Raw genomic sequence first — 60,948 nt, forward strand, 5'->3', positions numbered from 1 at the left:
ATGTGTCAGTGGTGTGGGATGGAGTGTGGGTGATGTGTCAGGGGTGTAGGATGGAGTGGTTGTGAATTGTCAGGGGTGTGGGATGGAGTGTGTGTGATGTGTCAGGGGTGTGGGACGGGGTGGGTGTGATGTGTCAGGGGTGTGGGATGGCGTGGGTGTGATGTGTCAGGGGTGTGGGATTGAGTGGTGTGATGTGTTCATAGTGTGGTATGAAGTAGGAGCTGTGTATCCAGGGTATAAGGGTGAGTAGGTGAGATGTGTTCAGAGTGTGAGAGTGAGTGAGTATGCTGTGTCCAGGGTATGGGAGATAGTTGGCGTTCTGTGTCCAGTTTTTGGGTTGGAGTGGTTTTGATGTGTTCATGGTATGGGGTACAGTTGATGTGATGTGTACATTTGGGATGGAATGGGTACAATGTGTCATGAGTGTGGGATGGAGTGGGTGCAATGAGTCAGGGTGTGGGATGGAGTGGGTGTGATGGGTCAGGGGTGTGGGATGCAGTGGGTGCGATGTGTCAGGGGTGTGGGATGGAATAGGTGTGATATGTCAGAGGTTGGGACGGGGTGGGTGTGATGTGTCAGGGGTGTGGAAGGGAGTGGGTGTGATGTGTCAGGTGTGTGGGATGGGGTGGGTATGATGTGTCAGGTGTGTGGGACGGAGTAGGTGTGATGTGTCAGGGGTGTGAGATGGGGTGGGTGTGATGTGACAGGTGTGTGGTATGGAGTTGGTGTGATGTGTCAGGGGTGTGGGTGGGGTCGGTTGTTGTGTCAGGGGTGTTGGATGGGGTGGGTGTGATGGGTGAAGGATGTGGGATGAGGTTGGTGTGATGTGTAAGGGTTGGTATGGAGTAGGTGTGATGTGTCAGGTTTGTGGTATGGGTATGGTGTGATGTGTCAGGGTGTGGGATGGAGTGGGTGTGATGTGTCATGGGTGTGGGATGGGGTGTGTGTGATGTATGAGGGATGTGCAATGGGGTGTGTGTGATGTATCAGGGATGTGGGACAGGGTAGGTGTGATGTGTCCGGGGTGTGGGACAGGGTGGGTGTAATGTGTGAGGGGTGTGGGAGGGGTGGGTGTAATTTGTCAGGGGTGTGGGACGGAGTGGGTGTGATGTGTCAGGAGTGTGGAATGGAGTATGTGTGATGTGTCAGGGGTGTGGGACCGGGTGGGTATGATGTGTCAGAGGTGTGGAATGGGTTGGGTATGATGTGTCAGGGGAGTGGAATGGGGTGGGTGTGATGTGTGAGGGTTGTGGGATGAGGTGGGTGTGATGTGTCAGGGGTGTGGGATGGAGTGGGTGTATGTGTCAGGGTTGTGGTATGTAGCAGGTGTGATGTGTCATGGCCGTGGGATGGAGTTGGTGTGATGGGTCAGGGGTGTTAGATGGGGTGGGTGTTCTGTTTCAGGGGTGTGTATCGGGGTGGTTGTGATGTGTCAGGTGTGTGGGATGGGGTGGATGAGATGTGTCAGGGGTGTCACATACAGTGGGTGTGATGTGTCAGGGGTATGGAACGGCTGGTTGTGATGTGTCAAAGGTTGTGGAATGGGATGGGTGCAATGTGTCAGCGGTTTGGGATGGAGTGGGTGTGATGTGTCAGGGGTGTGGGATTGGGTGGGTGTGATGTGTCAGGGGTGTGGGATTGGGTGGGTGTGATGTGTCAGGGGTGTGGGATCGGGTGGTGCAATGTGTTCATAGTGTGGGATGGAGTAGGAGATGTGTATCCAGGGTATAGGGGTGAGTAGGTGAGATATGTTCAGAGTGTGAGAGTGAGTGAGTATGCTGTGTCCAGGGTATGGGAGATAGTTGGTGTTCTGTGTCCAGTGTTTGGGTTGGAGTGGTTTTGATGTGTTTAGGATATGGGGTACAGTGGACGTGATGTGTGCATTTGGGATGGAGTGGGAACAATGTGTCATGAGTGTGTGATGGGGTGGGTGTGATGTGTCAGGGGTGTGGGATGGAGTGGGCGTGATGTGTCATGGGCATGGGATGGATTGGGTGTGATGTGTCAGGGTGTGGGACGGGGTGGGTGTGATGTGTCAGGGGTGTGGGACGGTGTGGGTGCGATGTGTCAGGGGTGTGGGATGTAGTGTGTGCGATGTGTCAGGGGTGTGGGATGTGGTTGGATGCAATGTGTCAGGGTTGTGGGATGGAGTGGTTGCGATGTGTCAGGTATGTGGGATGGGGTGGTTGCTATGTCTCAGGGGTGTAGGATGGAGTGGGTGCGATGTGTCAGGGGTGTGGGATGTGGTGGGTGCAATGTATCAGGGGTGTGGGCCGGGTTAGGTGTGATGTGTCAGGGGTGTGGGACGGGGTTGGTGTGATGTGTCAGTGATGTGGGGTGGAGTATGTGTGATGTGTCAGGGGAGTGGGATGGGGTGGGTGTGATATGTGAGGGGTGAGGGATTGATGGGTGTGATGTATCAGGGGTGTGGGATGCAGTGGGTGTGAAGTGTCAGGGGTGTGGGATGATGTGGGTGTGATTGGGGTGTGGGATGGAGTGGGTGTGATGTGTCATGGCCATGGGATGGAATGGGTGTGATGGGTCAGCGGTTGTGGAACGGGGTGGGCGTGATGTGTCAGGGGTGTGGGATACAGTGGGTGTGAATTGTAAGGACTGTGGGATGCAGTGGGTGTGATGTCAGGGGTATGGGATGGAGTGGTTGCGATGTGTCAGTTGTGTGGGATGGGGTGGGAGCGATGTGTCAGGGGTGTGGGATTGAGTGGTGCAATGTGTTCATAGTGTGGGATGGAATAGGAGCTGTGTATCCAGGGTATAAGGGTGAGTAGGTGAGATGTGTTCAGAGTGTGAGAGTGAGTGAGTATGCTGTGTCCAGGGTATGGGAGATACTTGGTGTTCTGTGTCCAGTGTTTGGTTGGAGTGGTTTTGATTTGTTCAGGGTATGGGGTACAGTGGACGTGATGTGTGCATTTGGGATGGAGTGGGTACAATGTGTCATGAGTGTGGTATTGAGTGTGTGTGAAGAGTCAGGGGTGTGGGACAGAGTGGATGTGATGTGTCAGGAGTATGGGATGGAGTGGTTGTGATGTGTCAGGGGTGTGGGACGGGTTTGGTGTGATGTGTCAGGTGTGTGGGACGGGGTGGATGTGATGTGTCAGGGGTGTGGATTGGGTGGATGTGATGTGTCAAGGGTGTGGTATGTGGTGGGTGTACTGTTTCAGAGGTGTGTGATGGGGATGGTGTGATGTGTCAGTCGTGTGGGATGGAGTGGGTGTAATGTGTCAGGTGTGGGTGAGAGGTGTCATTGGTGTGGAACGGGGTGGATATTATGTGTCAGGGGTGTGGGATTGAGTGGGTGTGATGTGTCAGGTGTGTGGGATGGGGTGGGTGTGATGTTTCAGGGGTGTGGGATGGAGTTGGTGCGATGTGTCAGGGGTGTGGGATGGAGTGGGTGTGATGTGTCAGGGCTGTGTGGTGGAGTGCGTGTGATGTGTCAGGGTTGTGTGTTGGAGTGGGTGTGATGTGTAGGGATATGGGATGGGGTGGGTGTGATGTGTCAGGGGTGTGGGATGGTGTGGGTGTGATGTGTCAGGGGCGTGGGACGGGGTGGGTGTGATTTTTCAGGTGTGCAGGATGGGGTGGGTATGATTTGTTAGGGGTGTGCAATGGAGTTTGTGTGATGTGTCAGGGGTGTGGGATGGAGTGGGTGCGATGTGTCAGGGGTGTGGGATGGAGTGGGTGCGATGTGTCATGGGTGTGGGATGGAGTGGGTTCGATGTGTCAGGGGTGTGGATGGTGTGGGTGTGATGCGTCAGGGGTTTGGGATGGGGTCGGTGTCATGTGTCAGGGGTGTGGGATGTAGTGGGTGCGATGTGTCAGGGGTGTGTGATAGAGTGTGTGTGATGTGTGAGAGTTGTGATATGCGGTGGGTGCAATTTGTCAGGGCTGTGGGATGGAGTGGGTGAGATGTGTCAGGGGTGTGAGATAGAGTGGGTGCGATATGTCAGGTGTGTGGGATGGGGTGGGTGTGATGTTTTTTATGGTGTGGTTGTGATGTGTCAGGGGTGTGGGATGGGGTGGGTGTTATGTGTCAGGGATGTGGGACGGAGTGGGTGTGATGTGTCAGTGTTGTGGGATGGAGTGGTTGTGATGTGTCAGGCGTTTGGGATTTAGTGGATGTGATGTGTCAGGGGTGTGGGATGAGGTGGGTGTGATGTGTCCAGGGTGTGGGATGGTGTGGGTGTGATGTGTCACGGGAGTGGGATGGGCTGGGTGTGATGTGTTCAGGGGTGTGGGATGGGATGGGTTCGATGTGTCAGGGGTATGAGATGGCGTGGGTGTGATATATCAGTGCTGTGGAACAAGGTGGGTTTGATTGTCAGTGGTGTGGAATGGAGTGGGTGTGATGTGTCAGGGGTTGCTATTGAGTGGGTGTGATGTGTCAGGGGTGTGGGATGGGGTGGGTGTTATGTGTCAGGGGTGTGGTTTGCAGTGGGTGCGATGTGTTAGTTTTGTGGAACGGGGTGGCTGTGATATGTCAGGGGTGTGGGACGTAGTGGGTGTGATGTGTCAGGGGTGTGGGATGGGTGAGTGCCTTGTGTCAGCGGTATGGGATGGAGTGGTTGTGATGTTAACATAGCAAGTCTCTACCTTTATTATTGGTCTTCTGAAGCACCTTTCCCTAAAATACAAGTGTAAAGCAGTGAATACATTATAAATATAGGTAAACTGATTAAACTTACCAGGAATGAGAACAAAGGAAAGCATAACTCTACCAGTGGTTATTATAATAAATATTGTACGATTTGACATTTAGAAAGTTTAAAAAGTTTGCATGGCATCACTTTTGTTCAGTGTAGGGCTACCACTGTGCTGTGGGGATTCTTCTCTTTATTTGTCTTGTTAATCTCATTAAATGTCCACATTCACCCTCACAGATGAGCCTCCTTCTGAGCCAGAGGATGACATAGACATTGACACAAAGATTTATGGACCAGAGCAAGAGAGTCCGAGTCAAACCTCACTGGAAGATAACTCACTGGAAGAGGAAGTGGACAACCTGGTTGCCTGGACCAATGCTCTTGATATAGACAGCTTGGAAGACTATGCCTAATGCACCAGGATCTAAAAACTCAATGGCCATAGCTGCAGTTCAACCTTCTTGAACAACTTGGGAAAGCGGCTGAACCTGGGCGCTGCTTTGTTTTAGTTTGATTTCCCATTGGTCTCATTGTGCAAGTACAAAAATGAAAGTCAGTGAGTGACTATGTTTGTTGTAGTTACTTTCTGGTTGCTGGGACAAAGCACCAAACCAAAAGTAGCTGACAGGAGGAAAGAATTGATTTGGGCTTGCAGTCTTGAGGGGAAGCCTCATGATGGCAGAGAGCGACACGGCATGAGCACAGGCCAGACATCGCATCTGCCACAACAGGTGGAAAACTGGAGGCATGGGGGAAGAGATGGCCATTTGCTTGACCAAGCTGAGTATTTCAGCTTACTGTTAACAGCAGATGTCTCAGTGAAAAAGTGAAAAAAGGACTAGAGAGCAGTGAGCTTCTTAGGGGAGAAAGAGCAGTTTGGAAACACTTAGGGTTCCCTTGAGTTAAAGTTCTTAAAAGCTTAGATATAACTCCTACCTCCTGACTGGTTTGCCAAGTAATTTGCTACTGGTGGTCTCTCAGTACTTTCAGGTTCTTGGCATCTTACTCAAACAATTGAAGAAAACTGCTCGAAAAGCATAAAGGGCAAGAAAATTTATTGAAAGCAAAGTGATAGTGAAGATTTGAAAACACTGCCAAAGAGGAAGTAGACATTCATGTGAAGGCCCCATGAAGTGACTTGGCTTCTCTTTATATGTAGGAATTTTAGGGCAGGGTGGTTGCTAGAGGTATAGTTGGATTAACAAGTTTGAGTTATATAATGTTTTATTTTTCTTCTGAGCATGTTCCTTCCCTTAATGCCCTTGACTTTAATCGTATGGAAGTCCACTTATATATAGGTACACAATAGTAAATAGAAGTTTCTCTCTGTATGTTCATTTGGGGAACAAAGTTTGCCTCTTTGTGCATGCACCCCAAACCAGTCTAAATGGGATGGACCCCTGGTGTTATGATCATAGACCTATCTAAGAACTTATTTGAATAGGTACTGACCATGAATCATGGTTGCTAAAGGGTGGGAGAAAACTAACTCATTATTTGGAGAGGGTTGTACATGTAGCTCAGTACTGGTGGTCTGATCCCAGGTTCCCAACAGGTTGTCAGTTGTATTGTGCAGGAAAAGGTTGTGTTTAATACTCAAACCAAACAGTGTCTAAACTATCTCCCATGCTTGCCTGTTTTGCCCTGTTTAACTAAATGTTTCCAGTCTGGGATTGTTCAGGCTATAGGGGTTCAACTGATTATAGGACATGACATATTTGCTGTCTACCTTATGTGTCCCTCCACCCCCACCGTAGGCACAGCCAGAATCACAGAACTCTGAAAGCTATCCTGGGACTCCACTTTGGTCAATGCCAAATACAGCCAAAAGCCAAGTCATGACCAGGCTTGGTTATGATTAGGAGAGTTCTCTTACCCCTTACAGGAAGAGCAGCTACAAACACTTCAGCCCAGAGCTCAGTGGATGTGTAGGATGTAGTCAAAGGATGCCTCTCGCAGATGGTCTTATCAGCAGAACTTTGGCCTCTGAGATGCCTCTCTGGTGGCATTCTAGGAGGAAAATATGTACACTACCAGTAGACAAATAGCACTTACCAAGCATTTAGCCCCCAAAGGACTGCAGCAATTAACCTAAACTATCTTCTTAGCATGAGCTTCCATATATCATACTTTAATCATTACACCTAACCGGTCCTTTCAGGACCCAGGATTCACACCTGTTACTGTCTTTTTCTGCAGTCATGAGATCTAGGGTTGGAGGTAAGGGTTGCTGAGAGGTGGGTAGAACAGGATTGTTAGCTTAATATCATTCCTCTATCTGTGCCCATTTATTCTTGGTGTCCAACAGAGATTTTCTTTCTACTTGTTGGCCCTCAGTGAAATCTATTTTGGGAAATCCAGCCCAATGCTCTTTACACAGTTTTCATTGATCTTTCTATTTTCAGAGTATTACTAACCACCCAGATGCTTAATGATAGACATTGTTTCCATCTTTCTTAAAAGACATCTTTACTTCAGCATACCATGTGCATCTGACATGAAGCATGCCCCAAATGAAACTTATTCCCCTCTTTTTACCATCCCATTAGACCCCACGTCTTGCCTCTTGTTCCTCTTTTCAATTCTTAATTCAACAATCCTAGATAAAAACTGGATGTCCACTTCCCTACACCACTTTTGGCCTGTTAACCACCAGGAATTACCATATTTTTCTTTAAATGTAACAAATCCATGTTCTCATCCCTTTTCTTGCCATCACTTGATGTAATGAGGCTTTTAAAATCAGTAGATGCAGTAATACTGCTCTTTGATGGCATCTCAGTTTATCAGAGGATCTTTGCCTAGCCTGTAATGCCTGGATGACAGTGTCCTTCATGAGACTGTCCTTACCCACACTTTTGGCCATAACTCTCCATCTTGTGTCCTTTAGTCTCTTTTGGCTGCTATAAGAAAATGCCATAAACTTGATAGCTTAGCACAATAGAAATATATTTACTACTGGAGCCTGGTAAGTCTAAGGTCAAGGTGCTTGTAGATTCAGTATCTACCTAGGCCCCACATCATGGTTCATATATGACTTTTTTTTTTACTACAAGTTCACATAACACCAAGGGCAAGGGGGTCTTTTAAGCCTCTTTTTAAAAATGTTCTTATTGGGCTGGAGAGATGGAAAAGGTACCTAGGTTCAATTCTCTAGGTCCCACATAAGCCAGATGCACAAGGTGGCGCATGTGCCTAGAGTTCATTTGCAGTGGCTGGAGTGTCCATTCTCTTTCTTCCCCCTCCCTCTCTCTGTCTCTAATAAATAAATAAGTAAAAAATTAAATACTTTTATTTATCTATTTGCAAATAGAGAAAAAGAAAGAGAATTGGCATGCCAGGGCTTCTAGCCACTGCAAACAAACTCCAGACTCAGTGCATTGTTTAGTGGTTAAGGCACTTGCCTGCCTTAACTACTAAACGATCTCTCCAGCCCAAGTCTGTTAAAGCCCAAGTTTGTTAAAGAAATTTTATGAGGGTTCTATTTCTATAATCCAGTAACTTTCCAAAGACCCTATCTCCAAATTTCATAACATTGGAGGAGGCTTAAACTTATGGGTTAGCAGAGACACCGTATTAGTTACTTTTCCATTGCCAGGACAAATGGGCTAGGGAGATGTCTCAGTAGTTAAAGGTCCTTGTTTTCAAGGTCTGCCAGCTAGGCTTCAGTTCCCTAGCCACCCATGTAAAGTAGGATGCAAAAAGTGGAGCAGGTATCTGGCATTCATTCACAATGGCAAGAGAACCTGGCATACTTCCCCCAAGCATGCACAGACACACACACACACTCACACTTATGTGCATGCAAATAAAAATAATAATAATTTTTAAAAATTACAAACATGACAAAATGAACTTAAAGGCAAAGGGTTTATTTTGGCTCACAGTTTGAGGTTATAATACATCATAGCAAGAAGATCTGGCCACAGAAACATGAAGCAAATGGTCATATTATGTCCACAGTCAGAAAACAGATAGTAATGAATGCTCATGCTCAACTTGTTTTCTTCTGCTTATTCAATCTAAGACCCCAGCCCATGGAATAGTGCCATTCACAGTTATGGTGAGTCTTCCTACCTCAACCTTGACTAGAAACGCCCTCATAGACATGGCCAAAAATTTGTATCCTAGGAAATTCTACATCCAATCAAAATGACAATCAAAATTAACCATGAAGAGTTCACCAGTTATCAACTTGATATCCCAACATCACTTTTAAGTCATAATCTTTGGTCTTTGTCTCCATAGTCACATTATGATGCAAAGTTCATTGAGTCTAACTTCAAAAGTTCCCATGGTCTAGTGGAAAGAATGTATGAGCCACAATTTGGGAAGGTAGACTCTGAGGTATTGTCTCCTCCTGACACAGACCACAGAGCGATTACCAATAACTCCACTGAAGACGACCCTTAATATAATGGGGATGAAGGAGAGACAACCTAAGAGCAAAGCCTAATGGGAATATGACCGATATGAACTATGTTCATGTAATAAAGTTCTCGATAATTTTTAGAAAGTTCTCATAGTCTAACATAGTTAACATTCTAAACACTTCAAATTGGTCCAATGTTCTGTAGGAATTTGGCCACAGTCAGAGGAACACTTGCTACTGCGCCTCCTGTCATTTTGAATATAATGGGCTTCATGTTTATCTCCCAAGCTCGGGAGCTTCATACAGTGTATTAACATAATAGAGTGGTCATTCGATGCAGGTAGATAGGAGCATTTATCCTTACTAACACTTCAAGAATGATGGTAATTTTGATCCAATCTATACCAAACTTCTGGACTAATTTCACAAGGTTGTTAGCGGCAGCTTCTCAGATGGCATGTATGTACTTCACAGGCCAGGTTATAAATAAAGAATTAAAAACTTCATCTCCAGTTGGCCCACCAGAAATGGCATGTACTCCATGATAGCCAGACCTTCTCTCTTAGCATATTTAGCCAGTTCCACTATGACAGAGGTGAGACGGAGAGCTGACATATTCTAATCTCTTCAAGATGCACAATGGTGTATGCATCTGGATTTTATGTGTAGTGGCTGAAGGCCTTGACATGCCCATTCTCTCTCTCTCCTCTCTCCTCTCTCCTCCCTCTCTCTCTCTCTCTCCTTGCAAATAAAATTCTTTTAAAAGGTTTCTAAAAAGAAAAAGAGGCAGATGTTCAGTGGTATTCTCCTTGCACAAAATTAATTATAATTAAATATAGAAGATAGAGTTGATTTGATATGCTATTTGTTACAAGACACTATGTAGGACACAATTGGATTCATAATCATGGTCCCTGTCTTCAATGGGGTGTTCTCACAAAGTTCTTTTCCTTTGTGGCAGCAACTTCTTGGACTTCAGCTTCACTGTCTTTAAGTAAGCTCTGAAGATAGGAATGAAGTCACAGGGTGATTTTAGGACCTACAACTTACTAGAGCTCTAAGAATTTCTCATCTATGAAATAGCGAACTTGTCAAGATTTATCTTCTCTGCTTGCCAAGTGTAGGAAGCCTCAAGGTCATCCTGAGACAGTAACTGGGCAATACTGACAAAGCGCCCACAGCTAAGAGGTGCACAGAGTATTGTTCATCTGATGCTAGGTTATTGAGTAACAGCATGATACAGTGATACAGGCACAAAAACAGACACATAGATCCAGGCACAAGTCCATGTAGCTATAGCCACCTGATGTTTGACAAAATACATATTGGAGAAAAAATAGCTTTTTCAACAAATGATATTGGGGAAATTGGGTATCTAGATGCAGAAGAATGAATCTAGATATTTTTCTGTAAGCTGGCACAAACATCAACTCCAAATAGATGGATAACCTCAATGTAAGACCTGAAACCATAAAACAACTAGAGGAAAAAGTCAGGAGAATACTTCAAGATATAGGCACAGGAAAGGACTCTCTGAGTAGAGAGAATTTGGCTAGCCCAGGACACAGGGTAAATAATTATCATATAGGACCTCATGAAACCTGAAAGCTGTTGTACAGGTAAAGAAGTCACCAACTGAGCCAACAGAAGGGGAGAAAGACTTTACTAGCTACATAACTAACAGAATATACAAAGAACCAAAACAACTAAGCAATAAAAGACTGTGATGATCTGAATGTGAGCCTATGTCCCCCATAGCCTCACATATTTTTAAACTTACGTCTCCAATAGCCTGCTGGAGGAGGCGTGTCACTGGGAGTGGATCTGATTCCAGCCCAAAGTATGAGGAGCAGTCTGAGCTCTTGCTGTTAAAGTTTTGTGCTGCTGGCTATTGGTGGTGTCTCTCTGCTTGGATGTGTGAAAGGAAGCCAGCTTCTGCCATTGATGGAATTCCCTCTAAGTCATTAAGCTTGAAAAAAAACCCATTCCTCCCATAAACTCTGCCTGGTTGGATGTTCATCCTAGCAACATGGAGCTGGCTACAACAAAGAACAAGCACAATAAAAAAAAATGAGCCATGCTGGGGATGTGGGGAAAAGGAACACTCATCCACTGCTGGTAGGAGTACAGACTTGTACAACCACTATTGAAATCAGTATGGAGACTCCTCAAAATGCTGAAAATAGAACCATGAGATCTGGCTATACCTCTTTTTTGGGCACATACCCTAAAGACTCTACTATATACAACAGAAAAACTTGCTCAACAATTTTAATTGCTGTTCTATTCACAATGGCCAGCACCTGGAATCATCCCAGATTCCCATCAACAACTGAATGGTTAATGAAGATATGGTAAATATACACAATGGAATTCTATTCAGTGGTAAGAAAAAATGAAATAATTAAATTTACAGGAAAATGGAGGGATTTGGAAAAATTCATACTGACTGAAGTCACCCAGGCTCATAAAGACAAATGCTGCATGATCTCTCTCATATGCAGTTCCTAACCTGGACCAGCATCCATTAATTGTAAGCCATAATAAATATCAACCATATGGACATGATACTAGAATGAAGATAAGAAAAGGATGAAATAGGGAGGGAAGGGAAGAAGGGCTACTTAACCACAAGACAGTGGTCAGCAAAAAGTAAGCAAGCAAGCTATGGAAAGGCCCGGGGGTAGAAGACAGGCAGCACTGGGGGATACACAAAAACTACTGGCAACATGGACCAATTCCATAGAAACCTTCTTCCTGGACACCATTCTACAATTTATTCTCCTCAATAAGGGGGAGAGAGAACCAGAACAGAAGAGATCTATAAATGGTAGAGAAAGTATAACCCTAAAACCATGGGTCTGACTGGTAATTCTCAGGGCCAAAATGGGTTTCCCACTATAGTGAACTTGTGGTCACAGAGACATGAGGTCCCAAAGTAATACAGGCCATTGCCAAGGCACTTGGTTACCTGCAAGAGCTAAAAGGTCCCTATTGCTGAAGACACGACAGCCTGTAGCCACAGGACATCAAGTGATCATGCTGGAACTGAGAGGGAATCCAGTTCCCTCCTGGCCAGCCTCGTAGTGCTGGAAAGTGCTATGAGAGTGGCTGGAGTACAACAGTTACTACCAGATTGAATAAGCAGGAGATCCTGTCATTAACAAAATCAACCAGCTGAACAAGAAGTGTACACTTGTGCAATAGTGGCACACAGCTGGTGCAGATAACCAACTGCTCACAGATGGGACATGAGACCAGCTCAGCGGGGGAGAACTCATATCTGTCTCTGAGAACCAAGCCAGATTCTCTAGAATGGGAAACCAATAGGCTACAGAAAGAATATCCACTGCTCATTTAAAAGAATGAGTATATACATCAATATATTTCTCTAATAATAGGCTTACTCCCTTTTATTCAAGCTGCTCTCACTTTTTGTTGGAGAATCTGTTCTATCTTACAGATGGTGGGGAAGACTGGGAAAAACCAGTATATAGCATTACATCAAGAAGACAGTGTACACTGTCTACCAGGAGATATGTCACCTCTACCTCACCTGCCCAAAAGTCATTATAAGGGAAGTGGTGACACAAATACTGCCTTCATGGCTAGCCTGAAAACCGGGCTAAGGAAATGGTGACAGACTCTGTGGTCACTCAAACCTCACCAAACAGATACAGAGTCTACAGAGAAATTAGCACTGAATCAGATCCCCATCTGTCCCTCCAGGGCTCAAGGAACATTGCAGAAGAGTGGATGGAACAATTGTAAGAGCCTCGTCAGGGAGGGTGGAAGTAGTTGGAGGCCCTGTGTCCCCCACCCCTGAAGAGACTGACTGTGGCCTCTTGGTCCCCACAATAAATACAAATAACCCCACCAAAAGAAGACCCTCACCAGAATTAGGGCAGGGGTAAGGCGGCGGGGGGGGGGGGTCTAATGGTTTTATTTTTTAAAAAGCAATTAATAATAAAAAATGGGCCATTGAAATGAACAGAGTTCTCAAAAGAAGAAATACAAATAGCCAATAAATATTTTAAATAATGTTCAATATCTTTAGCCATCAGGAAAATGAAAATTAAAACTACTTTGAGATTCTATCTCACCTTGCTTAGAATGGGCTGTCATCAAAGAAATCAAGTGACAACAAATGATGGACAATATGTGGGGAATAAGGAACCTTTATTCACTATTGATATCAACAATGAAAATCAGTGAGGAGGTTTATCAAAAAGATAAAAGTATATCTGCCTTATGACCCAGCTATACCATTCATGGACATATATCTTAAAGAACTTTATATTTTAAAAGTACTTGCTCATCCATAATTACAGCTGCTCTATTCACCATAGGTACAAAGTGGAATCAATCTAGATGTCCATCAACTATGAATACATAGTGAAGTTGTGATATATATCTCCAATGTAGTTTTAATCAGCTATAAAGAGAAGTGAAATTATGAAATTCTGGAAAATAATATATTGTGGTAGTTTGAATTTATGTCTCCCAAGAGACTTGAGTGTTATTAAAATTGAATTTGCAGCTTCTGCCCCTGCTAGGGCAGGGATGGGCATGTCACTGGGGTGGATCTGAATTCCAGCCTAAGGTATGCAGAGTGCCTCTGCCGGGGGGCCTTGCAGTTTGGTGCTTGCTTGCTTGGCAGTGCTGGTGCTGGTGTGTGTTTGTGTCTCCCTGGATCTGTGTAAGGGGGGACAGCTTCTTCCGCCATTATGGAACTTCCCCTAGTTCTATAAGCCTGGAATAAATCCCACTCCTTCTATAAACTGTGTCTGGTTTGGAGGCTCATTCCATCAGCATGGAACTGACTATGACATACACTAAGTGAGGTTGCCCAGGCTCAAAAAGATAAATGTCATATGATATATTTGCTCTTTCCAGATCCTTGCATTGAATTTTTATATATGTATTAAGTTGAAGTGACAATCAGTAGTAGAGGCCTGAAAGCTAGGAGGGGTCATTATAGGGATGAAGTGAAGGGTTTACATTTCTAAAGTAGCTAGAAACATAAGTAGGGAATGAAATTCAGGGAGTGGAAAAATCTAAGGGGTGTCAGGGGAGAGAGATGGAAGAAGGAAGTGAGGAAGGGTGAATTAAAACTAAAGATCATATGAATAAGCCATATGGAAACTTTCTTTGTTAGACAATTAAGAAACACTTTTTAAAAGAGTTAGGGTATAAGTAGCCTGAAGAGGTAAAAAGTGCTGCTTTTTGAAGCCATAGGTTATTATAGGAAAATCCCAGTGCAGGTATGGGAAATAGCCTAGTGCAAGACCTGGTGCTATGGCCAATGGAAATGAGTAATGTTAGCAAGGGACGCAAAGTGCAGTCAATGTCTGAGAGGAAAATTCCTCCCCTCAGAAAGACTTCCTAGGGTGTCTACAAAAGATGCAAGATACAACTTTTGAAGAGGGAATTCCTCCCTTCAAATGAATCTCCTGGCACTGGGGCCAACAGATAAGGGGCAAGTGGCCAGGAACTTGACACAACTTTCAAAAAAGACATGCTTTGGAGGGATAAGATACCCTCCAGTGAGTTGTTGGTCAGGGAGGCCCACGGGTTCCCCCAAACAAAACACGCTATTGTCACTGCTTTGAGTTACCCACCAGAACTGAGTAAGGTCCTAGATGAAGAGATCAAATGTGTCACTTGCAGGACATTGAGAAATCAAACTGAACTGAGCAAGAAGCCTCCTCCTGCTGAGTAGAGGTCATAGTGCTGGAAAGTGCTATGCAGGCTGCTGGAAAATAGTCATCAACAGTCTTAACCAACAGTGGGCCCTGCAAAAGTACAATATACAAGCTGGGCGTGGTGGCTCACACCTTTAATCCCAGCACTCGGGAGGCAGAGGTAGGAGGATCCCAGTGAGTTTGAGGCCACCCTGAGACTCCATAGTGAATTCTAGGTCAGCCTGGGCTAGAGTGAGACCCTACCTCGAAAAACCAAAAAAAAAAAAAAAAAAAAAAGTACAATATACAATATAGCCAAAAGTGGCATGTCTGCCATGGAGGTGACCAATTATCCTTTCATTGGATTTAAGGCTTGCTTCATAGTAAGGAATTAATGGCTAGTACTAAAAACCTAGTCAAAAGCCTATGACTGAGAAGCTCATAGGCCCTACAAGAGAAACTGCTTCTGTCGTTTGCTAAGTAGATATGTTTTGCCCATCAACTTGCCCTCTAAATATTTATGTTTATGTCCATAGACTACTGCTGCTCTCACTTTTGCTCAGAAGCATTTCCTAATTTTTATTTTTATTTTTTGCAAATGATGGTGACTACTGGAGAGATTCAAAATTTGCCAAAGTGCTGAGAATGAGTGATTGCTTAGTGCCCAGCATTAAATGAGAGATCTCTATCACACCTGCCAAGGCTCAAAGAACATTGCAGAAGAGGTGGCAAAAAATGTAAGAGCCAAGAAATGGAGGTGTGCTCTGGAGCGTTGTCCTCTCCACACAAAGAGGCTCTTGTTTCATGATGTCACAGCGACTGTCTGCACAACACTGACCCCATCAACATGTCATCGTGGATGATGGAGGAGGGCAAAAGAAAACAAATATCAAACTGGACAGTAGAAGAGGGATTAGTTGGAAGAGGTTCAGTGGAAGGGGAACAAAAGAAAGGAAGGGGAGGGGATTATGATTAACATATACTATACACATGTATGACAACTGTCAATAAAGCATTTTAAAAATGCAATACTGTAGAGTGAATCTTTTCTGTGTCCAACAGATGCCTCCAGACTGGCCCAGCTCGACTTGACTGCCATGTTCTTTTTCTGCCCACTGGTCACCTCTCCAGACCAACTCTTCATGTAGCCCATCTTTTAAATGTGAGCCATTGAAGAATGCATAAAATGCCATCAATGTGCTTTGTCCTAAATACTATGATGATAGCCATCTCATTGACTACTTGCCTTCTTCAAATATCCCAGGCACTTGCTATATTTTGAGAATCAGATATTCTGACCTCAAGATCTTTATCAAATTATGATCTATGGATATTTAATCTGCAAACTAACAACCAAGCTTCCCTTATTTTTTCATTATCTTAATAGCATGTTCCTAAGAGCAGAAGTTTTAAAATTTTAAGACAAAATAATTTATTACTTTTTGATTAAATTTCTAATCAGTATTCATTACCAGTTTCTTCCAAGTTATACTCAAACATGAAAAATAAAAATCAGGCCATATTCAGTCAATCAGTCAATATCGAAAATATGAATGTCAGTTTTCAAATTCATTATTTTTTCACTTTTCCCCTTTCGGTTTATTTCTTTTAGTCTCTGAAGTCAACACATCTTATTTGTACCTACATATAGGTTCCAGTCAGTACATGTGTATATAGTATGCAATGATCAAACCAGGGAAATTAATACCTCTGACTTTCCAACTATCATTTCAACATATTGGGAGCCTTCAAACTCTGCTCATTTAGTAAGTATGAGATAGACAACAAATTGCTATAGACTCTAGTTGTGCCACAGTGCTACAGGCTAGGCCCAATTTCTTTGATCTCACTATAGTTTGGTACCCACTATTAAGCCTCGATTGCTCCTCACCTCACCTCCTTGCCAATGTTAAGTGGCCAATTTTATTTGAGCTTCCACAAATGAATGAGAATTCACAATATTTATATTTCTGTGTCTGGATTGTTTCACCTAACATAATGTCCTTGGATGGACTTGTCTTACCTTTCTCTGTGGGAAATAACAGTGACTGTGAGCCTAGCTTGCCTCCTGCATTGTTAGAACCTTGGGTTATCTGTTCACAAATGTGCTCATCATTACTTGGCATAGTATTGTTTGTCTGCTGACTGTTGTCTGTTCCTCTATCCCAGGAACATTGTATTTCTTGCTCATTTCTCTCTTAGCAGTGCTTTGAATAGTGGTTGGAATATAACAGGTGCTCAGTAAATACTGATGGGATGAATATTCTATTATAGCATCCTCTTTTTTTTCTTTTTAAGCAACATTTTTTTTATTAGATATAGACATATTTTGTATGCAAGCAACACATGTTGGTATCATCCTTCCCCTTCTCCCTGCCTCTTTTCTGAAGAGGCCTTCCTCATTGGAGATGCAGGTCAACCCATGGCAATTGTGGCTAATGCATTATGTTGAAGGAGAGGCAATGTCTCTGTGCAAAATGTCCCAACTTGTGGCTCTACCAATCTTTCCACACCCTCTTCCACAAAATTCCCTGAGCCATGCTGGGAGCATTTTAAGTCTACTTCAGTGATGGGCACTTAGGAGCCTCTGGATCTCTGGTTTCATAGGTTTTGAGTGTCCTCAGTGTCTATCTCCATCACCCTTGTGCTGATATCAGCTTAACTAAGAAAGCAGCACTCTTGTTCATTTCCTCAGTTCCTCTGTGGTTTCAGATAGGGCCGGGGTGGAGTGCACTGGGTCATTTATCTCCTCAAGTCCAGCACCTGCCTGAAAAGGAGAAGCAGATTCTCCAAGGGAGAATGAAGTCAGTGCCAGTTAATTGGGATAACTATTACTAATTTAGAGAGAATTTAAAGAATCTAGACCCTCCTATAGTCTAACGTTAGTGGAATCTTGATAATGAAAAGCAGAACCATTATCTGGATATGACTCTGACTTGTTTTCCAGTTCCAGATATGGTTTCCTTTCTACTGAGTGGATATGTTACCCAATTCAAGAGAAGTTGGTTACCCACCATGGCTGTGTGCCACTATTGCACTTGTGTGAACCTCACTCAGGTTGTTTGCTTCTGAGTCACTTAGACTTTGAGTTTCTTGGACAGATGTTGGCCACTTTCTTCCAGTAGTTCATGTAGTGCCTTCCAGCATGAGGTGGGCTAATTGTCTGGGGACTGGCTTTCCTCCGGATTCCAACCAGGTCTCTCCATGGTCCCTGTCCACCATGTATGGTGTCTTCAGCAGTAGGGTATTACCATTATTAATCTCTGGGGGGTAATCAAGTGCTCTGACAGAAGTCTGTCTTGCTTGTTTTGGGAGATCTGATTAACAGCTCATTATGGGTGTAGACCACATTCTGGTACAGGGACTTACAGGCCAGCACAAAGGGAAAATAAAAAAAGAAAAGACAGAGACAAAAGAGAAGCAGGAGAAATTTGAGGTTAGGTTTCATCTCACCCTCTCCATGGCCCTTCAATTCAGGTGCTCCTCCTAAGATCATCTTGAGGGTTTCACCTTTTAGTTGGACTTTCAGGATATAGGATTCTATGGTACCAGTTCAGTTTGGGTTCAGTTTTGTGTGCCCCCACCTACTTTTCCATTCCCCCAAGCCCTGCCTTCCCTATTGTCCAAGCCTCACAATGCTATTCAGTTATGTCAACAACTTGGATTGATCCAGGTTAGGAACTGCAAATGAATGAGATCATGCAATGGTTGTCTTTCTGTGATTGTGTGAGTTCACTTAAAATGATCTGTTCCAAGTTCAACCATTTTTCTACAAATTTCAATGTGTCATTTTTTCTTACTGCTGAGTAGAATTCCATCATGTAGATATACCATGTCTTGGTTATCCATTCATCCAGTGATGGATACCTGGGTTGATTCCAGTTTTTAGCTATTATGAAATGAGCAGCTATAAATATGGTTGAACAAATATCTGCAAACTCAGATGTGGAGCTTTTAGGGTAAATGCCCAGTAAAGGAATAACAGGGTCTGTTGGTAACTATATCCATCTTTTTCAGGAGTCTCCATATGGATTTCCACCGTGGTTGTACCAGCTTACATTCCCACCAACAGTGAATCAATGTTCCTATTTCCCCACAACCTTGACAACATTTGTTTTCATTTGATTTTTTTAATGATAGCTATATTTACTTGGGTAAGGTGGAATCTTATAGTTGTTTTAATTTGAATTTCCCTAATGGTTTGGATGTTGAACATTTTCTTAAGTGTATATACCCATTTGTAATTCTTCCTCTGAGAACTCCCTATTTAGTTCTCTGCCCCACTTTTGGAGTGAGTTGTTTGGGTTTTTTTAAAATTATTATTTAGGTTTTTGTGTTCTTTGTAGATTCTAGATATTAGGCTTCTTTCAGTGGTATAGCTTGTGAAGATTTTCTCCCATTCTGTGGGTGATCTCTTGGCTCTGCTTATGGTATGTTTGTCTGTGCAAAAGCTTTTTAGCTTCATGAGATCTGATTAGTTGAGTTCTTATTTAATTCCCTTGGCTACTGGGGCTTTGATCAGGAAGTCTTTTCCCAGTCCTATATCATAGAGAGTGCCTCCTATCTTTCCTTCTAGTAATTGAAGAGTTTCCAGTCTTAAATTGAGGTCTTTAATGCACTTGGACTTGATTTTTGTGTATGGAGAAATGACTGTGTCTAATTTAATTTTTCTGCATATGATCATCCAATTTGTCCAACATCATTTGTTGAAGATGCTATCTTTTCTCCAGTCTACATTATTGGCACCTTTGTCAAAGAACAAGCTGGTGTAGTTACTTGACCTAAGGTCTGGGTCTTCAATCCTGTTCCATTGGTCTATGTTTCTGTTTTTATTCCAGTACCAAGCTGTTTTTGTCATGATGGCTTTGTAATATAGCTTTAGATCAGGTATGGCACCAACAGAGGTTTTATTTATTTTTTTATTTTGGTTTGGTTTGGTTTTTTGCTGTAGATATGTTTGGATATCCAAAGCCTTCTGCCATTCCATATGAATTTTGAGGTCATTTTTTTCAATCTTTGTGAAGAATGGTACAGGCATTTATATTGGTATTATGTTAAATATGTATATTGCTTTTGGTGGAATTGCCATTTTCACAATATTAATCCTACCTATCCAGGAGCATGGGAGGTCTTTCCATCTTCTCAAGTCTTCCTCAATTTCTTTCTTGAGTGTTTTTATTACATAGGCCTTTTACATCCTTGGTTAGTATTATTCCAAGATATTTAAATTTTTTGTTGCTATTGAAAATGGGACAGCCACACTGATTTCTTTCTCTGTATATTTGTCATTTGTATATAGAAAAGCTATTGATTTTTGTGCATTGATTTTGTATCCTGCCACTTTGCTGAAGGAATTTATCACCTTTATAAGTTTGGAGATAAGAGACTTTTGGGTCACTTTTATATAGGATCATGTCATCTGCAAATGGGGCTAACTTTACTATACCTCCTTTCCAATTTGAATTCCTTTTATTTCTTTCTCCTGTCTTATTGCCTGGGCTAGTACTTCTAGTACTATATTGAAGAGCAGTGGTGAGAGTTGGCACCCCTGTCTTTTTCCCAATCTCAGTGGGAACTCCTTGAGTTTTTCCTGATTAAGTATTATTTGGGCTTTAGGCACTTTATATATAGCCTTTGTTGTGTTGAGATATAAACCATCCATGTCTATTCTTTCCAGTGTTTTGATATGAAATGGTGTTGTATTTTGTCAAAGGCCTTCTCTGCACGAATTAAGATGATCATGTGGTTCTTACAGTTCATTTGTTTATGTTGTGTATTACATTGACTGACTTCCATATGTTAAACCATCCCTGCATCCCTGGGATGAAGTCTACTTGATCAAGGTGGATAATGCTTTTGATGTGTTGTTGAGTTTGGCTTGTGAGGATTTTGTTCAGAGTCTTTGCATCTAAGTTCATCAGGGATATGGGTTTATAGTTTTCTTTCCTTGTTGCATCCTGATCTTGTTTTGGTGTTAGGGTGATGCTAGCTTCATAAAAGGAGTTAGGGAGGATTCCCTGGTCTCCAATTATGCCAAAAAGTTTGAGAAAAATTGGTTTTAGTTCTTCAATGAAGGTTTGATATAATTCAGCTGAGAAACCATCTGGTCCTGGACTTTTCTTTTTGGGGAGGTTTTTGATTACCTTTTCAATCTACATGGATGTGATAGGTATGTTTAGGAGATTAATGTGCTCTGAGTTTAGTTTTGGGAGGTGGTATGGGTCTAGAAACTCATCCATTTCTTCCTGATTATTTAATTTTATGGAGTAGTGGTTTGGGAAGTATGTCTTGATGATTCTTCCAATTTCATTGATGTCTATTGTGATCTCTCCTTTTTTATTTCTGATTTTGTTAATTTGAAACTTCTTTGTTTTTTCTTGATCAATTTGGCCAAGGGTTTGTCAATCTTGTTTATTTTTTCAAAAAACCAACTCTTCATTTCATTTATTTTTAAAATTGTTTTCTTTATTTCCAATTCATTTATTTCTGCTCTAACCGTGATTATTTCTTTCTGTCTGGAGCTCTTTGGTCTGGATTCTTCTTGTTTTTCCAGCACCTTTAGGTGGACAGTCAGGTTATTGATTTGGGATCTCTCTGTCTTTGTAATGAAGGCATTTAGAGCTATGAATTGCCCCTTATGACTGTCTTCATTGTGTCCCATAAATTTTGGTCGGTTGTGTTTTCATTATTATTGAATTATAGGAATTTTTCTATTTCTTTTTTATTTACTCCATGACACATTCATTGTTTAAAAGTGTGTTGTTTAGTCTCCAGTAGCTGTTGGAGTTCTTGATGTGTCTTCTGTTGTTAATTTCTACCCTTAAAGCATTGTGATCTGACATGGTGCAGGGAGTTACTTCAGTTTTCCTGACTTTATGAAGACACACTTTATGGACTAATATATGGTCAATTTTGGAGAAGGTTCCATGGGCTGCTGAGAAGAATGTATATTCTGTAGAGTTCTGTAGATATCTGTTAGAGCTAGTTGATCTATGATGTTATTGAGTTCTATTATTTCCCTTGGATGATCTGTCTATTGATGATAGTAGAGTATTGAAGACTCTGACTATGACAGTGTTGGTGTTTATTTATGTTTTATTGTTGAGTAGGTTTTGTTATATAAACTGTGGTGCACCTTGTTTGATGCATATATATTTATGATTGTGATATGTTCATGTTGGATCATTCCTTGATGAATAGGAAGTACCTTCTTTGTACTTTTTGATTACTGTTGGTTTGAAGTCTGTTTTATCAGATATTCATATAGCAACACCCAACACCTACTTGTTGTTTATTTCCATTTGCTTGGGATATCATTTTCCAACTTTTCACCATGAGTAGGTGTCTATCTGTAGTGGTGAGGTAGGTTTCTTGAAGACAGAAGATAGAAGGGTCCAGTTTTTTGATCCACCCTGATAACCTGTGTCTTTTGATGGGTGAGTTAAGACCATTAATATTTAAGTTTATTACTGTGAGGTTTGAATTAGTCCCTGCCATGATGAGGTGTTTTATGGGGTTTGGTGCTTTTCTGTGTTATGTACTGTTTTAAGCCTGGTCTATTTTGGTTATTGTGATCTTTTTCTTCTTGTCTCTTGAGATTGGTTGTTTCACTGTTCTGTGTGAAGTATTCCCTCAAGTATTCTCTGTATGTTTGGTTTTGTGTTCGTATAATCACAGAGTTGACGTTTTCCATGGAAAGTTTATCTTTTACCATCTATCATGAGGGATGCTTTTGCTGGGTAAAGTAGCTTGGGTTGGAAGCCATATTTTCAGACTTTGAAGTATTCCATTCTGTGCCCTTCTGGCTGTCAGGATTTCCACTGAGAACTCTGATGTTCTTCTAATGGGATTGTCTTTGTATGTTGCGAATTGTTTCTCTCTTGCTGCTTTTAATGCTCTGTCCTTTGTTGTTGTTGTTGTTAAGAGCTTTAACTATGATGTGTCTTGGAGAATTTCTTCTTTCATCCTGCCTGTTTGGTGTTCTGTGGGCTTGTTGTATCTGGATGGGCTTCTCTTTTGCAAGAGTCAGAAAACTTTCTTCAATAATTTTGTTGAATATGGTGTCTATGCCTCCAACCTGGATTTCCTCTCCATTTAGTATACCATGATCTGAATGTTTGGTCATTTTAGGGTGTCCCACTGCTCCCTCATATTCTGTTCACTTGATTTTTTGAACTTAGCAAATTTTTTGGCCTCCTGATCAATTTCTTCTTTCTTATCTTCCAGGTCAGAAGTTCTGTCTTCCATATGAGTAACTCTGTTAGTCAGGGGTTCTAGAGAGGATTTTATAATTTCTATTTGATTTTTGTTTTCTGTTGTCTTATTTTACATCATGTTCATCTCTATTTTGAGGTACAATTTCAATTTGAGTTCTGATTTTCTTGATGCTTCCTGGAATTCATTTTTGCATTTGATCAAATCTTCATTAAGCTTAATCAACAGGTTGTAGAGATCTTCCATTTCTTAACTTACCTTCAATTTATTCATATCTCTTCAGTCAAGTTAAGCCTGCTGTCAAAAGCTGAGTGCTCTAGGAGATTATTCTGTTAAATTTCATTGATATGATTGTTGGTTCTTTGATAGTTTGCTTCTAATTCAGTGATTTTTTTTGATTAGGGCCTCATTGGTTGCTGTGTTTTCATTTTGGGAGTGAATTTCTGTTGATTTCTCAATGATTTCATTGGAGGCTTCCATTGTAGGACTAGGCATCCTTGGTGGAGATCTCTCAGTTTTCTGGCTTTCATAGCTTTTTTTTTTGCTGTTGTCTACCCATTTTAGGAAGACTATTTTATTGAGGAGGTAGCAAGTTTGTCCTTTGGCCCTTGCATCCTCTGACTCAGGTGAACAGGGATGTTGGTACCCAGTGGCCAGTCAGAATATCAAAGCAAAAGTCCTGATTCCACAGCTCACACAGAGCCAGGCAAGCACAGTGGGACCTATAAGGACTAGGGGATTGGGAGGAGCAAGGGAACAAGTATCTGGCCTACTTCATACTGTGCCCTCCAGCACACAGACCAGTGCAGGGAACCCAGACCAGGGAGGTGGGAGGAGCCCAGAAACAGGGGTCTAGCCTACTCAACACCAGACCACCCAGCCTGCCCACACACTGTCCACACAAAGAACTCAGACTGGGGAAGTCAGTTTTAAATTTTGATAATGTCTAATTTATAAGGTTTTTTTACTTATAAATAATATTCTTGGTGTTGTTATACACTAAGTGCTTCTTTCATCCAGTCAGCAAGGCTTTCCTCTTGTTTCTTGTAGAAATTGTATAATTTTAGGGTGACATTATGTTTATCATCTATCAAAAGTTAGCAATTGTATATGGTTGCAAGGAATGGATCAATATTTGTGGCACTTTGTGGCACTGTTTCTTCTGTTTTATCTTCCCTTCCTTCCTACTTTTTGAAAATATTTTATTTATTTATTTAATAGAGAGAAAGATAGGCAGATAGAGAATGCCAGGCCCTCTAGCCACTGCATCTGGCTTTATCTGGATATTAGGGAATAAAACTCAGGTCCCTAGGCTTTGTAGTCAAGTGCCTTAACCACTGAGAAATCTCACCAACCCTACTTTTCTTTCTTTTTGCATATGGATATTTATTTATTCTAACAACATTTCTCCTATTTCTACTGAATTTTCTTAGTACCTTTGTTGACAGTTGATTATCCATATGAGTGTGAGTCTATTTCTAGTCTCCCTACTCCATGCATGGGTCATAAAATATTGCCTTGAGTACTATCGCTTTTCTGGTTTTTAGTGAGTCAGTCGGTTTCTTTTTGAGGCAGGGTCTTATGCTAACCTAGGCTTACTTGGAATTCACACTGTAGCCCAATCCTCCTACCTTGGCCTCCCAAATGCTGAGGTGAAAGCTGTGAGCTACCTTCTCAGTGGAACTTAATCTTAACCCTCTAACTTTGTTTCTTCTTTTTCTCTCAGAGTCATTTTGGCTATTTTAGGTCCATATGGATGGATTTCCATACAAATTTGCACTGGTCTATCATTGTCTACAAAAAATCATGGTGAGATGGCTCAATTGATAAAGTGTTTGCCACAAAAGCATGAGGATCTGAATTCAGATCCTCACTGCCAACATAAAATGCAGGTGTGGTGCTGTGCACCTATGTAATCCCAGTACAGGGAGGTAGAAACAGGAGAATACCCGGAGCTCACTGGCTAGTGTGTCTAGCTGAATTGCTAAGCTCTAGATTCAACAGGAGAGCCTGTCTAAAAGAATAAGTTGGAGCACAATTGCAGAAGACTCCAGACATCAACCTCTGGTCTCCACACACATACATGTGCATGTACACCCACACACATATGCACAAAAAATCATGTGAGGATTCTGATGTGTAGTGCACTGATTCAGGAGTGAATCTGGAAGACTGGCATCTCAACTTTTTTTATGATGGCCTATAAGATCAAAATTTTCTGTTGCCCACCTCATGTTTTTCTATATATAGTCAGACATTTCTTCTGAATAGCTTAGTTCTGTTCTAAATAGTGTTATTTAAAATTTTCTAATTCCTTCTGCTAACATGCCAAGATCACACTGATTTCTGCATATTGAAGTTTTGCATTATCAGGTTGCTTATGTTTTCTATTTTTAGGTACAAACAGAAAAATATTTTTACAGTACATAAAGGCCAAAATAGAAACCAAAAAAGAAAAAAGTTTCAACTGAGTGTATTTCTCTATTACCCAATGGGCAGCAGCAGAACATAGCCATGGAAGATTTAAATTCTGCCACTGGGCCTTTTGAGTCTGTCATGTGCTCAGGAGCTGGGTGGCCTTGCTTGGCACTGAGCTTGCCTCGACAAGTTAAGGATAGATAGCACTGGCACCTTGCTTGCGATAGTTGTGGGCAAGATCAATGTCAATACCTTATAAAGTGCTAAGATCCATGCTAACCTATAGTAACCATGATATAAATGATCAGACAAAAAACGAATTTTACTTTAAAAAGTATTTTTTTTTTATTTTTTGTTCATTTGTTTATTTATTTGAGAGCGACAGACACAGAGAGAAAGACAGATAGAGGGAGAGAGAGAGAATGGGCGCGCCAGGGCTTCCAGCCACTGCAAATGAACTCCAGACGCGTGCGCCCCCTTGTGCATCTGGCTAACATGGGACCTGGGGAACCGAGCCTCGAACCGGAGTCCTTAGGCTTCACAGGCAAGCGCTTAACCGCTAAGCCATCTCTCCAGCCCTGTATTTTTATTTTTATCAGCATAAGGAGAGACAGACAGAATGGGAAAGGGCCTCTTGCCACTGCAAATGGATTCTAGATGCATGAAACACTTAGGCAGTTGACTTTACGTGGGTACTGGGGAATCGAACCTGGGCCAGCAAGAGCTTTAACCAGCAGAAATCTCCCCAGCGCCAAATTTCAGTTTTCCTTTAGTTCCAGCAGTATGAGAGAAACTTTGGCCCTGGGCTGAAACCCATCCATCTGCAGAAGATTCGGAAGATTGCCCATTTGGTAAGACAGGCACAAAGCCCGTCGCCAGGCCACCAAGCAGGAGCTGTGTGTCCGGGATGCGCGTGGAGCGTCCGGGAGCCGGAGCCCACCTCGCAGGGACCCTCTGAGGCCCCGGAAAGAAGACAAAGAAAGGGAAATCTCATTTTCAAACATTTTCCTAAAATGGTATTGCTATCATTCAACCTACAATTTTTTAAATTCCGCGGAATTGTTTTAACGCCTCGACCCTGCAGATGGCGCCAGCCCGCCGCTGTCTGAACGCTGTTGTCCCCAGAAGCCACGCACACGTCTCTTCCCGGTCTGCTCGGGGTGGGGGTGAGCGCGTGGGAGGAGGGCTCCCGGGCGCCCCCTCCTCCGGAACACGTTTGCCCAGCGCGGGAACGGTTCCCAGGAGGGAGATAACTGGAGCTCACGAATGGTGCACGTTGGTCAAGTCAGACCAACCTGGAGTCCTCTCCTACGCCTGCCCGCCGACCACCCAGACCCCAGTCCTCAGTGCCTGCCTTGAGGGCTGTGTGCCTCCTACCTGAGGGAGGAAGTTCCCAAGGGAACCCCGCGCCTGGCCACCTAGCCCACTTTAGCCCCTCCTTACACATCCCAGGGCCCTGAGAGCAAAGTACCCCTGCTGCGACGCTGATCACCTGGCAGTTAACTGAGGCTGCAGAGGACCTGTCATTCCTTCCCCTCCACCCTTTTCCCATCCTCTCCCTCCACTTTTTTCCCCCTTTCCTGCTCTCGCTTCTCTTCCCTTTTCTTCCTTCCTAAATTCCTTTCTGCCTTTTTCCTTCCTCCCTTCCTGTACTCCTTCCTCTCCTTTCGTCTCTCACACTAAGGCTTATTCTCTCTTCCACCCCTCACTTTCGTTCTTGACCCGGAATTGTGTTTAAGCTAACCTCTCCAGGGCATGAGCCCTCAGGCCCTACACTGCCATAGTCTAGTACTTAACCACCCTTCCAGGAGGATGTTCTGGCTAATCTGATTCCCAGATGTGAAAACATGCCCCATTCAACAGAAAACACGAGGAACAGCTGGCATTCATTCACTGAGCAATAGCCCTTAACAAATCTTCAGGCCCCTAGTAAGTGGCCCCTGCCCTTCCACTGCCTGTCTCAGCCAACCCAGGCCCTTCTTGATGCTGGATGTGGCCTCCACTTCGGAGCCCACTCCCTGACTCTTCACCTCAGTTTTGAGCTCCAGAGACCAGACTGGAACCCGAATGAAAAGTGATCACCCTAAAGCCCAAGGACACCTAATTTTCCAGTTGAATTCTGTTCCAGCAAAAAATAGCTACAACATCCAATCTGATCTCTGGAGGCTTTTTGCATGTCTCTACAAGTAGTCCATGTAAACGATGCTGTACTGATACAGAAAAAATGTGTTTGCACAGAAGAAAATTGCATATGCTGGATGCACTCACAGCATCACACATAAGTAACTTCTCCCATATATCATAGGATAGCTCAGAATAAAGGAACTGTGAGATGATTAGCCCATTCTTTGTTTCAGAATCGCAGGTTTCTGAGATTCAAACAATGTGTTAGAACCTCCCACACCTGGGTGTGCTTAGACCAAGTCACATGGGGACGTGAGGACATGGGCAGCGGCTGTTGGAAGTGGCCAGACCACGTAGACCCAGGCAGAGATGGCTTAATGCCAGCACCCAGGATTAGCTGTGCTCCAGAGTCTTCGAGTGCAAGCTGGCCCAAAGCACAAGATGCTCTATGGTCTCGAACTATTAGTTCATTATCTGCAAGCAGGAAACACGTGTCCTGTGGCTGGGAACTGGTGCTCAGCTTCAAGATTTGGCCATGTTACAAAAGTTCTGAATTCCAGTACTGATTTCCCCTATGAAGTTATATGTGGTGAGGTACAAGCACCCAGCTCCTCCATCAGTGAGCCCTCAGTCCATAGCCTGCTGATTGAGGTCTGTTGTCACTGTTCCAATAAAAATGGAGGCTCAGGAAAGCTCAGTGATTCTTTTCTCAAAAATTTAAGTTATATATTTTCAAACAAAAAGAGAGATGGAAGAAAAGAGGAGAGGGAGAATGAACATGAATGAGCTAACCAGGGAAGTGAAAGAATTCCTTCCTTCTGCCTGACGAGTATTCCACTGTGTGCCGCTGCGCGCATGTCACCTTTGCTTCCTCCATCAGTGGACACTCGGCATGGATTCCATATCTTGGCTACTGTAAGCAGCACTGCAATAAGCACATGAATGTTGATGTCTCGTCAATATTGGACATGAACTAGAGACACCTGCACCACTTTGTGCGTCTGGCCTTATTTATATGGGTACTGGGGAATTGAACCCACACCATCAAGTTTTGCAAGCAAGTGCTTTTAATTGCTGAGCCATCTGTCCAGCCCATTCTTTTTATCTTTAACCTGGGTTTGAACATACTAATTTGGCCAAAAACTAAATGGGGGGGGGCAAGTTCAAAGGAACTTGAAATATTCCTCGGCCCACAAGAAGGTGAAGGTGAGTATTTACTTACATCATGGAGATGTGAATATAAGAAGCACTGCACTGTTTGGGCCAGAGAATCACGATGGTGTCCTGTCTCATTCTGACAGAAGTAAAGACGCAATTTCCAATAAACTGAGGGGTCTGAAAACACAGAACGCAGCTTCAGAAACAGACCTAAGCAGATTCAATTTTCCAAGTCCAATTTACCTTCCACTGTGAAAGGAGATTGTGTGACTAAATGTAAGAAAATAAAACTGTACACTGATGAGACATTAACACTCATGTATTCATTGCAGTGTTTTTTACAGTGAGTTGAGGAAAACAGGATATGGAGGGAAGAGGGGAAAGTGGGATCTGGAGAATGTGTTGGCTCTGTCCCTGACTTTGACCTCGATTTCTACCAAGACTTCACCCCAACTGGATGACGTGCCCTCCTTGCTCCATAGCAGCAATGTGATTTGCATTCCCCTCTGCTTTTATTTCTGCAGTACACATCTTTCATCTCTTTCCCAAGTTCCGAGTGTGGTATTAGAAGCTAAGGTTGTGAGGAATGCATTCTAAAACCTGCCTTCCACAAGAGTCTCAGCTCTGTAGCACTGACTGCAGCCTACAGCTGGAGCCAACCTGCCTAGATGCATATCTGACTGCACCTACCATTGGCCTTGGGCAAGCAGGCTTCCTCCTCTGCAAGCTGTTAATGCTTAGTGCAGCCTCAGAAGGGTCTGTCAGGATTTACTGATATAACAATTCTCAGTACTTAGAGTGAGTTCCATCCAAGTAGACCCAATAAGGTGGCCAGGGAGCCGAAGGAAACCCTGGTTCCTCACATTTCTTTGCCTAGAGCTGAAGTGGTGGCCAAGCAGAGACAGGCAGGGCCCATGGTGTCCCAAGCTCACCATTTGTCAGCCAGTAACAATGGTCTTTGCCTATAATCCCAGCATTTGGGAAGCTGAGGCAGTTGGACTGACACAAATTAGAGGCAATCCTGGGCTAGGTTGTAAAGTCCAGGCCAGCCTCTAGGTAGTGAGTTCCAGGCATCCTTGGCTATATAGAGCCAGACTCTGCTGCTGCAAAACATATATGTCAATCACTGCTCAAGTTCACAATTTGTGAGTAAGAGATTATTCCCAATATAGAGTTATGATAAGTAACATGAGAAGTTAAGAATCTTCTAAGATTAGAGCCCAAAACTCAGCATAGGTGTCAACCTTTATTCTGCTGGGAAGAAAGGACTAGGATAAATTGATGGTAGGTAAATAAGGAAATCTAAACAGGCCTTTCCTGAAAATCTAGGAATGTCATAGAAACCACAGTTCTGGTATTCCTGGAGAAGTAGCACTCTGTGTGACAGCTTCCTTCTTGGGGCCCTAAAGTGTCATACCCCCATCCCCTGGCCTAGAAGAGGCTGAGAGATCACATCTGCCTACCTCCTCTTCCACTAGCCTGCTGCCCTGGCAGGCTGCCAGTCTAATGGCCAGAACATTTGGGGAAACCAGATTTTAATCAATTTCTACTTCCTGTAGAAACAGCTTTTTGCAGTGGCTTTGTAATTCAGCCATATTTGAGCACACTACACAAAGGCAGATTGTTGGGTTTTCATTACACTGTAAAGTGATTTAAGGAAAAGGAAGGGAGAAGAAGAAAGAGGAAGCAAGTGAAAGGAAAAGAACAATTCAAGCCTCATTCTAAAATTACACAATACACTGAACTACTAATTCTCTTTAAGGAAAACTGATGAACCTCTCCATGTCTCCTCTTCCTCCAATCTCTCTTGTTCTTTCCCCTCGCACTGTCTCTCTCACAGTCACTAGAGTGAGCACAAACACACGTCAATGGAAGGGCAGATAATGAATCCCAACGTGGAGTCTTTTTGTTCTCTACCATCATCTCACATTCAAGTAGAGTTAGAGGAATGAAAAATCAAGATATAATTGCAGGGTTAAAGAATTGTGGAAACAGGATGAGAAAAATTCATGCATCTGAGTGAATGACAGGGTGAAAATCAAACGAGAAGCAATAAGAATCCATATATTAAAATGTTCAGGTGGGAAAAGGAGAGATAGTGCCACAGTTAAAAGTGCTTGCATGTGCCAGGGTGATGGAGACAGACACTGAGGATACTCAAAACGTACCAAAGCAGAAATCCAGAAGGTGCTGAGAGCTCAACACTAAAGTAGACTTATACCCACCACAGCTCAGAGAATTTGCAGAAGAGGGGTATAAAGTCTGTAAGAGCCACAGGGTGGGAGGGCACACCCAGAAGCATTGCCCCCACCACAATGACTGACTGCTGATGCTCTTACAACTCATAACTTACAACCCCATGAGGAATACCAGCAATCCCACTGAGAAGACCCTTCCGTGGAATGGAGAAAGAAGTGTGCAAGCTTGCTAGAACCATGTTCTACTCTTGTGATAGTCAGACCTAACTGGATGATGTGTATTCACAGCTGGTAATATGACTTGAGTTTTGTTTATACTGTTCTGAGTAGGGGGAAAATGTATCCCCATCAAGTAAGGGATTCTAGGCACCTGTGTAGGTAAGTTGGGGAGGTGTTTTCTTTAAGAACAGCTCCCCTGTGTCCAAGGCTATGGGATCCATGATTCTTTTTCAGTACAGCTGATCTTGCTGGATATTTATCATTGCTAAGGGCAAGCACAGAGCTGTATTGGCACCTAGAGCACATACCAGTGTTCTAAGTAACTAAGAGTATACAATGGAATGATATAGGATTCCAGTGAGGGTGGGCTATAAGTCACCCATTATGAATTCCATGTAGAGATAGCTAAGAAGGCAAGACACAAGTAAAAGACACAACCAAGAATATTGCAGGGCCAAAAGCTACTAAAAGGGGAAATAAATTTGGATCTGAGAATAAAATTCAACTGAACTTTGAATTCAACTGGACCATTTCCTACTAAACATCGCTATGTCATTGACATGGCCATGTGTTTAAACTTGGAAGATGTGGTGCTTGCCATCCATATTTCAATTTCTTTGAGGGATGAGAGGCTGGGTCATCGTGCACATGCATGGAGCAAAGACAAGTGGGGTTTAAGCTGAGGCAGAAGTGGTAAAAGAATTTGAAAGAATCATTTAAGATGCTTGGATATGGCTACTCTATACTGTGTTTCAGGAGCCATCATGAGAGAGAAGGATAGGAAGGTAGGTTTGGCAAGCTTGCAGCTCCCAGAAGATTCAGATGTGCACCAAGGGTCCTGACTATTAAACAAGAAAAGTACTCCTCAGCATTACCTGACCACCTGAAGCACCAGGGAAGCTTATTAAACTGTAGATTCTCTGGCTCCACACACCTCCAGAGCTGCTGATAGGTCTGGCTTAGGGCTTCAAAATTCATATTTTTATATACTTATTTTTAATTGTATGACATGATGTTTTGCTCTATTTATACACTGTAAGATAGCTAGATCAAGCTAATTTAATATACCCACATAGTTCATCACTTTTTGCAGTGAATTAAAACCCATTCACAGCAATTTGCATATAAAAATAGTTATGAATAGTAGACCTGTGCTGGAGAGATTGCAATTCCCTAGTACCCATATAAAGCCAGATGCACAAAGTAGCACATGTATCTGGAGTTCAGTTGCAGTGGCTAGAGGCCCTGGCACACCCACTCCCTCTCTCGCTCTCTCTCTCTCCCTCCCTCTTTGCCTGTCTCTCTTCTCTCTGTCTCTCCCTGCATGAAAATAAATAAAAAAAAAATGAAAGTCAGCTTGGTGAACAACCTCTTGAACTTACCCCTCATAGCATGTCAAAACCATGCATCCTACAACATCAAACCTGAGGCTCTGCTAGTTTTTGATGAGTTGGACTTTCTTAGAACCTGGGCATGAGGGACATCATGTTTTTCTTTCTGCAGTTGGCTTATTTCATTCAATATGACCTCCAGGTTCAGTCATGTTGTCTCAGATTACAGGGTTTCGGATTTCTTTTGCTTCAGGGCAGAGTAGTGTTCCTTGTGCACAGATGCTGTATTTCCTTGATCCATTCATCAGTTAATGTCACTTATGGTAGTTTTATATCATGGCTATTATGAAAAGTGTGTCAATAACCAAGACCTGTTTATTGCCAGATATATCTTCTATATATGATTTCATACCCAAAAGTGGAGTTGTTGCATCATATGGATGTTCTAGTTTTGGTCTCCAAGGGTTCCCTTTCTCTGCATCCTTGCCAATACATATTTTTTTCCTTTCTAGTAGTTGGTATTCTAGTGGATGCGAGATGAGATCTCATTGTGGCTTTAATTTGCAAGAAATGAACATCCAGGTTGGAGAGATGGCTTAGCAGTCAAGGCGCTTGCCTGCAAAGCCAAAAGACCCAGGTTCAGTTTCCCAGTACCCATATAAAGCCAGAGGCACAAGGTGGTGCATTCATCTGGAGTTCATTTACAGTGGCTAGAAACCCTGGGGTGCCCATTCTCTCTATATATATGCCCCTCTCTCTCTCTCTCTAAATAAATATTATTTGCAAAAATAAACGCACATTTCAAGCAATTCCTCCAAAGAGAGTCTTATAAATGAATGTTTGAAGTATACTTAATAAGATAATGTTCACTTATTCAAGAAATAACACAGAGCTCCTTCCATCAGACTGGAAGTGAGGGAGAAGAATAGGACCTGTGTGACCTGCAGAAGTTCACAGAAGAGCGATGCAGGTGCAATCACAGGCAAGGCGAGGGCTGCTGATGAGAGAGAAGTCATGGCAGGAACGTGGTCAAGGGAGAGGTGTGCGCAGAGGGACAGGAGCTGAACTAAGCTGTGGAGGACTTGGCTCTGCAGCAAAAAAAAAAAAAAAAAAAAAAAAAAAAAAGGAAAGACAGGTTGTCTAATGAGAGCGAGACACCCTGCAAGCAGAGGGCCAGCATGGACATGTGGGGCTGCCGTTTGTTGGGCTTGGGCCACCATCAGGCCCCCAGCAGTGCTGTAGGGTGCTTGCTGTGACTCTGGGATCACTCGGCATGTGTTTGCTTCCCAGTGCTGCATGTCCTTGTCATGACACACAAGTTAAGCCAATTTTATGTCTCCCCTCTTGCATAATCAGTACTAGGTCTCCTAGGTAACTCTGAGGTTGGCATTCATGCCAGTAGCCCACTCTTGTTTGTGTTGCTAGTGTATTTTATAGCACCCACTGCTTACAAGTGCTTTCAGGGTGCAGATTCACTGGAGTCTCACAGTAACCTTCAGAGGCAGGAACTAGTACCAATTCCATCTTACAGAGAACATTGAAACCAAGAGAGGTTAAGAAATGCACACAAGGGCTGGAGAAATGGTTTAGCGGTTAAGCACTTGCCTGTGAAGCCTAAGGACCCTGGTTCGAGGCTTGATTCCCCAGGACCCATGTTAGCCAGATGCACAAGGGGGTGCATGCGTCTGGAGTTCGGTGTGCAGTGGCTGGAGGCCCTGGTGAGCCCATTCTCTCTCTATCTGCCTCTTTCTCTCTCTGTCACTCTCAAATAAGGAAAAATAAACAAAAAAAAATTTAAAAAAGAAATGCACACAAGTTAACCATGGTTTAAATTTGAACTCAGATCTCTTAATACCACATAATATGTTCTTTCTTCCCTGGCAAAATGAGGGAGTCAGATCACAGAGCCCAAGTACCACATTAACAAGGCTAGCCTGGGTCCTTCACATGAGAGAACATTGTAGCAGGGCATGCACATGCTGGAATAAGTGTACAGAGAGCTGACTCTCCCAGACTCAGTGGCAAATGAACCCTGCAAGGACCTTCAGGAGAAGGGCTCAGTTGTTAACGGCCTTTGGGGCCCTTGCAGAGTGGTATGTAACACAGTGTGGCAGAAAAGAAAGGAGCTGTGAGAATGGAACTGTAGCTGCTCTTCTCATTTCCAGGTGCTGGGATCAAAGCTGGGAGGCTGCATTGCTTCTCTCCTTCATTCTGAGCATTCTTCCTACAACTTTACAGACCATCCTACATGCCAAGTGCTATGCCTCTTGTTATTTATTGCTTCTTGCTTAACTCTAACATGTGGCTTTAGGAACCCAGCCCAGCCTGTAAGGACCTGGCTGTGGGGAAAGCTTTTCAGCATCCTAAGCATTAACATCTCCCAAGTAAAAGCAGTAGTGATCAGGAAGGCCGGGCGGATCAAATTAACCACTGCAGTCTCAAAGCTGTCTGGCTTGCATCCTGGGGATGAAGGGGAAGAAGCTTTATGGAGCCTGTTAACATCAATATTAAATGGCATGAAATGGGGCTCCTGAAGCAGAGCCTGTACCCCAGAACCCCATCTACTCTGCTATCTGCTACTTGTTACTGCATCTCAGTGTTGAGGAAGGTTCCCAGTATACAGCCAGGTGGGAATCAGATGCTGTCTGCCTCCTTACCAAGTAATGGGTTTGATTCTTAGAAAGAATGAATTGTAAAAGGCACCTAGCTAGTAAGTTGGAAAAGCCAATATTCAAACCCAGTCTTCATATTGACCTTTATTTCCTGTAGGCTTACTGAGAAACATGGCATTTAAAAGTAATCTTTAGATAATTTATGATAGAAAAGTTCAAATAGCACAGAGATTCTTTAATCAGAGTGCAAAAGCACTTTCCCACTCCACTGTGAGAGTAACCACTCTGGCTTGATGACATTGTGCCAGGCACCATCTAGTGTGTTCAGCATGTGTGCATGTAACTCTATATGATGTTATCTTAGAAAAAATAAGAAGGACCATTCTAGCAATATATGGCAGCAACTTAGTTTACATCTTCAACAATATGTCCCAGATAGCATCCACAAGATCTGCTGCATTCATTTTCAACATCTGCTTGACAACTTCCTTAGTGATGGACATTACGGTTATTTTGATTCATTTTATTCTTAAAAATTACTTTCAGGGCTGGAGAGGTGGCTTAGAAGTTAAGCACTTGCCTGTGAAGCCTAAGGACCCTGGTTTGAGGCTCCATTCCCCAGGACCCACATTAGCCAGATGCACAAGGGGGCACATGCATCTGGAGTTCATTTGCAGTGGCTGGAGGCCCTGATGCACCCATTCTCTCTCTCTCTATCTGCCTCTTTCTCTCTCTCTCTGTCTGTCACTCTCAAATAAATAAAAATAAATGAAAACGTATTTAAAAAGAAAAGGAAAAAATACTTTCAGAGCTGGGAATGTAGCTCAGTTGGTAGAGTGTTTGCCTAGCATTCACAAAGCCCTGGGTTCAATCCTCAGTACTGCATAAGCCAGGCAGATGGCTCATGCCTGTGATCCCAGCAAGTGAAAAAAAGACAGAGGTAGGAGGATCAGAAATTCAAGGCTTTCTTTAGTTACATAATGGTTTTGAGGACAGCCTAGGCTATATTATACCCTGTCTCAAAAAACCATTACTTCTGTAACTATTATCAGCTATATAACTTTAAGAGCTCATAGTGGTATGAAAAAACTAAGAATTGAGTACTGTGACAAAAACAAGGTTCACTTTGACAGACATGTCCAAATCTTAAATAATCCCTCTAAATTATGATCTCAATTTATCCTCCAGAGACCGTGATGGTATTTACATATCTTCACCATCCATAAGTACTACTAATTTAAAAAATTTTTCCACTGGAATATGCTCATTCGTTCATTCATTCATTCATTCATTCATTCAACATATGTGTGTTCTGTGCCTGTCTTGTGTGTCTGGTGCCATTTAAGTTTCTGGAGATTCTTCAGTGCAAAATGTAAGGTCTTTTTCCACACAGTCACCTTGTCTTAGAAGTGAAAGAAGGTACTAAGCATAATAACAAATGATGTGTTATGTATATAATAGGTAAGATGAGAATGAATGTTGTTAAGAAATGACTAAGTAAGATGTGTCTATCACATAGCTTTTGTTGCCCCTTGGTAGTGGGATATAAGCAGAGTCCCATGCCTGCTAAGCATGCACTCTGTCACTGAGCTCCCCAGCTCTGTTATATAGCTTTGACACAGGTCCAAATGCTAACAGTTTGCCGTGTGAGGGGCTGGGGAGATGGTTCAGCATTTACAGAAGCTTGCCTGCAAAGCCTGCCAGCTGGATACCACAAAACCCATGGAAAGCCAGATGCACAAACTGCACATGAATCTGGAGTTTGTTTGTAGTGGCAAGAGGCCCTGGTGAACCTGTATACTCTTCTAATCAACATATATATATATATATATATATATATATATATATATATATATATATATATATATATATATATATATACTTGCTAGCAAAGTTTGCCATGTGAATGAGTGGCATGTTCAATGTGTCCTACCCCTTTCCTTGAGAATGTTACATCAAACCTTACCAAATTCTAATGTGAGTTACTGATCCTAGCTGCTGGTCTCCAAAATGTATGCATAAAAACTTAAGAGCCTGACAGACAGCTGCTGCTCAGGCCATGACTGACCGAGAAAGCCCTTTTCTGAGAATTAGCTCCAGCTGCAGCAGACCATACCTATAAATTTGAAGTTCTGGAGCTTTGATCACACTAGCACTGCCCTCAGGGACCTTTTGTATTCTTTCAGACCTGGTGTTGTCGCTGCTACAGAGAACCTCTGGACTCTATCTCAGACTTTAGTTAGAATTTCCTTTACTTCCATCCAAACTAGTAGCCAGAGTTTGATTACCGGACTCCATCAAAATTTGTCCTTAATTACCTTGCAATATCCCCTTTACCAAGTGTGCTCCATGTGAAATTTGTTCTTTATGTTCTCCTCATCTTTAAGCATTGTGAGCAAAAGAGAAAAAAATACCATGTGGTCAAAGTTGATTGTATTTTAACTTTGCAAAATGGGGTTGTAGGAGATGTAGGGAGAAAGCGACAGTGTGTATAGGGACAGCTCTTATCAGACACAGAGAAACTTGAATGGAGAAAGGGAATGGGCCATACACATGTCTAAAGGAAGACTCTCTTTGTCTCAGAGAAGAGCAAGTGGTACCAAACCCTGGTGTAGTGGGTCTAACTGGGGAAGGGCAATATGACAGGGATACAATGAACCAGGTAGAGGGGTGGGGAGTAGCAGGAGGCCAGGGTAAGGGGCTGGGCATGGAAAAGGCTGGTTTTAACCAAACTCCACCTGACATGAAAACCTTTAGAATACTTTGAACCTAAGTGTGATGTGCTCTGATGTAATTTAAAAGATCCACCCCAGCTGCTGGGTGGAGAATGGACTGTAGCAGAGAACCATGAAGTGAGCTAGCTCAGTGCAAGATCAAGGGTAGTGGCTGTGATATGGGGATGGGAAGAGTGGCTAGAGGACTTTAATGTGGAATTTACAGGATCTGCTGATAGTTTGGATGTTGGGACATTCAGTAATAACTCTAAGAGTTGTTACTTGAAAAAATAAAGCTGTCATTTTCTAAGAGCTGACTGTTGGAGGAACAGATTTGGGACCGTAAGAAAATGTGAGTTTATTTTTGTCATGGTAGTTTGAGAAGAAATAAAGACAGTCAATCTGATGGCCCAGAGGTTCTCTCTGAGCCATGTAGAACACAGCACCCTTTTTGTCTATACCCCAGAGGCAAAGTAACAGAGAAGAGTGCTAATTGGTTGCCAAGAAGAGAGGACCTCTCCAGAGAAGAGACAAGCACTGCCGGAATTGCATACCTGCCCTGTGCTTTCTGACATTCACGGTGATCTTGCTCCTTAGGCCTGCTTCTGGAAGAAAGTACCTGTGTGGTTATGCGCTTTGTTTTTTTACATCACCACCCTGCTTTAATGAACGTGAAATTCCCCTGTCAGCATTCCAGGAAGAGGAGACACCTTGGGCAAAAGAGAGAAGCAATGGTGTTGCATATGGAGAACTGCATGTATGCTGGGTTTGGGAGCAGAGAACATGAGGCTGAAGGTGTCAGCAAGTGCCACCAGTGATGGAGAGACAGCCTCAGACACCAAGTCAAGGAGCTCAGACTTCATGCAGAGACTGGGAAGACAGTGAATGATCTGGATGCAACAGAGGCAAGGAAGCCCTCCCCAATGGGAGAAATGCATATTTTATTGGGCTTAACATTAATTAACTCTGGCTATGAATGAAACAAAATGTCAAAGACTGGATGAAACAGCAAACATTTCTTCTCATATTTATAGAGGCTGAGAAATCCACAATCAAGGTGCTAGCAGAGTTATTGCCTGATGAGTACTCATCCTGATGCATGGTTCCAGCGTCCTCACTGTGTCCTCACGTGATAGAAGGGCCTGTTTCCTCCTCTTTCATGAGGATACTAATTTCATCGCAGGACTCTACCTTCCTGACCTCATCTAAACTTCAGTCTGTAAGGATCCTACCTTCAAATGCTATCACCTCACAAATTATGCTACCCTACATTAATTTGATGGTAAGTCAGGCACTCAGTCCGTAACTAATCATTTAAAGAATGTTTGCTAATGCACCACCACCCTTTTATATAATATATGAAAAGTAAAATAATGCTGAGTATTCTTTGACTCAGAGGTTGACTCCCCTATTCTTCATATAAACGGACTCCCCCTTATTCTTTATATAAAATTTGAACTACAATATATTCATTTGTAAAATCAGGATAATGTTCATTCACTTCTTGAATGTTTGTGGGATCCAAATAAATGAAAGTCTTATAAATCCCAAAAGCATCTCTCAATGGAAAGCTGTTCCTTTGCTTGCATGCATTGTGTGACTATCATATCAGTGTTCTTGAAACTCCCTTTATGAACATCATTTGTGTATGCATTTGTTTTCTCTGTGAGACCCTGGAAACATTTATCCAGTGTTATGTCCTTAGAACTTATGGCATCTTGTTTTGTACAGATTACATACGTGTTTGGATGTTTATTGAGTTAGAATGATGCTAGTGGGTACTGATTCTCCTTGGTGCTAAATTTTAAATTGTGTATGTGGAGAAATGGAAAAGCACTCAGCTTAGAGGACAAGTTTCACTGGTGGTGTCTAGGTTTATACTCAGATGTTTGCAGAGAAAACAAGGCTTTTTACATTTGTTTCTAGCTTTCTATTCATGATTCTCTCCTTTCTTTCAAAACACATTAGGCATTTTGTGTGATTAAACAAGATGTCAAAGGACACTAACCAACCAACCAAACAAACAAACAAACAAAAAACAGGACTTCAAAACAAAATGAACTGAGCAGAGTAACAGTATCAGGCACCTAGAGTGGGTTAGTTTCTGCATTTAAGGCAATGAGTGCTGAAAGCATCGATACTTTTCTTTGTTTTATTTCTTCCTCCATAAGCAGTAGTTTGCTTTGAGGGAGAGGAATCATTGTTTTCTCTCTCATGTCAGTATGTCAAATTTGTCTTGTTCTAAGTATTCATCAATCCAGTCTCCATACTCCTCAGCAGCTGCGGGGGTGTGTTTGGGGAATTTTCCATTCCTGGACCTGAAAGTGTCATTTTTAGTCTCAACTGTTCTCATTCTTAGGCAGTTGCGCCTTTTAAAGCATGGGACACTAATTGTTATGGCATTGCACAGTTCCTTGGGAAAGCATACCACAGCCTCATTAAAACCACATTACGTTATCATGATTTACAATGAGAAGTCTAGCAAATGAATTATTAAGTAACTTCTTATTAACACAAAAGAAGTCTATCACACTAAATTATATACTATACTTTAAGACATCAATTACAGGGGTTCAGAAACAGAGAACACAAAGATGGTCTGCCGTCCAAATGCCTCCACTCCCTGAGAACACCCAGAGACTTCCTGTACACCAGTGTCTGCCTGGACAGGCTTGTGCACACTGCTTGCACAGGAGTGAGTCGAAGCCGCATGAAGTTGTCACAGGGATAAATCAGGTGTATAGAGCCCGAGATGTTTCTGTGTAAGTGGGCAATGAGGTTCCAACCTGCTTGAACATTTCCAAGTGGAAAATCTATGGAAAGGAAAAAAAATCAAAAGATCCTGGAATCTACCAACACAGCAGACTCTGACTTAACCTCGACACTGCCTGCTTTGCGACCCATTTTTACAGAGGAGAAAGGGGAGAACTTACCTCAGGAAGGGAAAAGGGGAGGTGTAACCCAATCTCTCTTTGACTTATTCCACTTCACCCTGCAGCTGTCACACCTCAGCATTTCCTTTACCCACCAAACCTGGATGAAGAAGTATAAAAGATGATGTTTTCCCTTAAGGTATAGAGTCTCAGAAAAGGAAGTATTGTTAAAATATTTTGCTTTTCTACCTTAAGGAACAAGATCTTCTAAACATAATTTAACCCTTTCTGGGGAGAATAGGAGGACATAGAAGATGACTATGTATTGAATTGTGCTATAGCTGTACATTGGCTGGAACCTACATAATCCCTTCCCAAAGCCAGGTCTGGTAGCACATGGCTATAACATCAGCACTCAGAAAGCAGAGGCAGGAATCCAGGTTAGAGGCCAGCCTGCTCTACATAGTAAGTTCCAGACCAGCCAAGACTACTTAGTGAGACTCTGCCTCAAAAACAAAAGCAAAAATATCCCTTAGACCTTCCCAGTAGCTTAATGACCTCATAGTGGGCCTGGCCAGGAAGTCAAGAGCATTATCTAATGGAAGATCAAGTGACAAGACAGATGTCACAAAGCAGGACCACTATAACTGCCTGTCTATATGTCTCAGGAGTTGGCCTTTTTTTTTCTGTGAAGGATTAGAGGATAAAAATTTTAGGTGTTGAAGGCATTATGATCTCTTTCGCCATGAAAATTCATAAATGTTCCAATAAAACTCTACAAAAACCGACGGTGGACCAGATTTGGTACCAATGTCATAGTTTACTGACACCTGATCTATACACTCAAAAGCATATTGTTTTAGGTATATCAAAGTATCATATTCCAAGTTGTTAACATTCTAATCTGAAGCCTGTTAAACCTGTTTTCTCACTGTCTGGATGCTACCTTCATATTTTCTTTCTTTTTCTCATAAATGTAGACAGAAAACATTTCAGGTGCAAAGTGTGTGTGTGTGTGTGTGTGTGTGTGTGTGTGTGTGTGTGTGTTGTATGCACTTGTGTGTACAGATGCACATGTTCACCAGTGTGGAGGCCAGAGGAAAATGTTGGGAATATTCCTCTATTGCTTTTCTGCCTTGTTTCTTTGAGGCAGGGTCTCCCACTGAACCTGGAATTTGCTGTTTCTAGGCCAAACAAGCTAAGCAGAGAGCACCAAATCTGTCAGTCTCCACTCTCAACACTTGTGTTATAGGCATGCATGACCACACCCTGATTTTCACATGGGTGCTGGAGCTAGGGAGATGGCATAGTGGGTAAGAGCACTTACTGCACAAGCATGAGGACCTGAGTTTGGTCCCCAGCACCCACGCAAAAAGCTGTGTGTGGAAAAAGATGAAATGTCTCAGCTGCACAAGCATGAGGGCCTGAGTTGGATGCCTAGAACCACATAAAAACCTTGGATACCAGGTCTCCAGTCTTGTGAGGAACAGAGACAGGAGAATTGCTGGTGATCACTGGTCAGCCAGTCTGACTGAAAACTGGAGCTGCAGGTTCAGTGAGAAATTGTCTCAAGGAAACAAGAAGAGTGATAGAGAATAGCAGGCATCATCCTTTGCCTTTGCACACATGTGTACAGGGTATGTGCATCTGCAAGCACATGTATCTCACATGTACCACACAACTATATCACATATTGTTTTAGTTTCCATGTATTTGTGTATGCTCTATATCCTTTCTTGCTACTGATTTGTACTATAATTCCATTGTGGCCAGATAGAATGCAAGAAATTATTTCAATTTTCCTGAATTTGTTAAGATTAGCTTTGTGTCCTAACATATGGTCTATTTTAGAGAATGTTCCATGTGCTGCTGAAAACAATGTATATTCTGCAGCATTTGGATGAACTGTCCTGTATATATATGTTAGGTCCATTCATTCTATGACCTCATTTAGTCCAGATGCCTCTCTGTTTATTTTTTCCCAGGATGACCTGTCAATTGATGAGAGTGGGGTGTTAAAGTCACCCACCACCACTGTGTTTGGTGTTATCCATGACCTTAGTTCTAATACTGTTTGTTTCATGAATTTTGGAGGCACCATGATAGGTGCATATATATTTAGAATTGTAATGTCCTCCTGTTGAAGTGTGCCCTTAATAAATATAAAGTAACCTTCCTTATCTTTCTTGACTAACGTTGGACTAAAGTCTACATTGTCAGATATTAGGATAGCACCCCCTGCTTGTTTTCTAGGCCTATTTGCTTGAAACACCATCTTCCAACCTTTCACCCTAAGATAATGTCTATCCTTTATAGAAAGGTGAGTTTCTTTTGTCATGGAATGTCCTTATTACTCCGTCTATTTGATTGGATAGCTTTGCAGGATAAAGTAAACTTGGTTGACAGTTGTTATGTTTCAGAACTTGGAATATAGCACTCCAAGCCCTTCTGGCTTTAAAAGTTTGTGTTGAATAATCTTCTATAATACTGATGGGCTTGCCTTTGTAGGTAACTTGATTTTTCTCTCTAACTGCTTTCAATATTTTTTCTTTGGTTTGTGTGTTTGGTAGTTTGATTATGATATGGTAAGGAGAGATGCTTTCCAGGTTTTGTCTGGGTGGGGTTCTAAAGGCTTCCTGTATCTGCATTGGCACCTCTTTCCCAATTTGGGGGAAGTTTTCTTCTATGATTTTGTTGAAGACGCCTACTACGCTTTTGGAGTGGAGTTCTTCTCCTTCTACGATGTCCTGAATTCTTATATTTGATCTTTTCAGTGTCCCAAATATCTTGAAATTCCCACTCATACTTTTCTATGAGTTTGTCTTTCTCTTTGTTGGACTGTATTAGATCTGCCACCTTGTCTTCTAGCGTAGATATTCTGTCCTCTCCTTCATCCATTCTACTGGTGAGATTTTCTACGGAGTTTTTTTATTTCATTAACTGTTCTTCATTGGTAGTAATTCTGACTGGTTTTTATTATTTCTATTTCCTTATTTATGTTTTGTATTGCCTTCTTTATTTTATTAAATTAGTGTCCTGCATCTTCTTTGATTTCCTCTTTGATTCCTTTGATTTCCTCTTTGATCCCTTTGATTTCCTCTTTGATTACTTCGTTAATTCCTTTGATTTGTTCTTTGACTTCTTTGAACATATTTACAATCATTCTTTTGAAATATTTCTCAGGCACTTCTCACTGGAGATCATTTCTGATGCATTAATACTTTTAGGTGGATTTATATCGTCTTGCTTTTTAGTGTTTCTTGTTTTATAATGTATATATTTTCGAATCTTGGATTAAGTTAATGCTTGGATTTTCTCGCTAGCTGGGTATTCTTAGCTGTATCAATTAATTTGATGTTATATATTTTCAGGGTAGGAGCTTAAGGTGTCAGGTGTGGCTCTTAAGACTCTCCGAGTATTTATAAAGGTATTCCTAGGGGTTGAGTTTCCCTGCTATGGGAGTATTCAAGTAGGCTGAGTGGAATAAAATACAGGTAGATTCTAAAAGTTAACTAAAGGAGCTTCCAGTTAAGATGGTGGCATAGGTACCATGCCAAAGCAGCCTGGGGGGAAAAAAGACCAAAAAACCCAGCAAAATACACACTTTTACTAAAAAGTGAGGTGTATAGGAAATTGAAGCAGCAGCAGAGAAGTACAAGAGATCCAGAGCCCGCACAGGCTGGCAAAAGCAGCCCCCGCAGCTCCAGAAACCACGGCAACGGCGGCAGTGGTGGTGCAACAGAAAGCCGCTAGACTCAGCTCCAGCCACAGGAAAAAGCCAGGTGCGGGAGCTTCCCCTCACACCGGCACTGAAACTCAGGAAATGTGAAGGGAGAGTGGCAGTGAGCAACGGAGGAGCAGACCATGAGGTGGAAGAACACATGCAACAGGGAGAGATCCAGAGCAGCTATGGCTCCCTCCCCTCCCCACCGCCTGAGCCCAGCTCCAGCAAACAGAGCAGCGGTCCCGGGACCCGGCCACACCAACTTGGGCTGACAGCAGGACCCAGCAGCAGAAGACCCAGGAGCGGCACCAGCAGCAGCTTCAGTGGCAGCAGCAGCAGTGGACCCAGCAGCAGCAGCTTCAGCAGCAGCAGTGGCTCCAGAAGTGGCAGCTACAGAAGCAGCAGCAGCAGAGGTAGCAGCAGCAGTGGGCCCAGCAGCAGAGCTTCAGCTGCTGACAGACCCAGCAGAGGCACCTTTAGCAGCAGCAGTTCCAGCAGAGGGGGGGCTGATCTGCAGGGCCACAGTTGCCAGGCTCGGTTTGCCCCACAGGAAAAGCCAGTGCCCAGCTCCAGAAATCAGAACAGCAGCCCGACGACCAGGCAGCAACTTGACTGAGACCAAAATCATCCAAGGTAACTGGAATTGCACCAGGGAAGGGTCTCACTTGGTCACAGGCTGACATGGATCCCTCAACAGGCCAGAAATATTAATCTCTATGTTGATAGAAGATCTGGTTTGTAATAAAAACTACTCTGGCATACATAATTGGTGCTGTATTTGATTGAATGGGTACAGTGTTTAGTTAACTTTTAGAATCTACCTGTATTTTATTCCACTCAGCCTACTTGAATACTCCGATAGCAAGGAAACTCAAACCCTAGGAGTACCTTTGTAGATACTCTGAGAGTCTTAAGAGCCACACCTAACAACTTAAGCTCCTACCCTGAAAATATATAACATCAAATCAACTGATACAGCTAAGAATACACAGCTAGCTAGAAAATCCAAGCATTAACTTAATCCAAGATGCAGAAATATATACATTATAACACAAGAAACACTAAAAAGCAAGACGATATAAATACACCTAAAAGTATTAATGCATCAGAAATGACCTCCAGTGAGAACGAGTTAGAGGAAATGCCTGAGAAAGATTTCAAAGAATGATTGTAAATATGTTCAAAGAAGTCAGAGAACAAATCAAAGGAGTCAAAGAGGAACTTAAAAAAGAGGAAATCAAAAAATGAAAGAAGATGCAGGACACCAATTTCATGAAATAAAGAAGGCAGGGCTGCAGAGATGGCTTAGCGGTTAAGCGCTTGCATGTGAAGCCTAAGGACCCCGGTTCGAGGCTCGGTTCCCCAGGTCCCAAGTTAGCCAGATGCACAAGGGGGCGCACGCGTCTGGAGTTCATTTGCAGAGGCTGGAAGCCCTGGTGCGCCCATTCTCTCTCTCTCCCTCTATCTGTCTTTCTCTCTCAAATAAATAAATAAAATAAAAATTAAAAAAACAAAAAAAAAGAAGGCAATACAAGACATAAATAAGGAAATAGAAATAATAAAGAAAAACCAGTCAAAATTACTAGCAATGAAGAACACAGTTAATAAAATAAAAAACTCTGTAGAAAATCTCACCAGTAGAATGGAGGAAGGAGAGGACAGAATATCTAACCTACAAGACCAGGTGGCAGATCTAATACAGTCCAACAAAGAGAAAGACAAACTTATAGAAAAATATGAGTGGGAATTTCAAGATATTTGGGACACTATGAAAAGATCAAATAAAAGAATTCAGGGCATAGTAGAAGGAGAAGAATTCCACTCCAAAGGCATAGTAGGTGTCTTCAACAAAATCATAGAAGAAAACTTCCCCCAAATTGGGAAAGAGGTGCCAAAGCAGTTACAGGAAGCCTTTAGAACCCCAGCCAGACAAAACCTGGAAAGAACCTCTCCTTGCCATATCATAATCAAACTACCAAACACACACACATAGGAAAAAATATTGAAAGAAGTTAGAGAGAAAAATCAAGTTACCTACAAAAGCAAGCCCATCAGGATTACAGCAGATTATTCAACACAAACTTTTAAGGCCAGAAGGGCTTGGAGTGATATATTCCAAGTTCTGAAAGATAGCAATTGTCAACCAAGGTTACTTTATCCTGCAAAGCTATCCATTCAAATAGATGTAGAAATAAGGATATTCCATGACAAAAGCAGGTTAAAGGAGTATTTGAAGACAAAACCAGCTCTACAGAAAATACTTGATAGAATCCTCCATGCTGAAGAAAAGGAAAAGCACACATATAAGGAACCTAGAAAAAACACGCAATACTCAAATACTAGTTAACACAAGAGAGCACAGGTAGAACCTGAACCACAAAAAAAAAAAAAAAAAAAGGCAATCATAAACACACACCTTTCAATAATATCTCTTAATATCAACGGCCGCAGTGCTCCAATGAAAGACATGGGTTTGCAGACTGGGTTAAAAAGCATGATCCTACAATTTGTTTTCTCCAAGAAACTCACCTTTCTACAAAGGATAGACATTATCTTAGGGTGAAAGGTTGGAAGACGGTGTTTCAAGCAAATAGGCCTAGAAAACAAGCAGGGGTTGCTATCCTAATATCTGACAAGGTAGACTTTAGTCCAATGTTATTCAAGAAAGATAAAGAAGGTCACATTATATTGATTAAGGGCACACTCCAACAGGAGGAAATTACAATACTAAACATATATGCACCTAACATGGGGGCTCCCAATTTCATCAAACAAACACAATTAGAACTAAGGTCACAGATAACACCAAACACAGTGGTGGTGGGTGACTTTAACACCCCACTCTCATCAATTGAATAGTCATCCCGGGAAAAAATACGCAAAGAGGCATCTGGACTAAATGAGGTCATAGAAGGAATGGACCTAACAGATTTATACAGGACATTTCATCCTAAGGCTGCAGAATATACATTGTTTTCAGCAGCACATGAAACATTTTCTAAAATAGACCATATATTAGGACACAAAGCAAATCTTAACAAATTCAGGAAAATTGAAATAATTACCTGCATTCTATCTGACCACAGTGGAATTAAACTACAAATCAGTAGCAAGAAAGGCTATAGAGCATACACAAAATCATGGAAACTAAACAATACACTAAATGATGAATGGATCAATGAAGAAATAAAGAAGGAAATCAAAACATTTATAGAGTCAATCCATAATGAGAACACAACATATCAAACTCTCTGAGACACAATGAAGGCAGTTCTAAGAGGTAAATTTATAGCCTTAAGTGCCTATATTTAGAAATTAGAGCCGGGCGTGGTGGCACACTCCTATAATCCCAGCACTCGTGAGGCAGAGGTAGGAGGATTGCCATGAGTTCAAGGCTACCCTGATATGACAGAGTTAATTCCAGGTCAGCCTGGACCAGAGTGAGACCCTACCTTGAAAAAGAAAAAAAGAAAAGAAAAGATATTAGGAAGGTTGCAAGTAAATGACCTAATGCTTCTTCTTAAAGCCTTGGAAAAAGAAGAACAAGGGAAACCAATAATCAGTAGGCAGGAAGAAATAATAAAGATTAGGGCAGAAATTAATGAAATAGAAACAAAAAGAACAATCCAAAGAATTAATGAAACAAAGAGTTGGTTCTTTGAAAGGATAAACAAGATTGATAAACCCTTAGCAAATCTGACCACAAGAAATAGAGAAGAGACACAAATTAATAAAATCAGAGATGAAAAAGGTGACATTACAACAGATTCCAGAGAAATTCAAAAACTCATAGAGACATACTATAAAAGCATGTACTCCACAAAGTATGAAAATCTGAACGAAATGGATGCTTTCCTTGATTTATATGACCTACCTAAATTAAATCAAAATGAGATTAATCACTTAAATAGACCTATAACAAACATGGAGATCCAAACAGTTATCAATAATCTCCCAACTAACAAAAGCCCAGGCCCGGATGGATTCACTGCTGAATTTTACCAGACCTTTAAGGAAGAGCTTACACCATTGCTTCTTAAGCTTTTTCAGGAAATAGAAAAAGAAGGAATTCTACCAAACTCCTTCTATGAGGCCAGCATCACCCTGATACCAAAACCAGGCAAAGATAGAACAAAAAAAGAAAATTACAGACCAATCTCCCTCATGAACATAGATGCAAAAATTCTCAACAAAATATTGGCAAACAGAATACAAGAATGTATCAAAAAGATCATTCACCCTGACCAAGTAGGCTTTATCCCAGAGATGCAGGGATGGTTCAATATACGCAAATCTATAAATGTAATACATTATATAAACGGGTTGAAGGACAAAAATCACATGATCATCTCACTGGATGCAGAGAAAGCATTTGACAAAATCCAACATCCCTTCATGATAAATGTCCTACAGAGACTGGGAATAGAAGGAACATATCTCAATATAATAAAGGCTATTTATGACAAGCCCACAGCCAACATATTACTAAATGGGGAAAAACTGGAAGCTTTTCCACTCAAATCAGGAACAAGACAAGGGTTTCCACTGTCCCCACTTTCTTTCTTTTTTCTTTTTTCTTTTTTTTTTTTTTTTTTTTTTTTTTGGTTTTTCGAGGTAGGGTCTCACTGTAGCCCAGGCAGACCTGGAATTCACTATGGAGTCTCAGGGTGGCCTCGAACTCACAATCCTCCTACGTCTGCCTCCCGAGTGCTGGGATTAAAGGCATGCGCCACCACGCCCGGCCCCACTTTTATTTAATATAGTTTTGGAAGTCTTAGCCATAGCAATAAGGCAAGAGACACACATAAAAGGGATACAAATAGGAAAGGAAGAGATCAAGTTATCATCTGCAACCAGATGACATGATTCTATACATAAAGGACCCTAAAGACTCTACTATCAAACTGTTGGAGCTGATCAAAACCTACAGCCATGTAGCAGGATACAAAATAAATAAACAGAAATCAGTAGCCTTCATATATGCTAACAACAAACACACAGAGGATGAAATCAGAGAATCGCTCTCATTCACAATTGCATAAAAAAAAAAAAGTACCTTGGAATAAACCCAACGAAGGAAGTAAAGAATCTATACAATGAGAACTTTAAAACACTCAAGCGAGAAATTGCAGAAGACACTAGAAAGTGGAGAAACATCCCTTGTTCCTGGATTGGAAGAATCAATATTGTGAAAATGGCAATCTTACCTAAAGCAATCTACACATTAAATGCAATCCCTATCAAAACTCCAAAGGCTTTCTTCATGGAAATAGAAAAAACAATCCAAAAATTCATTTGGAATCACAAAAAACCTCAAATATCTAAAATAATACTGAGCAACAAAAAAGAGGCTGGTGGTATCACCATACCTGATTTTACCTATACTACAGAGCCATAGTAACAAAAACAGCATGGTACTGGCACGAAAAGACATACATTGAGATTCCATCTCACTCCTGTCAGATTGGCCACCATCATGAAAACAAATGATCATAAATGTTGGTGGGGATGTGGAAAAAGAAGAACCCTTCTGCACTGCTGGTGGGAATGCAATCTGGTCCAGCCATTGTGGAAAACAGTGTGGAGGTTCCTAAAACAGCTAGAAAATAATCTACCATATGACCCAGCTATAGCACTCCTAGGCATATATCCAAAGGACTCATCTCATTTCCTTAGAAGTACATGCTCAACCATGTTTATTGCTGCTCAATTTATAATAGCTGGGAAATGGAACCAGCCTACATGTTCCTCAACAGATGAGTGGATAATGAAGATGTGGCACATTTATACAATGGAGTTCTACTCAGCGGTAAAGAAAATTGAAGTTATGAAATTTGCAGAAAAATCGATGGACCTGGAAAGGATTATACTAAGGGAGGTAACCCAGGCCCTGAAAGACAAGTGCCACATGTTCTCTCTCATATGTGGATCCTAGCTACAGATGACTGGGCTTCTGCGTGAGAATGAAAATACTTAGTAGCAGAGACCAGTAAGTTAAAAAGGAGACATAAAGGGTAGAGAAAGGAAGGGAGGCGGCTACTTAATAGGTTGATATTGTATATATGTAATTACAATGATTGTAATGGGGAGGTAATATGATGGAGAATGGAATTTCAAATGGGAAAGTGTGGGGGTGGGGAGGGAGGGAATTACCATGGGATATATTTTATAATCATGGAAAATGTTAATAAAAATTAAAAAAAAAAAAGAAATTGCAGAAGACACTAGAAAGTGGAGAAACATCCCCTGTTCCTGGATTGGAAGAATCAATATTGTGAAAATGGCAATCTTATCAAAAGCAATCTACACATTTAATGCAATCCCTATCAAAATTCCAAAAGCATTCTTCATGGAAATAGAAAAAACAATTCAAAAATTCATTTGGAATCACAAAAAACCCTGAATATCTGGGCTGGAGAGATGGCTTTGTGGTTAAGCGCTTGCCTGTGAAGCCTATGGACCCCGGTTTCAGGCTCGGTTCCCCAGGTTCCACGTTAGCCAGATGCACAAGGGGGTGCACGCGTCTGGAGTTCGTTTGCAGAGGCTGGAAGCCCTGGTGCGCCCATTCTCTCTCTCCCTCTATCTATCTTTCTCTCTGTGTCTCTTGCTCTCAAATAAATAAATAAAAAATTTAAAAAAAAAAAAAACCTGAATATCTAAAATAATACTGAGCAACAAAAAAGAGGCTGGTGGTATCACCATACCTGATTTTAACCTATACTACAGAGCCATAGTAACAAAAACAGCATGGTACTGGCACAAAAACAGACATGTAGATCAGTGGAACAGAATAGAGGACCCAGATGTAAGCCCAAGTAGCTATATAGCCACCTGATATTCGATAAAAATGCCAAAAATACTCATTGGAGAAAAGACAGCCTCTTCAGCAAATGATGTTTTGAAAACTGGATATATATCTGCAGAAGGATGAAAATAGATTCTTCTCTCTCGCCATGTACAAGAATTAAGTCCAAATGGATTAAAGACCTTAACATCAGACCTGAAACTGTGAAACTGCTAGAGGAAAAGTAGGGGAAACCCTCCAACATATTGGTCTTGACAAAGACTTTCTGAATACAACCCCAATTGCCCAGGCAATAAAACCACAGATTAATCACTGGGACCTCATGAAATTACAAAGATCCTAGCTACAGATGATTGGGCTTCTGTGTGAGAATAAAAATACTTAGTAGCAGAGGCCAGTAAGTTAAAAAGGAGACATAAAGGGAAGAGAAAGGAAGGGAGAAGGGTACTTAATAGGTTGATACTGTATATATGTAAGTACAATGATTGTTAAGGGGAGGTAATATGATGGAGAACGGAATTTCAAAGGAGAAATTGGGGGGGGAGGGAATTAACGTGGGATTTTTTTTTTAATTTTTTATTTATTTATTTGAGAGCAACAGACACAGAGAGAAAGACAGATAGAGGGAGAGAGAGAGAGAATGGGCGAGCCAGGGCTTCCAGCCTCTGCAAACGAACTCCAGACGCATGCGCCCCCTTGTGCATTTGGCTAACGTGGGACCTGGGGAACCGAGCCTCGAACCGGGGTCCTTAGGCTTCACAGGCAAGCGCTTAACTGCTAAGCCATCTCTCCAGCCCCAACATGGGATTTTTTTATAATCATGGAACATGCTAATAAAAATTAAAAAAAAAAAGAATTGAAGGGAGATTTCTCTATTCAGAGCTTGTACACTGACCACGCTGTTTTCCCACAGCTTGCCACACTGTGCAGGGCTGGTTTTTTTTCTATAATAAAAAGTTTGTTTTGTTGTCCTCATTCTAAAATAAATAAATAAATAAAAATTAAAATTAAAAAAATAAAAGTTAACTAAACACTGTACACATTCAATCAAAAACAGCTCCACATATGTATGCAAGAGTAGTTATTATAACAACCAGATCCTCTATCAACAAAGTGGTTAAGATTTCTGGTCTGTTGAGGAATCCAAGTCAGCTTATGACCAAGTGAGACCCTTCCCTGTGCAATCCCAGTTACTTTGGATGATTTTCGTCTCAGTCAAGTTGCTGCCTGGGTCGTCGGGCTGCTGTTCTGATTTCTGGAGCTGGGCACTGGCTTTTCCTGTGGGGGAAACCGAGCCTGGCAAGTGTGGCCCTGCAGATTAGCACCCCTGCTGCTGGAACCGCTACTGCTGCTGCTGAAGCTGCCACTGCTGGGTCTGTCGCCGCTGCTGCTGAAGCTGCTGGATCCAGAGCTGCTGCTGTCACTGCTGCTGCTGCTGCTGCTGCTGCTGCTGCTGCTGCCTCTGAAGCTGCTGCTACTGGATCCGCCGCTGCTGGGGCTGCTGTTGCTGTTGCCAGAGCCACTGATATTGCTGCCGGATTCTGCTCCTTCTTGGGTCCTGTTGTCAGCTGAAGTTGGTGTGGCCGGGTCCCAGGAGCACTGCTCTGTTCACTGGAGCTGGGAACAGGCAGTGGGGGAGGGGAGGGAGCCGATGCTGCTCTAGTTCTCTTGCTGTTCCACGTGTTCTTCTACCTTGTGATCTTCTCCTCCATTGTTCACTGCAGCTCTCCCTTCACGATTCTTTCTTTCTTTCTTTCTTTTTGAGCTCAATAATCTGTTTATTAGGAAAGCACCAACACCACATTCTTCGAAATTACTGAAATTTTATTTGCCTCAGGCTTATGACTTGCAACCAAAGACATTGTGCAAAGAAAGCAAAGATTAAGTACACTTTAGGGAGGAGACAACACACATTGGTAATACAGGAGATCAGGTAGACAAAAGAAGCCATCTAGTACACTGTGTAGACTGCAATATTCAATAGCACCTTCAACAAAACTGTTTTTAAACCAAAGAGCAACCCCCCCCCACAAAGTCATGTTTACAGTAGACATAAATCTTATACAAGTCAAAAAGCATTTGTTCAGATCATAGAGCATAAAATGGAAGAATGTCTATGCAGGTGAAATCTAACAACTGTACATTTGTCACCTATTAAAGTTGCTTATATGTACCACAGTGTAAAAAAAATACTGAGCAAATAAAAATCTTGAAAATTTGCCTGATGAAAAATAAAATAACCAGTGGCTTGCAATGGCTTCTCCTGGTTCTCAGTGCTACAAAAGACAAAAATCTTTTCATCAGAACAGGTAATCAAACTAGGCACAATCAAACTGTTACCAAATTCAACCCACCCATAGAAATATATTATCCACCCACATATTTTTTTATCAAAAGCGTTTGTTTGTTTAATCTTTGAATCTTTGAGGCCCATTTGGTCACAATATGTTACAAATATTTGTGCATGTGTTTTTTACACCATGATATCATGTTTGTCTGGCACTATCCTAAAGCTAGTTTATAGATGATGATGACATAGAAATAATCCAGTGGTCAAATGACAAGGGAACTCACTGGGCAGAAATGAGAGAGAGGAAGAAAGTGTTCAGTTCTGCCACGGAAAAAAAAGGTCCTTGTGGCTCACTCATCATTAGTCCCACTTGCTTCTGATTGTTCATTTTCATCCTGCTCTTCATCACTGTTGAAATCACTCACAACAGGTTTGGCCTTGCCTCTATTTGGCCTTTTCTTGCCTTTTCCTTTGTCCCGGCCTTTCTCGTCTTTTTTATTGAGCTTGATTTTCACCTTAACAGATTTTGCTTCTGACTCTGACTCCTCTTCATCCTCCTCTATCTCTTCTAAATTGCTTTCATCCTCACTTTCTTCCTCTTTGGCAATTTTCTGCTGATCACTCTTAAACACTGACTGTAGGATGATGGAGTCTTCTTAGGTCTGGGATCCCTCCAAGTTGAAAGTCTGTGCATTGGGACAGAGAAGCATGACATCTTTCTCCAGATCACCCAGGCTCCGGTACTTATGATTACGAATTCTTTCCTTTATCTTTTTGAAATCCACTGGCTTCCTAATTAATTCATAGTACTCTGGTAACTCTTTCCTGGAAGGTAACTGAATGAAGACTTCACTGAGCTGCTGCCCTGAACTGTCTTTGTAGTTTATCACCGTGTCAATGATGGCATTCATCTGTTTTGTCAGCTTGGGGAGGTTGGGAGAAAGTTTCTCAGCAGGAGCTTGGCCTCTTCTTTTCTTAGCTTTCTCCACATCTTCCTTCACAGGAGCCTTATCCACATTTCTTCAACTTTTTCTTTTCTTGAGCCGCACTTCTTCTTCCATTTCTTCCAAATTGCCGTCTTCAATGGCCTTACCACTATCAGCAGGCCGGCTATCGGAAATCACAGTTAGTGGGGATAAAATTAACAAGCCAGCAAAGCAGCGAGCTGCTAGTCTCTTCATCAGCTGATCAGGGAAAAAGAGAGAGAGAGAGAGAGAGAGAGAAAGAGAGAGAGAGAGAGACCTGGGAAAGGCTGTTTTCATATACAAGTAATTTTATTTTACTGAAAATTTAATACTGGAAGGATTGTGGAAACTCAAATCTGCTGTTTCATTCTACCTACTACCAGGCCCCAACTCCCTTCACGGTTCCTGAGTTGCGGAGAGCGCGGTGTGAGGGGAAGCACCCGCACCTGGCTTCTCCTGTGGCTGGAGCCGAGTCTGGCCGCTTTCTGGTGGACCACCACCGCCGCTGTGGCCGGCGGACCTGCTAGGGACACTTTTGCCGGCCTGTGTGGGCTCTGGATGCTCTGGATCTCTTCTACTTCTCCACTGCTGTTTCAATTTCCTATACACCTTACTTTTTAGTAAAAGTGTGTATTTTGTTGAGTTTTTTTGGTCTTTTTCCCCCTAGGCTGCTTTGGCGCAGTGCCTACACTGTCATCTTAACCAGAAGTCTCTCACACATTGTTTTAAAGATGAGCATGGATGAATGCCCATACCTGTCACCCCAGCTCCGAGAGGGAATAGACACAGAGTATCACTGGGGCTTAAGGGTGGTTAGCAACCCTAACTGAAAACAGTCTTAGCTCTAAGTTCATTGAGAGACCCTTTCACAAGGAAATAAAGCAAAAGAATAGTAATAGAAGGACATCTGATGTCCTCCTCTGTCCTCAGCACACATGTGAACACAGCGCGCGCGCACACACACACACACGCGCACACACACACACACACACACACACACACGATCTCAATAATCAGCTGGCTCAATGAAGACATAAATAAATGAAAGGATGAGTTCCAAAAAAGCATTAAGAAAATCAGAAAATGACATGAAAAGGGAACTCGACAGAGGGATGGAAACTATACATTAAAAGGCAGTAGAAAATAAAAAGCAACTTGAACAAGCCCCCCAAAAGGGGAGATACTTCAGATTAACAAAATTAGAAATGAAAAAAGGGAGATCGCAACAGACATAAGTGAAATCGGGAGAATTCAAAAACCTCTACTTCACAAAACTGGATAATATGGAGGAAATGGATGAATTCCTGGGCACAGATCACCTACCAAAGCTACACTCAGAGCAGATTTATCTCCTAAATAAACCTATGACACCCATTTGAGATTAAAAAGCTAATCAAGGGCTAGAGAGATGGCTTAGTGGTTAAGCACTTGCCTGTGAAGCCTAAGGACCCTGGTTCAAGGCTCGATTCCCCAGGACCCATGTTAGCCAGATGCACAAGGGGGCGCACACACCTGGAGTTCATTTGCAGTGGCTGGAAGCCCTGATGTGCCCATTCTCTCTCTGTCTCTCGATCTCCCTCTCTCTCTCTGTCACTCTCAAATAAATAAATTAAAATATACAAAATACTTTTAAAAAAAGCTAATCAAAAACCTCCCCAAAAAGAAGAGTCTAGGGCCAGATGGCTTCTTAGCTGAATTTTCTTAAACTTTCATGGAAGAACTGAAATTATTTTTTCTCAAACTGTGCCACATAATCAGAGAATAGGAAAAGCTCTCCAAGCACTTTTATGAAGCTACTATCACCCTAATACCTAAACCTGGCAGAGATGCCACAAGAAAAGAAAACTGTAGGCCTATTTCTCTGAAGAACTTAGACACAAAGATCCTAAACAAAATCCTCACAATCTCAAGTCCTCTCAGGACCTCATGTTTGCAAGGCAAGTTGCTCCTTTTTTATTTTTTTGATTAGATTTGTACTTGGTGTATACAGTCAAATTGGTACTATCGTTAGCCTCCTCCCTATCCTCCCCCCTCTGGATGGACCCTCCTTGTTGGGGAATATGGGTCGCACATTGTGGGGTTAGCCATCAGTTATGGGTAGCAGGAAATGTCTCTGTGTATCATGACCCAACACGTGCCTCTGACATTCTTTCCCCTTCTGCAAGTTTCCCTGAGCCATGTTGGGTTCATTTTAGGTCTGCTTCAGTGATGAGGTCTTGGAAGCCTCTGTGTCCCTGGATATCTGGTTTGGTAGGAATTGAGTGTTGTCTGTGTCTATCTCCTTCACCTTTGTGCTGGTACCAGGTTTAACAAGAAAGCAATACTCTTATTCATTTCCCAAATTATTCTTAGTTTTAGCTGGGGCCCTTCTGAAGTGTGATGGGCTCATTCTCTCCTTAGGTTCTGCATCCAGCTGAAAAAAGGAAGCAAATTCTCCAGCAGAGAGTGAAGTCAGTGCCAGATAAATGGGATAACCTTTGGTTTTTTTTAAGAGACAATTTAATAGGCATGGGCCCTCTTGTAGCCTGTGATTGATGGGAACTTGGTAATGGAGAGTGGGCTTGTTTTGGATATGGTTCTGACTTGATTCCCAGATCCAGCTTTGGGATCTGTTCCACTGAGCAGATCAGTTAGCCAAATCAAGAGCAGTTGGTTTCCCACTATGGCTGTGTGCCACTATTGCATTTGTGTGAGCATCACATCAGGTTATTTGCTGCTGAGTAGTTTATACCACAAGCTGCTTGGACAGATATTGTTGATTTTCCCCCAGCCACTCATGTAGCACCTTCTGGCACTAGGTGAGCTAACTGTCTGGGGACTGACTCTCTTCCAGCTTCTAGTCATGTCACTCCATGTTTAGTACCAACAGTATATGGTGTCTTCAGCAGTAGGGTCTTACCACTAACCTTTGGTGGGTTGTCAAGTACTCTGACAGAAATCTGTCTTCTTTTGGGAAAACTTTAGGTCTCTCTCATCAAGAGCTCATTGTGGATGATAGCCATATGATGGTACTGGGAGTTACAGGTCAGTGCACAAGAAGAGAAGGAAGAAAAAGATAAATAATATAAAAGGGATAGAGAGAAGAGGGAGAGAAAGAGAGAAACTGAAACAGGAGAAGATTAAGGTCAATTTTCATTGTACCCTCTCCATGGCCTTGTGATTCAGGTGTTCCTTCCAAGGGCCTGGCAAAGATTCAACCATTTAGTCTGTCTTTTAGAATGTAGAATTTCATGGAACCATTACCATTTGGGTCCAATTTTGTGCCTCCACCCTGCCCTTACCTGCCCCTCCCTCCCACCCACTGTACTGTCAAGGCCTGGAGATGCTTGTTGGGTGTGTTGGCATCTCATGTAGATTCAGGTTAGGAGCCACAGAAGAGTGAGACTTGTGGTGATTATCTTTCTGTTATTGGGTGAGTTCACTGAGAATGATCTGTTTCAAGTCTGACCAATTTTCTTCAAATTTCATTGTGTCATTTTTCCTTATTGCTGTATAGAATTCTATCATGTATATAACTAAGATATATCACATTTTAGTTATCCATTTGTCTAATGATGGACATCTGGGTTGATTCAAGCTCTTAGCTATTACACATTGCACAACTATAAACATGGTTGAGCAAATCTCTCTGGACTGAGGCATGGACCTTATAGGATAACTGCCCACTAAGGGAATAACTGTGTCTGTTGGTAACTCTACAGTCAATTTTTTAAGGAGTCTCCATATTGCTTTCCATAGTGGTTGTTCCATCTTATATTCCCACCAACAGTGGATGAGTGTTCCTATTTCTATACATCCTCACCAGCATTTATTTTCATTTGATTTTTTAATGTTTGATATCCTTACTGGATAAGGTGGAGTCTCATAGTTGTTTTAATTTGCATTTCCCTGATGATTAGGGATGATCCCTTAAGTGTGTGTTTGCCATTTGTATTTCTTCCTCTGAGAATTGCCTGTTCAGTTCTTTGCCCCATATTGTGAGTGGGTTGTTGAGTTTTTATTGTTTAGGTTTTTGATTTCTTTGTAGATTCTAGAAATTAGGCCTGTATCAGTTGGATAGTCAGCAAATATTTTTTCCCATTCTGTGGGTAATCTATTGGCTCTGCTTATTGTATGTTTGTCTGTGAAGAACCTCTTCAGCTTCATGTGATCCCATTGGTTGAGTGACTGGTTAAGATCCTATGCTACTGGAGTTTTGTTCAGGATGTCCTTTCCCATTCCTATTTCCTATTTCCTATGGAAAGTTCCTCCTATTTTTTCTTTCAGTAGCAACCTAGTTTCTGGTCTTATATTGAGGTCTTGATCCATTTGGACTTGAGTGTTGTGAATTGGTGAGATGTGTGGATCAAGTTTCAAATTCCTGCATATTGTTATCCAGTTTGTTCAGCACCATTTGTTGAAGATACTGTCTTTTTTCCAACCTATATCGTTAGGGCCTTTGTCAAGTATCAAGTCCAGGTCCTTGATTCTGTTTCATTGGTCTATACTCCTGTTTTTATGCCAGTACCATGCTGTTTTTATTATTATGGCTTTGTAATATAGCTTTAGATCAGGTATGGTGATGCCTCCAGAGGTGTTTCTTTTGCTGAGGATATGCTTGCATATTCAAGGCACTGTGCTCTTCCATATGAATTTTGAGATGATTTTTTTCTATCTCTGTGAAGAAAAATGTTGGGACTTTGATTGGTATTGCATTAAATCTGTATATTGCCTTTGGTAAGATTGCCATTTTCACAATGTTAACTCTGCCTATCCAGGAGCATGGGAGGTCTTTCCATTTTCTCAAGTCCTCCTCAATTTCTTTTTTGAGTGCTTTAATATTTTCATTGTGTAGATCTTTTACTTCCTTGGTTAGTGTTATCCTAAGGTATTGGTTTTTTTTGTTGTTGTTGCTATTGAAAATGGGACAATGTCACTTATTTCTTTCTCTGTATCTTTGTCATTTGCATATAGAAAGGCTGCTTTTTGTGTTGGTTTTATATCCTGCTACTTTGCTGAAGGAGTTAATCACCTTTAAGAGGTTTGAGATAGAGGCTCTCCAGTCTCTTATGTATGGAATCATGTCATCTGTGAATAGAGCTAACTTAACTTCTTCCTTTCCATTTTGTATCCCTTTTATTTCTTTCTCCTGTCTTATTGCTTGAGCTAAGACTTCCTGTAGTATATTGAAGAGCAGAGGTGACAGTGGAAACCCTTTCTTGTTCATGATCTCAATGGGAATTCCTTCAGTCTCTCCCCATTAAGTATTATTTGGACTTTAGAAGCTTTACATATAGCCTTTATTATGTTGAGGTATAAATTGCCCAAGCCTATTCTCTCCAATGTTTTGATCATGGAGTGATGATGTATTTTTCAAAGCCTTTTCTGTGTCTATTGAAATCATGTGGTTTTTGTGTTTAAGCGTACTTATGTGGTGTATTACATTGACAGATTTCCACATGTTGAATCACCCCTGTGTTCCTGGGGTGAAGCCTACATGATCAAGGTGGATAATGCCTTTGATGCATTGTTGGATTCGGTTTGCAAGGATTTTTTTTGAGGTAGGGTTTCGCTTTAGCCCAGGCTGACCTGTAATTCACTATGTAGTCTCAGGATGACCTTGAATTTATGGCAATCCTCCTACCTCTACCTCCTGAGTGCTGGGATTAAAGGCATAAGCCACCCCACCCAGCCTCATGGGTTTCTTAGACAAGTTCTAGCCTTCAAAATTAACAGGCATACCAATTTCAAAAGATACTCACCCACACGTAATATAGACATCATAGTTATTGGGCACAGACTTTGTATTCTAAGAAATTGATCACAGGATGAATAAGTTCATCAAAGAGCATGGATTCCAGACAGGAACCTATAAGCTCAGTGGTACAGTGTGTCCTTAGTATGTGCAAATTCCTGGGCTCAACCTCCAGCACTGAGAGTGAAGAGGGGAAGAGGGAAGGAGGTAGATTCTATTCTTAAAAAGTAAATTTGATTTTCTAATTCAGGTGAATATATTAAGTGAAACTTAAAGTTCAATCAGCAGGTTTATTGATTGATTAAACAGAGCTAAAAATGTTATGTAATTTAGAATATATGTCAATAGAAAATATTTAGAATAAAGTACAGAGAACAAGAGGGTAGAAAACAAAGAAAGCTATACAAACATAAAAACAAATGGTAAAATTTTTTAACATACATGAAAGTAGAGTCCTTGGGGATAAAAACTAGGTCACGGCTGAAAGTTTTCAAAAAAATGATTATGTCTTAAAGCCACAAATTTAAGAAAGTATACAAACTTCCAGAAGGATAAATGCAAAAGAACTCAGGAATGAAGCAAACCTAACAAGGACCAGTGAGAGAAATCACATTGTTCTCAAGAGCAACAGCAAGCCCAGCTGCTGACTGCCAAACAGAAACCAGACATGCTGAAGGAGGACAGACAGCCACAGCCTAAAGTGTACCATTAGAAGTGAAGAGGACTTGTATCTTTCTCTCTAGTGTTAAATAGAAGTTTACTTAACGGTAAGATGTTATCACACTGTAGCATTAAGGTCCATACAATTTATTTTACATGTATTTCAACAAAATGTAAAAACAACAGCAAAATAAA

The 60,948-nt window shown here is 42.0% G+C and overlaps 1 pseudogene; it reads right to left on the minus strand.

Annotated features, from left to right (window-relative positions):
* Positions 1 to 53,744: 53,744 nt before the first annotated feature.
* Positions 53,745 to 54,575, minus strand: LOC101611996 (annotated as a pseudogene).
* Between the last annotated feature and the right edge of the window lie 6,373 nt (positions 54,576 to 60,948).

The sequence above is a fragment of the Jaculus jaculus genome, chromosome 5, assembly GCF_020740685.1.
Source record: "Jaculus jaculus isolate mJacJac1 chromosome 5, mJacJac1.mat.Y.cur, whole genome shotgun sequence".
Taxonomy (NCBI): domain Eukaryota; kingdom Metazoa; phylum Chordata; class Mammalia; order Rodentia; family Dipodidae; genus Jaculus; species Jaculus jaculus.